This window comes from Berghia stephanieae, chromosome 1 (genome assembly GCF_034508935.2).
Source record: "Berghia stephanieae isolate SIO BIC M18660-M18661 chromosome 1, UCSD_Bste_1.3, whole genome shotgun sequence".
Lineage (NCBI taxonomy): Eukaryota > Metazoa > Mollusca > Gastropoda > Nudibranchia > Aeolidiidae > Berghia > Berghia stephanieae.
This window is the reverse complement of record NC_088360.1, coordinates 15,829,199-15,901,287: the sequence shown is the minus strand read 5'-3', so window position 1 is coordinate 15,901,287 and position 72,089 is coordinate 15,829,199. Positions and strand designations below refer to the sequence as shown.

At 34.4% G+C, this 72,089-nt stretch overlaps 3 protein-coding genes across 5 annotated transcripts in view; 2 read left to right on the top strand and 1 right to left on the bottom strand.

Annotated features, from left to right (window-relative positions):
* Nucleotides 1–13,223, top strand: part of LOC144969013 (transmembrane protein 87A-like) — a 38,594-nt gene extending 25,371 nt beyond the window's left edge. For both annotated transcript variants that reach the window (XM_078907966.1, XM_078907972.1), the window contains 13 exons: nt 467–581; nt 1,319–1,380; nt 1,808–1,928; nt 2,319–2,481; nt 4,127–4,220; nt 5,701–5,778; nt 6,742–6,850; nt 7,973–8,031; nt 8,505–8,608; nt 9,333–9,406; nt 9,841–9,914; nt 11,075–11,127; nt 12,423–13,223. In XM_078907966.1, coding sequence (XP_078764092.1) covers nt 467–581; nt 1,319–1,380; nt 1,808–1,928; nt 2,319–2,481; nt 4,127–4,220; nt 5,701–5,778; nt 6,742–6,850; nt 7,973–8,031; nt 8,505–8,608; nt 9,333–9,406; nt 9,841–9,914; nt 11,075–11,127; nt 12,423–12,492 — 1,176 coding nt within the window. In that variant the 3' untranslated portion in view covers nt 12,493–13,223. The remainder of the gene's footprint in view (nt 1–466; nt 582–1,318; nt 1,381–1,807; nt 1,929–2,318; nt 2,482–4,126; nt 4,221–5,700; nt 5,779–6,741; nt 6,851–7,972; nt 8,032–8,504; nt 8,609–9,332; nt 9,407–9,840; nt 9,915–11,074; nt 11,128–12,422) is intronic.
* Nucleotides 13,224–30,132: 16,909 nt separating this feature from the next.
* On the bottom strand, nt 30,133–37,523 carry LOC144969055 (tRNA (adenine(58)-N(1))-methyltransferase catalytic subunit TRMT61A-like). Its single transcript, XM_078908046.1, has 3 exons — nt 37,097–37,523; nt 31,850–32,116; nt 30,133–30,606 (listed from the first exon to the last, which is right to left on the bottom strand). The coding sequence occupies exons 1-3, from the start codon at nt 37,419–37,421 to the stop codon at nt 30,191–30,193; spliced, it is 1,008 nt and encodes a 335-aa protein (XP_078764172.1). The 5' UTR covers nt 37,422–37,523; the 3' UTR covers nt 30,133–30,190.
* Nucleotides 37,524–37,582: 59 nt separating this feature from the next.
* Nucleotides 37,583–58,061, top strand: LOC144969003 (transmembrane protein 62-like). Of its 2 annotated transcripts, none has more exons than XM_078907953.1 (15): nt 37,583–37,697; nt 39,277–39,481; nt 39,776–39,887; nt 41,977–42,114; nt 42,879–42,924; nt 44,736–44,895; nt 45,454–45,578; nt 46,249–46,371; nt 46,891–47,046; nt 47,483–47,642; nt 50,304–50,414; nt 51,674–51,767; nt 52,986–53,099; nt 54,484–54,602; nt 55,026–58,041. In XM_078907953.1, the coding sequence occupies exons 2-15, from the start codon at nt 39,302–39,304 to the stop codon at nt 55,317–55,319; spliced, it is 1,932 nt and encodes a 643-aa protein (XP_078764079.1). In that variant the 5' UTR covers nt 37,583–37,697; nt 39,277–39,301; the 3' UTR covers nt 55,320–58,041. The 2 variants fall into 2 exon arrangements, with proteins under 2 accessions (XP_078764079.1, XP_078764070.1); XM_078907944.1 differs by having other exon boundaries at nt 37,671–37,964; nt 55,026–58,061.
* Nucleotides 58,062–72,089: the final 14,028 nt, after the last annotated feature.

The window sequence follows — 72,089 nt, the reverse complement described above, 5'->3', positions numbered from 1 at the left end:
CAATTTTATAATGTACAATATGCCTCTTATCCTATAATTTAATTTTTTTTGAATTTCCGATTAAATGGTCAATAAATATAATACTTCATTGAGAGACAGAATTTCTTTCAAAATACAAATTGTACCATTATTGTTTAGTCGTAATTGCAGACCTTTTTTTTGTTGTTGTTTTTTCAATACTTTTTAACAATTATTATTATTATTATTATTATTATTATTATTATTATTATTATTATTATTATTATTATTATTATTATTATTATTATTATTATTATTATTATTATTATTATTATTATTATTATTATTATTATTTATTATTATTATTATTATTATTATTATTATTATTATTATTATTGTCTGTCATAAACAGTTATTTCTGGTTTCGTTTTAGTTGTGAACTATTCATACGTTTATTCGGACAAAACAAAGGTTTGAAAAAATCTTGTTTTTTATTTGTTTTGTGTAGATCGACCATCAGACCATGTTGAAGGTTTGGCAAGATGGTTACTATCTGTTTGTGCTGGACTTAAAGAACGCTGAGAAGCCTGATGGGAAATTACCTGCTGATTTGAAACTAGAGGGTAGGTGGTAGTCATCCTTCGAGGGCAGGGTTTTCAATGTGTTTTGAACCAACGTGTCAGAATTTAGATGTGTCTTAAATTTTTGCCTTTTTTTCTCCCTTCTCTTCAAACATGATGTATATTTAATTTTCTCATATTTCAAAAAGGTTAACATTTATCCAATTAAGCGTTAATTATGAAAAATTCAAAACTCATAATCAAAATTTTCAATGTATTTTCTCTTGTTTGTTTTTTCTTCTCAATTTGAAGAAAGGAAGTAGAAGTCCTTATAGTTTGATGCCTTTATAATTAAAGTTTTTCAGTCTATTTTCTCTGTTTGATTTTTTTTTCATTTTGAATTTTGAAGGAAAATGAAGTAAATTTTTTTATAGTTTGATTCCTCTTGAATACAGGAAGTTGACACTTGTCTTCTGAAATCAGAAATCTTCTGGGCTGAGGTCTATTATTGTCATTTGACATTAGTTTTTTCTCCTTCATAAAGATTTTATTTCAACAGAATTTGAGATGAAAATAAATAGGAGTATTTTGTTTGATGGGCCATTTATCTGTTTTCACATCAGGACGACTCCAAACCTGTTCGAAAGCATTTTAAAGTAATAATTCCTATCAAAGTCTGATTTCAGATATTTTATGCACATTGAATGAAAAATTTATGTTTGTTACTTGTGGCAGACTCAGTGTATTGACAAGTTTTTTTTTCTTACCCGACAGTGATTATTATTTAACTTATATTTCAGTGACTGTGAGGATGTTCAAGGGTGACAGCTACATTGCTGCCGTAGATTATCCTCTTCTGATTGTAAGTATGAATGACTCAAGTGACAGAGTTAGAGTTTACTTAAAAGTTTCTCCATTAATTATCGGAATCTAACTCCTGATCTAATTTTTGACTTTATATTTTTTATGGGCTTATTGCCCAAAGTTAACTTTGAACTGAATTGCAATGCGACATCATTGAAGATCGAGAAAATGGTTATGGTCATAATCAGATCTGTCAATGTTGTTGTTGTTGATGTTGATGATGATAATATTATTATTATTATTATTATTATTATTATTATTATTATTATTATTATTATTATTATTATTATTATTATTATTATTATTATTATTATTATTATTATTATTATATTATTAATTTTATTTGTTTATTAGCAGCCTGATTTTATATAAAGCTGTTGCCTCAATATGTATTAATATAAGTAATTTTTTCTCCTCATGTAAAGTTCTATGGTATGATGGGTCTAGTTTACATCTGCTTTGGTGTGTTCTGGCTCATTATGCTTGCCTGTTCTTGGAGGGACTTATTGCGAGTTCAGTTCTGGGTTGGAGGTGTCATTCTGCTCGGTAAGCAAACATCTCTCAAAGATGTTTCTTTCTGCCTTTCTTTCATATTGTTTTCTTTTTCTTCTCATCTTATTATCAAGTCAAGCAATTTTAGATATTGTCAATGACTGATTGGTGACAAAAATCACAAAGCTCTGGTCCTATCGTTGTGTCTTTGGGTAAGACATTTCATTACTTTACTTGTGTACAAATGAGTTGCCTGCTAATACAGTAGGTGTGACATACATTCACTTTTAGTTTTTTTATGGTCTGCTGGAGGAAGTTTTAAAGCATGATGAAGCGCATTGAGCATGGTGAAACTATTGTTTTTTTGTTGTCACAATTATATTTACATAAGGTTAAAATGTAAAATAAGATATATTTGATTGACCATTTCTTTGTTTTAAACAGGCATGTTGGAGAAAGCTGTATTTTTTGCCGAGTATGAAAGCATCAACAACACAGGTCAGTCTGTAAGAGGGGCCATCATCCTTGCTGAAATTGTCTCGTGCATCAAAAGGTCTCTGGCAAGAATGCTAGTTATCATTGTCAGTCTGGGATTTGGAATTGTCAAGTAAGTTTCAACAGTGGAGGTGCCCAGTTTAACCAATAAGTTTTCTGAAAATTGTTGAATGAGTTTTAGTCATGAGACATTTATTGATCATAAGCGTGAGATTTTACAGTCATAGACGGATATATCGACATAATTGGGACTGCAGTAAAATGTCAATGTAAGCTTCATGCCGATACATCAGTCCTTCCAAAAATGAAAGGGAAATAAATGGAAAAATGCAGATAATAGTAAGAGAAGTTAATCTGGATGATTTGTTGGCCCCCTCATCAATGATGGACTATGTCGGTCAAAGGCTTCTATTAGCCTGACTACATTATCTATGAAACATTTTTTAAATGCCAACAATAAATAAATATTTGAATTGAATTGAAAAAAATCGCTGTGGTTAATGCTAAATATCTTAAGGTTGCATTTTAAAGCAATATTGGGACTCTACCGTCTGACATTGGATCCAAAATTTCTCACCTCTAAGTTGTGCCCCTTCTAAACTAACAGCAAGCAAAAAAAGTTGATGACCTTGGCCCTTGACCGTTTCATCACTGTTTCTCAGATGTTCAGAAGCTTATTGAGTGCACTTGTTATTCACTACGTATTACGATGGTAATTGGACAGTTGGTCTTGAGAAAATAAGCCTCGTTAGGATGGTGGAATTCGAATACTCAAATAAAACGCATCTTATCGCAGTCTTCTCTACCAGTCACATTCACGACTTCTTACAGAGAAGTCAGCTCTAACATGGTGGTCGTCTAGTGGCTAGTGCAATAGGAACTGAAAATTCCTTTTAATGATCACCGTTTGCATTGCAATTCAGTACAAATTCATTTAAGTTAGTGAAATGACGGCAGAGTATATGTCCGTGGGAACCATCTTGAGAACGCACAAATGTAAGATCAGCAAATGGATTGAGGAGATTGTTTTAATAGGTTTTATTGTTTATTGGCTACTATAGATCAATTAACTGGAATTACAGGTGATTGGTTGGTAACTGAATCTAAGATTAAAATCGAATGCAAGATCTTCTATCAGTGTCAGTATCTCTTTAACAGGAAAGAATTAAAATAAGAGTGACATCCTCAAAGAGCAACAACAGCAACAGAACAAAGACAAACAAACAAACAAATGTTTTTTAGCTTGCACTATCAATAAATAATATTACACATAGATATCAATCATTAGTTGTGCATTATCTAACATAAATGTTTAAGTATTCGGTTCTGTCTAGCATAGGTTGGACTATGTTTATTAAGCTGAAAAACATTCATTTGTATGATTCAAATAAACTTTTTCAACTGGTCTGTACGAATACGCAATGCCATTTATGAAATAGCAATATATTTATAGGTCAGTTTGATTGTAAAGTGTCCCTCTTGTGGTGAGGCAGAGTTTCCGTAACAGTTGGCTCCTATGTTGAACACCCACCCATCACCGCAGAAGATTTTATTCTCTTTTGTCTTGTGGCATTTCTGCACTGACTTCATTTCTTGTTATTTTCAACATAAGTGCCTGCTCCTCTCACTTTTCTTTTCCCCCTTTGCTTTTATGACTGAAAAGTGTGGCAAAAACCATTACAATTAAAAACAAAAAACAAAAAATAAGCAAACTGACAAACAAGTTGTAACAATTTATTTTCATTTTTTTTTTTCAGACCCAGGCTTGGCCAGACTTTACATAAGGTTTTGGTTGTTGGATTCGTCTATTTTGTGCTGGCTACCATTGAAGGATGCATGAGAGCTTTATCGGTCAGTTCATACAGTTTGATTGTGCGGCTATGTGGTCTTGTGGTATGACACTCGCTTTCGGATCGGAAGGTCCTGGGTTCCGAGCCTCGCTCGGCGCATAGTTGAGTCCTTGGAAAAGGCTCTTTACTCACATTCTCTCACCGTACTCAAGTGTAAAATGAGTACCTAGTTGTTAACAGCGTTGTCTCTGTCCGAAAAAATTATAATATCGCCTTACAGGCGTCATGTCTCGTCCTAAATGTTAAATGTTGCTGTTGGCCAGGGACCCCTTGTAAAGCGCTTTGAGCATGTTTAGTGGATATTGCACTATATAAAAGCTCAATTTATTATTATTAATTTATTATTTACAGTTAATACAAAAGTTATTATAGCATCTACCATTAATGACCACATGATAATGTTTCCTTGACCATTGTAATTGCTGGATGCCGTCTCTCTATATCATTGGCCTGGTAACCCAAGCAAGGTGGTCTGGAATTCGTGCAATAGAATTCATTTCATGGGTGTTCATATAATTACCAATAACAGACCTGCTTACTATTACCAAAAATTCGTAGAATTACGACATTTTATCTCCAAATTAGAACTTCATGAACATTTCTAAGTCATTAAAACTTATTGAAAATGAAGGTTGATGCCAGACTACACAATTTTAACGACTTTGATGAGTAATTTAATCATTGTGGGGGTAAATTGTTGATTTTTAAAGTTAACTTATAGAGTCTACAATTTTTATCTCCTAAAAATTACCATTTTTTTTGATTGTCAAATAAGCAGGTCTGCAATAATTTTCTAGGCCAAGTATTTTTTCATTGGCATTTTGCAAATTTCATGATTTGTTTTTCTCCACTCTGGATTATATTCGTAAAATGTTATGGCATTTCAAAAATGACACACAGTTTTACTTGATTTCTAATAAATGAAACTTTGGTTCATTATGAACAATACTTGATGTGTAGTTAAAATACTGTTTCCATCATTTTCTGATTCAGTCATTGGGTTTGGATTGAATTAATCTATGCAAGTAACCATTCATTGGAAGAGTTAAATGAAAGATAAATTATAGCTGTAAGTTAGAAGTAATGCGTAAAATTGAATATAATGGCTTCAATAAAGAACAAAAAACTAAAACACAGAACATTTAGCTGTTAGTGAAGAACAAATGAAACTAGTTGTCGCAGCAGCATTAGGCCACTCATAGGACAATTGCAAAACTTTGGAAAGACGTTAACCCTAACATTTGGTTATTCTCCATCATGCAAGTCAATATTTGAGCGCTGGGGATGGATGGGGTATGATTTCTTCCGTCTCCATCTCTCTGTACCCTTGTCTTGAAATGGAACTAATTGGCTTTTCCAGTCCCCAAATGATCTGTGCTCCAAGGTATTTAACTCGACTTAAACCTATTGCTAGTGCTGTTAGAATCTTTCAACTGATTAAACCATTAAACCAATTTTAATTATTATTCTTCAATCTACAGTCCAGGTCTGACCAATCCAAAGACAACATGCTGGCTGCCGTCCCTTTGGCAGTGACAGATGCCATCATTTGCTGGTGGATATCCTTTAGATAAACATTGGCTGATGTACATGGCTTTCATCTCTAGCTTTCCATCAGTGTTTGCTCTATTCAGTACCTTTATGGATGCATATTCCAACTGTTTTAAAAATAAATATGTCTGTAGTCCTACTGTAATCATGTTCTTAATATTGATTAGGAAAACCCATTTATATATTTACCACAGCCATATAATATATATATATATATATATATATAATATATATATATAACATTATTATATATATATATATATATATATATATATATACAGTAAAATTACTTTAAATCGAAAGAAGCTAAACCGAAAAATACCTTAAACCGCAAAGAATTTAATAAATTGTACTACTATCTTCATAACCTTTGTACTAATTCTTACGATGAACCGAAATACTTCTAAGCAGGACTTTCTTTAAACCGAAACAACTTGAGAGCACCTTCCCTTTTACTCTCTCTATTTTTCTTTAAAAATTCGGGAAAGTGGCCACACGTGATTATGCCCGGCGATATTAAACAAAGAGCGTAAATATAAGATGAGGGTGATGGGTGGGGTGGGGGTGGGGGATAGGCAAACACTTCAATCACTGCACTTGGGCTTGGCCAACACCACAATCGCACAGACTGGAAAAGGAAGACAACAGGTGACTGGCAATTTTTTTAATGGTTACGAAGACGGCATTTATTCAGCAACTCCGTTTAAGGGAAAACCCATGATACAATTAAATGACCAAACTCCTTAAATAGTTACTACCCTTGAAAAACATCGCAAAACGGGAACTTGCTTTAAACCAAAACGTCTTTAAACCGAAATGGTTTAGAATGTCCCCAAAATTTCGGTTTAAAGTAATTCTACTGTATATATATATAAAAGTGAAAAGACAGTCCCATGTATTTTTACATCATTAGATCTTAAAATGCAGTTCTTGTTTTTCCTGAAATGTCTTTGTTCCTTAACTTTGACCACATTTTTTCCTCACTCCTCCAAACCACCCGTACTCTACGTCTAAGACGGAATGTGGTCAAGTTGTCCTTGTATCGCCATTTCACAAACACTCTCATTTTTGCTGTTATTGGTAAGTGTATAATTTTATGTATATTCTTATTTGTTATAGAGAATTTTTAAAATCCTAGCAATTCAGTATTTATATCTTATTCATCAATCGGAAAGATACGCATTAAAAGAATCATTTGATACTTATTTTGTTTGACAAGTCAACAATTGCCTCCTTTAACCAACTCCCCAAAATTTGGAGGTTCCTTTTTTTTTGGTTAAATTTTGCCCTGGACCCTTTTTCTTGGAATTAATTTTTTTTTTTTTTGGTATGGTAACAGGATAGTTATTGATATTTTTTTTTAATGTTTACAGTCAAGGGGTGGTCTACTCTAATCAGTTGACAATATATTTTCACAAAGAGAGTAGCAACAGTGATCATTTCAGGTTTTATTAAACGATTAGGTCTGTATTTATTACCAAATAATACTGGGAGAGACTATGGTGGGAAAGAAATAATCTTGTTGTTTCTCGATGCAACTGTAATAAAATCAGAGGCAAGCATGATTGATTATTGTATATTAGATAATAACAGTGACTTTATTCGAAGTGGAGGTCAAGGTGACATAATATGGCAGCTTTAAAAGTAAGTAAATCTTATTTTATGAATAAGATTGAGGAAAACTCGGATTCGATTTATATTTATCATTTTTGCTGCAGATTTTGAAGTTTTGACCAGTTCTTCCAATGAAATATTTCTTTTCCACCCTAAACCTCATGTGAAATAACTCAATCTTTACTGTTTCAAATAACTACAGAGTTCATATGCTGAGGTAACATTATATTGTCTTGCTGGAAGGGGTTCCCAGCCTCCCATATAGTGGGCAGGGGGGTACATACTGTGTCTTGTATCCCCTTATATCTGTTTTCAATCAAGGGACGCTACTTTTCCACTAATCTCATTCCCTATATGTTAGATTTATATTGTATGAATCAGATATTATATCGTATGTGTTAAGTTCTAGTTAAGGCCATGGGTTTGTCTTGGATTAGATATGAGGTACAATTCTTTTATCGTCTACTGCTGTTCCCCCCTTTTATTTAAGCCTGACCCCTAACTTTTTCCAGTGCTTTAATGGACCATATTTTTTGTAAATGCAGTTAAACCTTTCAAAATAAATACAAAACATTTTCTACCCCCCAGCCTCCATTGGATACATGATATGGTTTATGACTCAGCACAGATTCAAAGAATGTTTAACAGTGAGTTTACAACCAATCGAGATGGAAAACATATGGTTATGTTAATACTTTGTTTTGTTTATTATTTTAAAATAATAATTACGTTAATGCTTTGTTTTATTATTATTTAAAATGTTTAAATTAAAAAAAAAAAAAAAATTCTTTGTTTTAATCTAAATTTGATGCAAAAGTTCTTGCTCAAAGCTTTTAAAAGTAAAAATTAAAAAACAAGAATAATGAAGAAGTTGACTGTGCTTTAAGCTTCCCAATTTCATAGGCAAAGACAAATAATGTAGGTATATCAGGATTCCCCTCTATCGACAAAAGGGATCATTAATTCAACGACTTACTCAACATAATCATAACAACGGAGCTTTAATCCTGCTTCTTCATTGTTTGAAAATCATAAGGACTGGACTGTGTCATGTTGTGAATGTATGTCCCTTGTTATTTCATTGACCTATTGTTTATATGAATATATTTCATATCCACAGGATTGGAAAGAGCTGTGGGTAGACGAGGCATTCTGGCATCTTCTCTTCTCTGTCATTCTATTTATCATCATGATCTTGTGGAGGCCAACAGCCAACAACCAAAGGTAGGTGTCAAGATGATTTAGTTATCCCTGCAATTATGTTCTGGTTGCATTGTCAGAAAACTTAATTGTACGATGTATGTGATTGCCGATGTTACTCCAATGCAACTTTTACTTATAATTTGATTGTGCAATTACTTGTTTTAGGATTTTGATTTTGATTATGTTTTGAAAAGCACCAAGAAATCAAGAGCAGGGGATAGTCCAGTCTCTTAAAGTGTAAGAGGTTAAGGACTGAAACACCAACTTGATTTATGGCGTTTCTTCTCTGAAGAATCACTTCCCTAGAACTACCAGGGTTTTTTGAGAGTGAAATTAAAAAAAACAAAATAAAGAAAGAAGAACAAAACCCCGAAACCTGCTTAAACCCTAAATAAGGGTTACTAGAACTGTGCCTTACATTCCATTCACTCTGACCTGCCACTAATACAGTTTAATTGATATGATATGTAGGATTGGGGAAGGGGATTAATTTGCCTAGATTCAGATTTTTTTTTTTTTTTACAGCTTTGAATTTTATTTTAAAAGGAAAAATCAAAAGATATTGTTAGTTTAAACAGAAATTGATGAAAGGGGAGGAAGGCTTGCATTTTGAATCGATATATTTTTATTGTTTCATAAAATATTTACTTTTTGTTTGTTTGTTGTTGGTGTCAGGTCTGCTTGTACGTAATTCTATGTGATTTGACCTTGTTGTTCATTTCACTGATATTCTTTTTCCCACTAGATATGCCTTCTCCCCTTTGCTGGATGCAGCTGAAGATGACTTAGATGATGAACAAGTTCTGACGGAGGCCTATGGTAAGTGTCAGTGGAATCAAAGAGTGTCTAAAAGAGAAGAGAGAGAGAGAGAGAGAGAGAGAGAGAGAGAGAGAGAGAGAGAGAGAGAGAGAGAGAGAGAGAGAGAGGAGAGAGGGAGAGAGAGAGAGGGATGGGGGGGGGGGGGGGGGGAATCGATGGTTTTATCTATGGTCATGTTTTTTTAAGATTTAGGATGAAAGGTAGAAGGGAGTGTGGGAGGAAGAAAATTGTATAGTAACAAAATGCTAGATGGTAACTTTTTCTTAAAATCGAATGTGTGAATTTCAAATGTAAAGCATATTACAAATAACTAACCAAGATTTTTGGCCGCAATGTTTTGACATGTTACAATTTGTATTGACTTGATTTAATTTTAGTTATAAACAATTGAGTGATTTGCTGTGTTCAAATGAATTATTTTTCTGTCATTCCAGAGGGAATGAAGATGAGAACGACGAAATCACAACGTAATGGCTCACCCAAACTGTTGGAAAATGACAAGAAAATGGTAATGATTTCATTATTGGCCATCTACATCATTCATATTAATGTTCTTTCTCTTTAAAAATCATCATGGAGTTTGTTCTGTTTATATATTTTGTTTTCAAAATTGGAGACCTGTATCCTAACAGATCTTGCAACGTTTGCAAAAATTTAATTTATAGTCTTCAAAAATGTTATCAAAATTCCATCTTGACTATCCATTGAAATAAAACAAAGTTTTTGTAAGAAATGCGAGTCTATGAATTTCACAAACTTTATGACCTAATTACTATACATTATCAGTTTCACGAATCATCCTTGCTGATTTGTGGGAGTTTAATTTAAACTTGACTTGCCCACCTTAACCATGGCGTAGATGGCTCAGTGGTAAGATGTCTCATCATGTTAAAAGCTTTAAGTGATATTGTGTGGTCAGTAATCAGATGGATACTTTATATGAATTACATCATTCAACTCAAGTTTGAAACAGTACCTGGCTATAAGCATTGACTAGTATTATTATGAGGGTTTTTGCTTTGATAGGACACCTAACAAGCGATTTGTGCTGCATGAAATGCAAATTTGGTTCTGTTTGTTCTGCTTTTTTCAATAAATGGAATATTATAAAGCGCATGTAATATAGTAAATTTATATATGTTGTATATGAATATTTATTATTTATTGAAAGCTCCAAAATAGTTTTAATTCATCAATTCAATCTAGTTTCAAATATTTTAAGACCCACAAGGTTGCCAATTTTCCGTATATTTACATGTTATAAACCCTCAGTATATTTTCCAATCACCTGTTAAATATGGAAAAAAAGTAAGTATATAACGTTTTTCTACCGGAGTTCAGCGCTCAGAAAGAGGTCGTTCAATGTGTTTGCGTAAAAGTTAAGTAAATTTTTGCCTCTTGAATTGACATCTCGGAGTGGAATGGGCTGGATGAACTGGTCATCATGGCACCACACCTAAAGGATTTCAAGGCCCGACTGACATGGGCCCGTGCCCAATGAGGACGCCGCTGAAATACAACCAGACCATTGGTTTCTTCAGCGCCAACCATACAGATACAGAACCATACAGACAATTCTGGACTCAGTGATCAGTCACTTCCAAGTTTTCCTTTCCTGCTACTTATTGTTTCGAATAAATGCATTTTTTTTGTTCAACTAATTTTCAGGAGGATGACTTGAAATGGGTTGAGGAAAACATCCCGTCCTCTTTGGCCGACAAGTAAGTCTATTATCATTAACTTTTTAATGCCAGTTTTTGATTTCATTCTAATCTGACTCCTGAGACTGCTATACAGGGACAGTAAACTTTGAGAGTGGCAAAAAGGTTTTAATAGCATACAATATGTATCTAGATCAGGCCGTATCAATTAGGTGAACATCCTCTCACTAATAGGTTTATTTGTAATCTAAGGTGAACATTCTCTCCCTCATATGTTTATTTGTAATTTAAAGTGAACATCTTCTCCCTCATATGTTTATTTGTAATCTAATGTGAACATCCTCTTCCTCATATGTTTATTTGTAATTTAAAGTGAACATCTTCTCCCTCAGATGTTTATTTGTAATTTAAAGTGAACATCTTCTCCCTCATATGTTTATTTGTAATTTAAAGTGAACATCCTCTCCCTCATATGTTTATTTGTAATTTAAAGTGAATATCCTCTCCCTCATATGTTTATTTGTAATTTAAAGTGAACATCTTTTCCCTCATATGTTTATTTGTAATCTAACTTAAATTTGGCACGGGTTTTCACAGTTTCTATCTTCAGTTGAGTGATTACATCTCATTAATTCTCTCTAATAGACTATAAACTGAAGGTTATGCATACCATCAATACTAAAATGTTATGTTTACTGACTTGACATTTCATATACATTGAGCTCAAAGTTTATTATCTCGATAGTATCATTTTAGTCTTGACTGACATCATATCTTTTGCGCAGGATCAATGACTGAATGGATGACAATGATCACAAAACGATAGTCCTTAGGTTGTGTCCTAAAATAAAGTTTTTTTTCATACATCAGCCCACTCAACTGAGGTGTGAATTAGAATCTTATTTACTTACTTACTTACTATCCAGCATCGTCCTCAATGACGTTGGCTGCTTGCACTCTGTGATGACAAATGTCTGCCCATTCCTCACATCTGTTCACGGCATCATACAGCTCTCTGCCATTCATCCCTGTCCATTCCAGGATATTTTTTTACATAACTGGACATTGGTCTTCCTCTTCCTCGTCATACTAATGATTTTGAAGGTTATATTTTTGTTAAATTGGGGTATGAAATGTGGTGGTACTATTATTTTTTACAAGTATGGTTTGTCATTTATGATTTTTAGAGAAAATTTTGAAAGATGGGCATATGGTTTGTAACAGTGTAAGAAGGGTAAACAAATCGTGTCAGTTGACTTTGCTGTATGATTTCTGATGTCCTCATGAATTTCTTTAAAAAAGAAAATTTATATGGTTTGATTTTTATACCTCTAACTTCTATCATTTTTCTGCAGAGTTTTACCAGTCCTGGATTCGGATGAAGAGATTATGAATACAAGGTTTGAAGTGTCTAAGATGGAGTAAGTGCTTTCATGCCCCTGTCATCACACAGCCTGTACCGTACACATACACACACATACACACACACACACACACACACATACACATTAACATGATCAGATATACAGATGCACAATATTAGATTATGTTGCTTCATATATTACATGACTAAAGATCAACATTGACAGTGAAAATTATAGCTGACAACAAAAGTATACAGATGAGGTACATCCGGGCATGTGTGTTTGATGCATTGGGATAAAGAAATAAATTAAATCCAAATATTGGGAGTACTAGAATTTTGTGGATGATTGTTGGACATGTGTGTGTTTGTGTGTAATTATGGGCATGTCTGTGTCTCATCCCAATGGGAAGGAAATTTGTGTGTGTTTGTGTGTTTGTAAAAATTGTTCTGTAGAACAGTATTTCAATGTGTGATATTTCATGTTAATTTAAAGGAAGGAAGGAAATGGATGCTTGCTGATTATAAGAATTTCATGTTGGAATCATTATCATTTATTTCTACTTGTGTGTGTACGTTTGTGTATGTGTATGTGCGTGTGTGTGTGTGTTTGTTTGTATCTGAATAAATCATGTGAAGTCAGTTATTGTCTGGTGCGAATATTTATGAGTAATTTGTTTATCTTTAAATGTTGAAACTTTAAAATGATTGTTTATTTGATTTAAATTAATTTCTCTTTTTTGTTTCATATAATGCCCACAATTAAAAATAATATGTGTATTAAAAAAAAAAATGACAATAATATTCTGTTTCATTTCAAAATCTATGTAAATAGTGTCTTGTTTATTTCGTTTTAAAATATTTTCTTTATGCCCACAAAGCAACGTTCCGGGGTAACTGGCTCAGTTGCCCAAATTTCATAAGATCAGCAATAGGGTGTTCACATTGCATAGTGTTATTTTTCTATTTTCTCCCTTTCTGATTGATGCACCTTTTTCAATTGTATCAACTCAGTCATAGCTTTTGTATTTTTAGGCTATCATTTTTGTCTTTCTTTTTTTTTTTTTTTTTTTTTTTTTTTTTTTTTTTTTTGTATGTTTGCCAAGAATACGTCTGTAGCCTCTCATTTTAAGTAACATTCCTCTTTATTTTGTTTGCGTCTAACTCTTAACGGTGCAACTGCCAGATGCAATTTACATTCAGCACAAATATATGTGTGGCACAACATGTATGGTTCAAATTTAATGTTGATGACTGTTGGTATCAGACTCAATCATGGAAGAGCCATATCTGAAGTCTTTATTTTTGCGTAGACTTTATAAAAGATTAAAAATGTGGCTATTATTTGCATGGTTAGAGTCTAACACTGACAATTCTTATTGTTGTTTTATTTTTCAGTGACCAATAACTTGAGTTGGTTGGGTTGAAAATATTGATTGGTTTTCACTTAATATTTTAGTTTTAGTTTTTGTTTTTCTCTGTTAAATTTTCTTTTCTTATTCTTTTTTTTTTTTTTTGGGGGGGGGGGGGGGGGGGGGGCTCTAGAACCCATTGCACATTTGGAACATTGCAATTTCATATAAATTTAAAGATTCAGTTGATGATATAAAAAAAAAAGGTAAGCTAAAGAGTCGATTTAACCAGTGCATGGGATAGTATGTTATCGCAAGTGAAGGAAAGTCATATCCAATTTGCTGTCATCAGGAAAATTTAATTTAAAAAGTGCAATCTTAACTTTTATGTTTAAATTCCATTTTAGACAGTTCAATGAAGATGCAAGCAGAACAATTAATGATTAGATTTCTCACCTTATAGATGACAGTAAAAGTTAATTTTTAAAAACTTATGATTGAGGAAGTTAAAACCCTAGTGACAACGAGTGATTTGATCAACATTAAATCACATTATACACAAAATCACATTTCGCTCTGTATATTTTTATATACAATAAATTATGTTGCAGATTTTCATCGTGTATTTTGATTTAATACAAACTAAATACTATTAACTTCTCAGCATATTAATACCAATAAAATTTGCAGTGTTGGATTTTTTTTTTTTTGTTCTTTGGATACCAATAATAATTCTATTTAGTTATATTGAAAACCTGTGACTGATTTCGAGTATGATTATACATTTGCTTCTCAGTGAGACATTCAGTTTTATTATTATTATTATTATTATTATTATTATTATTATTATTATTATTATTATTATTATTATTATTATTATTATTATTATTATTATTATTATTGCAGAAATGTTATCATTGAGCATATTAAAAAAATAAATTATATGATTGATGATGGTATTATTATATTTAGGTCAAAATGGGAAATTAACTGTCTGAATTTGATTCATTATTCATTATTTTAAATTGTATTTTGAAGATTTTAAATGACTTCAATGAAATCTTGCTCCCCTCATTTGATTTTTTAGCATTATATTTTGTATCTCTGGGTGTACCAGGACCAGAGTATACCTATGTACAGTGGATCTTGTATTCGACATGCTCAGATCCAGTGTCAATTCTGATTCAATGTATAGCCAGTCCTTCAGATCCAGAAGGCTGGATGGGGTTCCTGACCTCCCATAGTGGGCAGGGAGGTACTTATCGTCGACTTACTATATCCCCTTATATCTGTTTTCCATCATGCTTTCTGTCTTTGTCTTGGAATGAGATTACTTGGTTTTGTCCTGGCCCTGGCCGGAGTCCTGGCTGGGAGGGAAACAGTCAAATGCATATTTATTGTTTTGGGAGATGATATTTTTTCCCCTTGTAAATCATCTCTCTGTTATGTATTATTATATTTGTTATTTTGAATGTATAATGTAGCATTTGAGTGTATTCCTCTTTGTTGGATTTTGTGCTTGTGTCCGGTTGAGACTTATAGGTGATCTCAAACTAAGTACATTGGTGGTATGCTCTTGGAATCTACATCTGATCCCTATTTGTTCCTGCGGGTGGTTGGATGGGAGCATCACCCTTGAATCATATACCTATGATGTTCGCATGGGTGTACGATCCGATAGTGATGTCGTTTCTTCTTCTCTTTACTAGCCTATCCTGCTTCTTTGGTTTGTGTTTCAGCGGTCTCTCATATAACCTCAATTGTGTTGGAAGAGACCTTAAGCAACAAACAAACAAAAAAAGTTCCCAGTTCCCCTTTGCCTTACTTTCTTTTGGGTGCTTTAATTGTAATTCTAGAACTTTTTACTATCCCATTTTCTTCCTTTTTACTGGCGTTGATATAACCTAAATGTGTTGCAAGCGCCGTAAAACCCTTAAAAAAACAAAAAAAAAACCAGATCCAGACGGCCAGTGGAGCCAGAGTTTTGCTGAAGTTTTATATAGACAGAGAAAAGATGCTACTCTGTACTCTCTAGCAGATCAAGCAACCATGTAATCCCTATCAAGCGATCAGTATCCTTAGAAAATTAAGTCAAAAGGGTGAACATATTTCTAACATTCACAATGAGGAGAATGTGGTCTATGAACTGAAACTAGTTTTATGATCTTGATCCTATCGGCGAGTTGGAATCAAAAGACAGGAAGTTAAAACATAAGGAATGGAACACTGTGCAGCTAGTTAGTATCTCTAGTATGCACCAGGTGGTACACACCTATTTTATTGACAGATCACACATGTGACACACTACTCTGAGTATTGACAAACAATATGTGGGTTTATTAGGGTTGGTGTGCTAAATAGGGATAATAGGTATAACTTACTACTGGAAGAACAACGGGTTCAACAACTCAGAATTAAACTTATCTAGTTAAAAAGTCTTTTTGGTATGTTGAGAGCTCTATCAATTGAGCTTTTCTGGATCCCAGATTCCACGAGGAAAGTAAAAATTCCAGTTTTTTTACCTCCTAACTAATTATTATTAGTAATTACAATTTACATTCAATAGGACTGCAGATATATGATCTACTGTCTCAAAGTGGGGCTATGTTAGAGTGATTTCGATGCTGAAATTGAAAACATAGCCAAAAATATTTGAATAGGCATACGTTTTTTTGGGGGGTCCCGCTAGCTCAGTTGGTAGAACACTCGCTTGACACTCAAAGGAACCGAGATTAATCCTGGGTGAAGTCGAGATTTTTTTTCCCCGACCACCCTGTCCACCCAGCAGTGATTACATAGCTGGTGGAAAGTATTTTGCAATAGACTAGTGTCTTATCCAAAGGGTAGCAGGCAATTGCTATTGTCTGTTGCACGCTATAAAAACTGGTTAAAACTCTGTTTCCATGGGTCTAATCATTCTAAGGGACCACCATTTTAAGTTCATTAAATTTTTTTCTGAGAAGAGTAAAAGTGAAAAACTAGAATTTCATATTCCTGTTTACAGTGGAATCTGCATAAATCAACACTCCTAAAGTTGACTTCTGCTTAAAGTCAACACTACTTGGGTTTATCAGGATACCACTGTATTTGATTCCTCAATTCCATCTTCCTTTGATAAAGCGCAGCAGAGCACGATTAACGTGGATGTTTAGGCGCTATATAAATTCATTATTTACTATTACTATTTACTATATCATATTGAGGTAATGGGGCCCATATGACAATTTATTACTTTCAACTTATAAGGTGCTTTTTTCCATTCACACTGACCCAACTGGGTGGGGATCCTGACCTCCCATAGTGGGCAGGGTGGTACATACTGTGTCTTCTATCCAACATGCTTTCTGTCTTTGTCTTGGAATGAGATTACTTGGCCCTGTTCGGAGTCCTGGCTGGGAGGGAAACAGTCAAATGCATAGTTATTGTTTTGGGAGATGATATTTTTTTCCTTGTAAATCATCTCTCTGTTATATATCATTATATTTATTTTTAATGTATAATGTAAGCATTTGAGTGTTTTCCTCTTTGTTGGATTTTGTGCTTGTGTCCGGATGAGAATTATAGGTAATCTCAAACTAAGTACATTGGTGGTATGCTCTTGGATTCTACATCTGATCCCTATTTGTTCCTAGTTCCCCTTTTATCTTACTTTTTCTTGGGTGCTTTAATTGTAATTCCAGAACTTTTTACTATCCCATTTTCTTCCTTTTTACTGGCGCTGATATAATCTAAATGTGTTGCAAGCGCCGTAAAACCCTTAAAAACAAAAAAAAACCAAAAACACTGACCCAAGAAAATTTATTAGTTGATCTTTTCATCCATGTTGTACAGCATCGGTCTTTCTACAGTTGTGGAGATGTGATTAGGCATTAAGTGTGTCCATCGCCTCTGTATTATTTGTTAATTGGGTAAATATGCTGTCAGTCATTTTTGTACACACATTGTCCAGATCAGCTGTTGATGGCCAATTTTATATTTATGACCTGACTTAGAAGAAAATTGCTTAAAATAATTATTTATAAAAAATGTAATTCACTGATGAATTAATTAAAAAATCGCACACTTAAGGTAAATGTCTATTTTAATAAAATCTGATTTCTTTTCCAAATAAAATACAGTTCTCATGTTTGTTGTCTGTGTCAGGTCTACGTTGTTTGATTTCCATTACAATCGTACACTGACAATGACAAAACACATTTTTCTAATTTTGGCCGGAAAACAATTGCCTCATATGTTGTGTCACTGCATGACATAATCAGTCGGAAGGTGAACATTTGGATTTGCATTTTTTTTTTTTTTGCTTTTTCTGAAAGAATATGCTCACCAAAACATTTTAATCTTTATTTGAAGTGAATCGGGTGATTTTTCGTGAAGTTATGGTCAGATGTATGGGAAAGGTATCCAGCAACTTTTCTCAAATTTCATACTTTTTCAACTTGACTAGCTGTAAGAAATATTAAGATGTGAAATTAAACTTTGGTATTTCCCGAAGATGTACAACAAGGGTTGGTTTAATCATTTATGACAAGAACTCTTTATTGATAAAAATTGACCTTCTAACTAAACTTGACAATATCTCAGTTCAAACCTTTTCACCATCCGACTGATTATGTCATTCACAGTAATATATAGAAGATTAAGATGACTCCCCAACTTATCAAAGTTTCAAAGAATGAGGTTTAAGACTTTATAACAAACTAGGTAGGGGTAATCTTAATCTATCGATAGATGAAGTAAATATTCTGTTGCCAATAAGGAAAAAGGTGTTTTGTTTTTGTACACCAAAATGTTGGTTATTGTTAAAATTATTGAGAATTTGGTGCCTCAAAATAGTGAAAGAATCGTCTGTTGCTTCTAAAAATAAAAGCTTTACAAATGGATGTGTTATAACTGCATTATAAGTGACAAACAGCTCTTATATAACTCTATTGATTGGATTGTACAGAAAGTATGTATCTGTTGTTTTATCAGTGTTTCTTGCTATCACAACAGCATTTAATTCTGTTAAAAGGCCTAATTTGCTCAGCTTTTTGGAGTCAATACAAAATATAAAATCTCATATTTATAAATATCATGACATGACCTATGTTCATGTTATTACCACATACCGATTTCTTTGCTTGTTTTTTCCATCTGAAAATATTGAATACACAACAGCTTCAACTGGATAAAAAGAATTATTGTATTTGACTATCAAGGATAATTTTGGGCTCAAAACTCTTCTCCAGCCACCAACAAAAACAATAAAATCATAATATGATTGGGGGAGGTGGGGGGTGGAGCTCCTTTTACGTCTTGTCAGAATAAAGATAAATGGGGCTTTATGATTAGTGGTAGGACGCTTGCCTTTGGAGCCTGTAAGTCACTGGTTCAAATCCTGCTGTGGCTATGACACAAAGTTTAGTCCTTGGAAAAGGCACTCTACTCACATTCTCTCAAAATTAAATTGTAATAACGCAACGCTTTACAGGCAATCACGTCTTACCATTCATGTCGTGTTACTTGTTGGCTTGAGACCTCAAAGGGATTTCATGTCGTGTTACTTGTTGGCTTGAGACTTCAAAGGGACTTCATGTCGTGTTACTTGTTGGCTTGAGACCTCTTGGGACCTCATGGATTTGAGCAAGCACATTTAGTGGATATTGGCCTGCATAAAAGTTCACATTTACCAATGGGATTTGGGTAAGATATAAGGGCACTGCCTTGCAGCATTTTTCTAGATACAATGTTGGCTAAATAGGGATAGTGCAGTATATCTAAGGATAACAAAGTCCTTTGAATTTCTGAATAAACTGTACAGCCTATGATTTATTTATTTTCTTTTTTTTCCTGACTTACTGTTACTCAAAGATTGGGAAACAACCAGATAATTTAAGCAGTCCATTTGGCGAATCATTCACAGCTCAATGTTTGATTGGTCCTAACTCATTAGTTTAAGTTTCAGTGGTTTTTGAATGCTTTATCACTGTATTTGTACGCCTGCATGTGGTAGCCTTTACTAAAATTTTAAAAATTAAAATTAAAATTGAGCTTTTATATAGCGCAATATCCACTAAATGTGCTCAAAGCGCTTTACAAGGGGTTCCTGGGAGGACGGGACATAACACCTGTTAGGCGATATTACAATTTTTCGGACAAAGGCAACGCTGTTAACGGCCAGGTACTCATTTTACACCTGAGTACGGTGAGAATGTGAATAAAAAGCCTTTTCCAAGGACTCAACTATGCGCCGAGCGCGAGGCTCAAACCCAGGACCTTCCTATCCGAAAGCGAGTGTCATACCACTAGACCACAAAGCCATGAAAAGGCTGTTGACTGATGTGTCTTACTGTTTTATTACTTGATGTGGGTTCTGTTCTAATCAGATTTTGATATTATTATTATTGCACTGTGAAAATTAAACAATCTGGTTTGATTGCAATAATGCAATAAGCACTTGATGAGTCAAGATTTTTTTAATGCTTTAAATATTGCCTTATTCTTGTTATACACAGTTCTATATATACAGTGAAACCTCATTATACCACAGCGTTTAAACCTTGATGCAATTGTCGATATAACAGAAAGGCCTAGTTATAATTATAGTTTTATAATTAATTTGAAAAACTGCCACATACTGACAAAATTCTTCATTTTATTTTGGCTAGAAAAGTTTTGCTAAATATTGTGATGATTTAAAGTGACCATCAAGGTGTCAGAAAGTCTTAATCCGAAACTTGTAAGTTGTAAGTAAGATGTATGTAAGTTGATAGTCATTTTGATTTATGGAACGATGTTGACGTTATCTGACTGTAATGAACAATGTTGTTTTATTTGTGTAGTTCAAGTGTGGTCCTCACTTGCCATCAATTGGTGAAAACAAGATTGGTGATATTGTAGGGATGGGATGGTGAGGTGTTTGGTGATATTGTGGGGATGGGATGGTGAGGTGTTTGGTGATATTGTGGGGATGGGATGGTGAGATGTTTGGTGATATTGTGGGGACGGGATGGTGAGGTGTTTGGTGATATTGTGGGGACAGGTTGGTGGGGTGGTATGGTGAGGTTTTATGTAATTATAATGTAAACTTAATTTTATGAAATTCACATTTTAATTTTATCCACTTAAAACATCTTATTTGAAATCCAATGCAACTAGATCTATCACCAGATTTACAAATAATGCTTTTTGAAGCTAAGGAAAGTAAAGAATGATTTTGAAATTGATTGATCTCAGATTTATAGAATGAATAAGCTACTCCCAGATTGAAGCTCATATTTAACTAATCTTGGGCTCAAAATAATAATAATAATTAATAATAATAATAATAATAATAATAATAATAATAATAATAATAATAATAATAATAATAATAATAATAATAATAATACAATGCAACCTCTAACTCAGTCAGGACCAGAAAAAAGTCTTATAGAGAGTTGTCGTTAGAGCGGAACAAACAAAAACAGTGGGGAGGGCGGGGGTGTCTTCTTCCAGCCACTTACATCAGCTGAAAAAGGATACCTTGAAATAACAGACCCATCAATTGTTTGGTTGAAAACTTACATGCCTACCTTGTCAACAAATATGATAGGCCATGATGTCGGTGTGCTGATCACTCAACTCTGCTTGAATTATGTCAGCAGAGCTACAATACATCAATATCTGCTTTTGTCGGCAGTTGCTTCTTTTTTTTCTCTATGGTGAGACTAGTGATTGAATGCTTTTCAATGCAAATGGCCAAGTAAGCTATGTTTTCGTCTGGCTTTACCTCACCTGTGGAAGATGCCTTTGTCAACTGGCCCTGAAGGACCTGTTCTCTTTTACAACAATCTTTATACCAACAGTCCCTCAATAGCGACATGGCGGCCAGGTCTCGATTTTCTTTCGATAAATTGTTAGTAATAAGAAAAAACTCTCTATTGCGACATTCATTTGAGAAAAAACCTTGAAAGCGACATTGAAATTCCTGGTGAAATGAAACTGCACTGCTAGCTGTTCTACCAATGAACGTTGTCCTCATTGTAAATGAAAAAGCTTAATTTTCGGCCAATGGTATCCCATACTTGTATGACACGTAGCCAATGAAAATGCTTACTCTTTGACCAAGGATAGTCTATACTCACATACATTAGCCAATGAGAATGTTTGCTTTTCAACCAATGAATGCTCTTGATGGGCCATTCAATGGACTGATGGTGTGTGAGCTCGTCTCTTCCAGACTCCATACTGAGACAGACTGTGATCAATTATTTTTTCACAAAACATTGACATAAAAATCACCATTGTGTGTAAAATATAAACGAACGAAAAAAAAAAAAAATGCCGAATGAAAAATGAACAATCAAAACAATAACAAAAATTATGTGGCAGTGTAATCAATTGCATACACGCCAGTCCCAAATCTGGATATACAACAGAGGGAAAGTGGAATTTCAAGCCATACTCTTCCCCCCCCCCCCCCCACCCCACCTTTTTTTTTGGCAACTCCTCTGTAACATTTTTTTTTCCGGTCCCGACGATGTCGTTATAGAGATTACACTATATTATTTACAGCTTTGGAATTTCATTTATCAGAATGCTAATGTTTTCATTGGATCAGAAATTCTCCCTTAACTGTCGATTTGAAAAGTTGTTGACTACTGCCATACCTATCAATGTTGCTTTAAAGTGTAGGGTTTTTAATAAAATTTAAAATGTACAGTGCAACCTCTGGATAATGACAACCACTGGTCCCGACTTTTTGATATATATGTTATTAGTAATAAAATCCCCAAAATAAAGACATACACTTTAGTAAAACCCCTGTTTAGAGACACGGTATCCCAATAATGGGCCGTTGATTGAGCTTTATATGGCGCAATATCCACTAAATGTGATCAAAGCGCTTTACAAGGGGTCCCTGGTCAACAGCAACATTTAACATGTAGGACGGGACATGAAGCCTGTTAGGCGATATTACAATTTTTCGGACAAAGACTCAACTATGCGCCGAGTGTGAGGCTCGAACCTATGACCTTCCGATCCGAAAGCGAGTGTCATACCAGTAGACCACATAGCCGCCGATGCTTGATACTTGGCCATTGTCATCTCATACTCTTTACCAATTGAAAAAGATTTTCACCTCCCAATGAGATCGCTCTGTTTCCGACCAGTCAGAACACATGTTTACTACATCGCGCAGAATCAAAGCTAGTTCATATGGAACCACAGCAAAAAAAGTTTATCAGTGGATGGACTCTGAAGGATCCATCAACCTTCCCTGCTACTTTTAGCTACCTGTCAGAGGTCAGTGGAGATTAGCTGATATCAGGCAATGCCGTGTCCAATATGTATATTTATGGTCTTATAATATGTTGGAATATTGAGGAAAATAATAATAGCCTCTATCACTTTATTATTTTCCTTTGAAAAATCAGTTGTTTTCCTAAACATCAATCCAAATTTGATATCATTGTAGTTAATACTTAGTAAAAGGCTTTTTAAAATTATTTTTTTTGTTTTTAATATCTCAAGATGTAGATCTACTAATTTTAAGTGCTTGTAAAATTTTGGTGCACTTAAATTTAAATAAAAATTTGATTTTCAAAACTCGCCAGCAGTATCGCATGAATTTTAACTAAAACTAAAATCAAAACTAGATGTGTGCAATTGTGTTCTTGGTATTATCATATATCATATAGGTGCTTTATTTTCTTGATTTATTCTTAGTTTTGTTAAATGGCACTCGAGCACTGTTTATGATCGAAACAATGACAATACACATTGGAGAGTGAAAGCTAGTATACCTTTTGTAAACAGCAGATATACACATTCTAATGTTATCTCTCAGGCTCTGGTCCACGCATTGCACTGTAATATGTATATATAAGTTGTGCGGCTATGTGGTCTAGTGGTATGTCACTCGCTTTTGGATCAGAAGGTTGTGGGTTTGAGCCTTGCTCGGTGCATAGTTGATTTCCTTGGAAAAGCTCTTTACTCACATTCTCTCACCAAACTCAGGTTAAAATGAGTACCTGGCCGTTAACAGCGTTGTCTCTGTAAGAAAAAATTGCAATATCGCCTAACAGGTGTCATGTCTCGTTCTACACGTCATGTGTTAAATGGTCAAGGACCCCTTGTAAAGTGGTTTGAGAATGTTTAGTGGATATTTAGGTATATAAAAAGTTCAAGTTTTATTCACTGGTCTCACCACGCCCCCTTTTTTCACCATTTTGAAAACCCCGAAATAACGACACCCCTGGATAACAACATAATTTTCCAGTCCTGAGAGATTTCGTTATCCAAGAGTTTCATTGTATTCCATTATGTTGCGTTTTTAGATACTAAAGATATATAGGGAAAAAATTGGATCTTGGACTCCATGTTTCTTAAAGAGTAAGAGAGGGTGTTGCTTTCAACTGTCACATATGTTGTTATAAGTAGGCTACGTTGTAATAATAATAATAATAATAATAATAATATAATAATAATAATAGTCAATATATAATAATAATAATAATAATAATAATAATAATAATAATAATAATAATATAATAATAATAATAATAATAATAATAATAATAATAATAATAATGAGGATGATGAAGATACAGTCCATTTCTTCTAAGGCTCCTAAAGCCTGAAGTATCAGCTGAACACACTTACATTCGAGTAAATACAGTAGAACACACCTCTTCGTCTACACTGACAAAAGGGTACCTAAAACCACATTATTAGTCTTTGTTGATTAAATTTAAGCTTTAAAAGACTAGTGTAAGATGGTGGAAATGATTTTCATTAAACTCAATTGTATATATTCAACCTCATTGTTTTTTACCTTTCTAGCTTCAAGCAGCAACATTTGTATTTTGAATTTCATTTCCCAATTGATTTGATTGAATTCACACAAGGGAAATATCCATAGATTTAAATGGCGGGATTATTATTTTAGTCAATGCTCCCCTTATCTTTATGTTTCTTTTTATAACGTCTATTTTTCATATTGATTGTATGGATGTATAATCATAATTTATCAAAAAGACCATAAAATTCCAGACAGGCATTGTGATGTGAATGGAATGTAGTACGGTTCTACATCTGTACATGAGGGAATTATTTTTGTATTTGTTCATATCATGTATTGCTGTGGTAATTATTATTACTTTGTTATTGTGTATAGAGTAAAACATGAAAATATATACTTTTAGAATTATTGATTTTCTGTGTTCGTATCAAATATTTCTAAACCCTATATTATATTTGACTAAAGTATTGCTTTATTCTGTTCTTCCAGTGTCGCGCTATGTCAAAGTGAAATAAATCCATGAAGTAGTGCTTGTGTCTTGCTCTTGAAAATTCGTGATGAATATCCTTTTTATCTATGTGTACAGTTCACTAATGCATGCTATCTACCTATGGTTCTGTTTAGTAGCTTGCATACCTCTATATTAGTCTACATTTGGGTGCACAAGCAACTGACAGATGACCACAAAGTTAAGCAAAACAGAAACATGTCTTGACTCGTCTGACTTGTAAGGATGTCAGTAATGACCACATTGACCTTGTGAAGACAATAGTGGAGGTACTGGTGATGAACTCAGATCGGTAGGCTTTTTTGGGTAGTCTGATAACAGTTAATAACAGGAGGTTATTTTACCAATTAACTCACTGCCAGAAAACTAGTCTAATTCTGTCTCCTTTATTTCACAAGTGCTAATACTAATAGTAATAGCAGTATTTATCCTAATCATGGGTTGAAATTTGTCGCTGGCTAAAATGTCAAGACCTTGAAGTCCATCGGAATTTATGATTTTCTTGGTTTATTTTATGTCTGATCTTATCACATTTGAGACTCTCTTTAAAAAGCTCATCTGTGATAAAAATAGAATGGGATGCAAAAGAGCTCTTGAGGTCATATCCTGTCTGGCAGTTTGAAGCTACGACCTTTTGTTAATGTAAGAGACACTTACATCTCTAAACTAAAATATTTCATACAATCCAAAATTAACTTTAGAAATGTCTTTGAATATGAAATAAAATTTACTAAGAATGCAGTGAAATTGGACTTTGTTCACAGTCCTCACAGTTACAAGTTACAGTGATTCTTAAGCATAAATTTGCTTCATGATAATTGATTATGCTGATTGTGTTTACTATATCATTATACATTCTATTGACTTGTGAAACTCATTTTTGGTTATATTATATATTTATATTGTGACTAGTGGGTTCCTTATTTTTGCATTGACGACCCTGTCTATAATCTCATTAAATCATGGCGATTTACATACATATTGGAATTGAATAAAGTTGTCTGTTGCAAAATGAATAGATTGGCATTGGTTTGTGATTTGTTAGATCAAAGTATATTAAAGTTAGAGCTAAAAACTGTGGGAACAGGCACAGATGTAAATCTGTCTTGGAGTTATGAGTTATCCAACTACAGTACTCAAGGGATTTTAGCACACCGAATTCCAACACGCTCTGTAATACGACACGCTGGAGCTGGGTGACTGAATGTATTGGTTACATCCCATGAGCTTCAAATTTTTTTTTTTTGTTTTTTTTTTTTTTGTTTGTTTGTTGCTTTAGGTCTCTTCCAACACAATTGAGGTTATATGAGAGACCGCTGAAACAAAAAAACAAGCAATCTAACAAAAATAGTACAAATGGAAATAAAAATCATAACCTAAAGATATCATAAGCTAAATTATAAATAACCAAGGACAAACAGGCAGAAGATTTACAGAAAAAAATATCCCCTGTCAAAAATACAATCACAAACCAAAGAAGCAGGATAGGCTAGTAAAGAGAAGAAGAAACGACATCACTATCGGATCGTACACCCATGCGAACATCATAGGTATATGATTCAAGGGTGATGCTCCCATCCAACCACCCGCCTTGCTTCAAATTTTGACCGCTCGGATTCCAGCATGTTTTTTGGCATAGGAAGACTTCCGTGATTGGATTGCACATAATATAAATCTAAAGGTGAATTTGTGTGTGTTTGTTCGACTTTTTAGTGATGTAATTTGTGTTAGATCATACTCTATTGGCATGTTCTTTCGAACAAATGGTGTTTGAATGAATAGAATATAGACAGTATTCCTGTAGAGATGTGCCAACGCTGGTGAGTGACCAATTACCGATAAATCCTTTTCACCAGTGTTTACATTAAAACCGGAACTGAACACACAATTATATTTTGCTGTATGGAAAAACTCAAATCATCGCAAATAAATATTACATCATTCAATGTGCGTGGATTATCTTCTAATATTAAGACTACCAATCTCATCATGGATTTAAAGAAATACAATCTTAATATCGTATGTCTTCAAGAAACGAAACAGACCAAATCATTGAAGGGAATCAACTAATAACTTTTCCACACGAAAACAGATAGTTTGTTTTTGTTTTCAAGGGTTTTTTGGCGCTTGCAACACATTCAGGTTATATCAGCGCCAGTAAAAAGGAATAAAATGGGATAGTAAAAAGTTCTAGAATTACAATTAAAGTACCCAAGAGAAAGTAAGACAAAGGGGAGCTGGGAACAAATAGTGATCAGATGTAGATTCCAATAGCACACCACCAATGTACTTAGTTTGAGATACCTATAAGTCTCATCCAGACACAAGCAGAGCTGCCAACCCCATCTGATGAAAATGTGTATAATGGGACCTCAAAATGGGGAAGATTTCATAAAAATGGGTACAATCCTGAAATCGACGGAAACTAACCATTGTGAAAGTAAGAGGAAGGTACACTTACATAAAGTCACACCACACAAGCTCAATTGCAGCAAACAATGATGTTCCCAAGACTATAATCCAATCCTTTCAGAATTCTACCTCCCAGCATGAAGATCATAATTGGTCAAAAAATATATGAATATCCACTTGGTCACCAAGGTTTCTCAATAGGCTAGTAACAATATGAATAATAATAATAATAAAGAAAACTGAAGTGACTCCGTACACTGAAAATAGGTACAATCTTGGGGAAATGTGTACAAGCTTACAATCACAGAAAATGCGTACAATTCCGCATTTTTTGCGGTAGGTTGGCAGCTCTGCACAAGCATACAATCCAACAAAGAGGAATACACTCAAATGCTTACATTATACCTTCAAAATAACAATTACGATAATACATAACAGAGAGATAATTTACAAGGAAAAAAAAATATATCATCTCCCAAAACAATAACTATGCATTCGACTGTTTCCCTCCCAGCCAGGACAAAACCAAGTAATCTCATTCCAAGGCAAAGACAGAAAGCATGTTGGAAAACAGATATAAGGGGATAGATAACACAGTATGTACCCCCCCTGCCCACTATGGGAGGTCAGGAACCCCACCCAAGAAAACAGATAGGAGGGGGAGGGGGGTCTTGGGGTTTATTCTAGACATGGCTACCACATCTGGAAACATAAGGGATCATTCAGTATAGGCTAGCTGTATTAAAAATTAAGAACTCTGCAAATAACAACAGATCTACAATCATAATCAACACTCATATGCCCACCGCAGTATCAACAGTAATCGACGCTGAGGAGAGAGAAAAAATTTATGATGAAAAAGAAAACTTCATAAACAAACATAGGAAAGAAGATGTCATACTGGTGGGGGATTTTAACTCAAAAATAGCCTATAGCCTAGAAATCAGAAGGTGAATGTTGTTTAGGCAACTATTCCAAAGGCAAAAGAAATGATAATGGTCAACCTCTTATTGATTTTTGCACAAAAAAACAAATGTTTATTGCCAATTCGGCATTCAAGCATCCAGCTAGATATAACCACATGGGAAGGATTAATGAAAGTGGATGACAATATCGTAAGGATTTATAACCAAATTGCCTTTGTTATTGTCCCAGAACGTTACAAAAAACACCTGAACAATGCAAGGACATATTCTGGAACAAACGTAAACACTGACCAAAGACTGTTAGTAATTACTGTCAAGCAGTCAGTAAAATAAGATTTTTTACACGAAGACCAAACCAGCAACAGGTTTTACTAGCCTAAAAGATGAAAATATACGTAATGCATTCAAGAACAAACTGACAAACAAACTTGAGCAAGAACAAACTGACAAACAAACTTGAGCTTATACGTATCAATGCGGAAGCAAACCCTACCTCACAACACCAGAAATTGATTGACACTATCATTTCAGTCAGAGACGAAACTTCCAAAGACAAAAAATTTCAAAAGGAGCAAGTACTGTACCTGTAAAGTGCCTATTATAAACGTATTATAATGCTGATCTATCGAAAAGTAATCTCTGCTAAATACAATAGAGATCTAGATATTCAAATTAAAACACAACTGGATTGGCAACTAATCAGGGTCAAATAATCGCAGTTTGCGAGATATTCTGCGAGATATTCAAGACACACAGTCACAGCTAGGATATCCAGACTGGAGAGCAACATATTCACTTGACCTCTCATACCCCCCACCCCAGGCCTATAAGACAAGTGACTCAAACAAGTTGGGACCAGACTTATTTGTTCAGGATTTCCGTGTTTTCCATGTTGAGAATTTTACAAAGAATATGAAGAAAAATGTGAGGTAGGTAAACACGAGTGGTTTTGGTAAGGTCTCATTAATTATAATGAGGTGTAGTTTATAATGCGCTGTGTCTCATTCAGAAGTGGAATATGGTTCCAATTTGGTGGCATAGTAAGACAAAGCCAGCATATCACTATCACATTGTTGATAACACATTCAGAATGTGAAGTCTTTACCTATGAATCCGCTACCATCACTCCTCTCATTCATCTCCAACACACCTCTTCTCTTACCCCATCCCCAATTACTTGTTTGAGTTTGATATTACAGTTACAGCCTCATGCCAGCACTGCCTTGCTAGTCTCCCACTAGTACTGGGACATTAATAGAATAACATGGAGTAACGCATCATGTGCGAAAGACACTGGTCTCACATGCTTTGCTCCCCCTACCTTCCCCACGCATACACACACACACACATACACTCCAAACATACACACGTTTGTTACACCTAACGCCCTACTGAGACCGTTCAAAACAAACATACAGTAAGGCAAAAGAATTTTATGAACGAACACAAAAGTGAATGTTTAGTTTGTTCAAGATTTCCGTGTTGGCCTTCGAAAGTGTTGGAGATTTTCATGTTGCCAATACTATAAACATATAGGGATTAAAAAGGGAAATTGAGATGTGTTTGAGATTTCCGTGATTTAAAGATTTGCGTGTTGAGATTTCTGTTCTGCACTGTATATTCCTATCAAGAGAATTATTAGATTTTTGAAGTCTTTCTAATATAATTTCACTAAAAAAAAAATAATGAAACAAGAACAAAACAAATTTAAAAAAATAAAGTTCACAAAGCATGTAAAATATGATTTCAAATGTATTTGTTGAACCCAAATTAAAAAAAAACAAAAAACAAAACCCATTAATGGACTGAGAGAGTGGCAAATGTGAGAAATCCTGTGTGTCCTTGCATGTTCATAATTGGAACGGCAGCAGCAAAACATTTACAATTGGAGTCAGACTTTGACTTGTCTTCTTTATTCCCAACTCCATCACCTGATGACTTTCGTTTAGGAATAATTCTAAACTCCCCTTTGGCCGGCAAGACATTCTCCTGTGGCGATGGTTGCTCAATGGAATCATTTAACAAAGTAACATTGGATGGTTGTTCTACAAATTCGCCATCAAAACTGACATTTTGCATCTTCGCATATTGAATGTTAAAGTTTCTGTTGAGGCATTCTATTGTGGAAATATCCTCAAATCCTTCTTTGACTAGGGCTTCGTGTGTACACTGGACTTGCTCAATACATGGTGAAAAGGTACAGATCCTTCCTCCTGTACAGGAAAAAAAGTAATAAAAGAAAATATGTGTATTAAAAAAATCATTTAATTAAAGTGACCATTACATTGCAGAAATCATCAGGTGAATTGGACATAACATTTGGGGACTGTATTCTTTGACAGATGACCAATTTTGAGGGTGGAAAGCAATGTACGGGATTCACAACCTTAAATATTATTTAAAAAACTGTCAACATGGATTTTGCAATGTTGCACATTTTGCATCTAAAAATAGCAAATTTTGCAAAAATTTGTATTCCATTATAATTATACATGGAAAATGCAAATTTTACTCTGAAAAGTTTTTCCAATCTTTTTTCCTACCTTCACAATCCAGAATAGTGCACTTTTAAAAATAAATAATATGTCAATCAATAAATAAATACATAGAAATAAATATAGAAATAAAAGAATGAATAAAAATAAATAAATAAAATAAAATTAATTCACTGCTACAAAAACCTTTAGTTGTGTACAAAACAAGTTATAATTAACGTCAAATATATTACAGTCCACTCCGGATAATCGCAACATCTTAGGATCAGCTAAAATGTTGTAATTTACCGAAGTTGTGATTAACTAAAGTTGAGTTTTCTGTCCATATAGTGCAACATTTTCTCTCTGAGTTTACATGGGTTTTGAATCGTCCATGCCCCTCTTTAAAATTTTTTGTTCTTTTTTCTTTTCTTTTCTATCTTTTAGCCTTTATTGTTGTCAATTCTATTGTTTTACTTTGCATTTGACATCACTCATTTCCCTAGAAGGCATCAAGGGAAGTCTGTTTTCTTGCTGAGGCCAGATGTTTATAAACATTTTGCTCAGTAGCTTCCAACGATAGAAGCAAATCTGTTAAAAAGTCTTCTTAAATGAGCCGATGGAGATTTTTCACAAGGTCTAGGTTTTCTTTATTTGGCAAAGGTTAACTTTCATCATCATCGGCATCCTCTCCAAGCCGCTGATGTTTTTTTTTGCTGCACAACTCCTAAGAGATCTTCATTTAATAGCTCTCCTGTCGTCTTCAAATTGTTGTTCCCCCCCCCCCCCCCCCCCCCCCCCCCCCCCAAATGACCACATAACTCAAAACCAGCTTCGTCAACGACTTTTCAAAGTTAAACATAGCGCACTATTGGTGAATGCAGAAGAAAAATGGCTTTCGAAATCCAGTCAAAGTTATTTAGATACAAGCTGTGATCAGGAGAGTATCATGTGACATGAAAAGTACAAATAAACATAGTACCTTCTTTTTTTATGGCATTTTTAGCACTTGCTATGCATTCCCATGGCTTGGGAAGGTCCAAAAAAACTGCATCTGCTATGTGATTACACTTGAACCCTTCCCCACAAACATCTCGATGGGTTACTGTTACAAATTGTCCAAGCCCATGCTGGGTAAATTCATCCTGGGCCTTTATACTCCGTTCTTCATGGAACTCAAAAGTGTGCAAATGTCCCTTTGGTTGAATAGTTCGAAGGATTGCATGTGACAGAGATCCACTACCTGTTCCTACAATAACAAAGAAGAAAGAAAATCTTTAAAAGATAAACACAGCACAAAGCCCAATATATGAGAATCCTACCAGTTTTTTCCCCCACAGAATTCAATGGTTTGCAGACATTTCTCACAATAAAGGCTTCCCTTATCAATTTTCTGACTTCTTTAATGCTATAAACAATCTGAAGCATGTCATATTCTAAAGCACGAAAAAATACTCATCATTTGTTACGGTCAACTTATTTGATGATTTAACATTACAAATAACAAAAGTTACAAATACAAAAAAAAAAAACAAAACAAAAAAAAACAAAAAACAAAAAACAAACAAAAAATAACAAACCAAAAAATCCACCACAATACCAAAATATTTTGCATGTGTAACCAACTCACTGGTGTGTAGTATACAAATATTGAAATTTTACACTCAAATGCACCATTATCTTGATCAAGACAACACGGTTCAGAACTTTAACTAAACAAGAATCAGTAAGTTCGCCACATAAACCTACTAAATATTACACTTTCTATATATATTGAAACAGCTTTCTTTATTTTAATACACCAACTGCTTACCATGAGTATCTATTTACTACAGAAGAGGATATCACTGTCAATCTTGTTAGACAATGACCTTCATTATACAGTCCAGTCCAGATAATTCGAAATCTGATTAACCAAATTTCTTTTAAATCGAAGAAAATACGATGTAATGAATTATTTTCTTCTTTTTCTACATAAAATATTCATGGTTAATTCGAATTCGAACAGTCGTTATTCTCTTTATTCGAAGTGCAAGTGCTTGCCCATCATTAAAAAAACAACTCTGGAAGGTCATAATGAACTGCCTGTTCTCCGTATCCACCCTCCCACGCGTTTTAATGACTGAGCTGACTAATAATAATAATAACTAGACCCCTGAGGCATGTAATGGCGTGTTGTTCCCTCTCCGTCCCACCCGCCCTCTCTCTTCTTTCTCCAAATTGACCAGCTGTCTCGCGTCATCCCTCTCTCCTTCTCGCGTTCTCATCACTAAGACTAACTTGTGGTCTGCTGGCCGCTGGCTAACAAAGGGGGTTGGTTATAAATAGATCTAACACACAGTGATAACCACAAGCTGACCAATACACGGCACGAACAATCATAGGCCACACCCCACTCCACACGTTTCTCTTTCTCTTCTTTGCTGTCCTTCTTTATTGATCGATGGATCTAGATCTAGAAGTAGAGGGCCTACACAGCATGCAGTGTTAACTACTACTCTGTGCTATTGTGTAGCTTGTAAGTGGAAGGGCCAGGGCACGGCTTGGTCAGGGCCAAAGCATAAGGGTACAACAATGTGTAGTCTTTCTTTCTTTGTTGTACAACTTGGCTTTCTACTCAAGCAGTCTAGGCCTACAGTTGACTGAACGTGAACGCCACGCTAAACCCCACGCATTCTCATTCTGCGTAGAGTTGGGATAACCCTGATACCTGGAGTCAGGTTTAGTTATTTCCCTTGTTTGGAGACAAATCGAATTCTGATAAATAGAAGTCATTTGCTTTTCCCACCCAATTCGAATTATCAGGACTGCACTGTAATTATATGGATAAAAGGCCCCTGGTTGGGAATGTGGTGGGAGTGGGGGTGTATTATTGCACATGTGTGAAATGCATGAACCTTGGTAAGTGGATCATCTATCATGATGCGGTATACAGGACAAAAAGTGGACTCGAGTCTGATAAGTCTCCCATGGCTATTTGGATGCAAGCTCCAACACATGCGTGGCAATCACCATGCATACCAGATGTAAGGTGGACAGGCAGTTCGACCTTGGCTTTCTTTGGTTTCTAGAGCCAAAACTTTTGACACAAACTAAGAAAAGTATTGGTGACTACAAAAGTGACCAAGCTGCAAAATTTGAAATACTACACCAAAAAAAAATAAAATAAAAAAAATGGGAAACAGCAGTCTGAGCTCATAGCTGTACAGCTTGTTTTTTAAATTTTAAGATATTTTTATCATTAATTGATACAAATGAAAAAAAAATGAGTATTAACTAAATAGGGACTAACAACAGGTAGTCTAAACCCACTTTATTAGACGAGAGAGACAAAATGATTGATCAATTGTAAGTCTAGTTAGAAATTAAAAAGAAAAAAAGTTGAAACCCTTCAAAGGGAACAAAAATCAGTCAAATTAACAGTGGTCTAAAGCAGAAGCTTTTCTAACAGTATGTAACTTGATGTCCAAATAAAATCAGGACAAAATATTACAATATTCTGATAGTCTTGGACAAAAACAATCCCACAGTCCGAAGTATGGGTATCAGTCAGCTGAGTCTGTCTGATATCAGCAAAACAGAATTTCTTCTGAACTCTTCTTCTATCAGTATCAGTTCCATCCTTTGCCCACTGTGTCTCCCTTACAGCCTCCTGTGATTGTGCATGCATTTTGGAGTTCAAATAGCCACGGGAGACTATTCAGACTTGAGTCCGAAGTGCAGAGAACAATCTGACCCTCCAAAAAAATATGGACAATGCTGCTCCATATTTCACTTCCATCGCACATTTTGCATTTTAAAAGTTTCTTTGCATATTTGGATGTATTGGCATAAAAATAAAAACCAAGTAAACACACACACACACACACACATCCATACATAAACACACAATATACATCCCTGATCATCTATTACCTATAAATGTTAATGTATACACCCCATGCTGATTGAGATTGTCACCCCCCCCCCCCTATACATTATTACATGACACTGACCTTGCCCCACCCCTAACACATGGTAGTATGAGGCCTGAGGTAATCTCCATTCTATTGTTCTCCGTGTCTTGTCAGCTATTGCTGACAGCAGACCTTTGGTTTTATGAAAAGTTCAACCGAATGTTTCAGTAGCCTTGTGCAGCTATGTGGTCTAGTGGTATGACACTCGCTTTTGGATCGGAAGGTCCTGGGCTCGAGCCTCACGCTCGGCGCATAGTTGAGTCCTTGGAAAAGGCTCTTTACTCACATTCTCTCACCGTACTCAGGTGTAAAATGAGTACCTGGCCGTTAATAGCATTGACTTTGTCCAAAACATTGTAATATCGCCAAACATGTGTCATGTCCCGTCCTACATGTTAAATGTTGCTGTTGACCAGGGACCCCTTGTTAAAGCGCTTTGAGCACAATTAGTGGATATTGCGCTTTATAAAGCTCAATTTTAAAAAAAAGAAAAAAGAAAATAGGACAATTAAAAAAAAAAGTGAGTTTGCTTATATTACTGGTTCATTGGATATGAGGTTGAGATAAGTTCGATCAATAAGAATTATTTCACTAAATTCAACAACAACAAAAAAAAAAGGGCAGGGGGTGTGTATGTGTGATTTTTCTCTGTTCACAGAATGCGAGGTGCTAGTTGAGTCAGAGTTCATTGAATCTGAGTTGTACTGTAAATTATTGAAGCTTGCTGATTTTTATCACTACTAGTAGGTGTTCAAAGCCAATCGAATCCCCATTATTTGAAGTACAACAAATTCTAAATATATACCAAAATTCACAGTAGTTTTTTATGATCTGTGCAATGAAATATATTTTAATTCTGTTGTCAAATTATGACTATCCATAACAAAATGAATAAATTTAGTGTTTTTAGGTGCAAATAGAGATCCCACATTTTCTTGACTATTTGAAGTACAGTCGTAAAATAACATATTATTTATCACAATTCACATCTTTCCATGATATCTGTGATAAAATGCATAGATCTATAATTCTTGATGAAGCAATATTTAATTCAGTCATACTCATACCAACATTAAAAAAAAAGCAAATATTACTTCAGGTGTCTCTTTTTATGGCATGATAATAATACCCCTCCCTTTTATAACTCGAATCAAAGGGATTATTTCATTTCTAGTTGCAGTGTTATAACACAATTGTGTTTATTTGTTCCAAAGTCAGTTGTTAAATATTCAATATATTTTAGAAATCATTAACATGCGCTTTGCAACATTTGATTTATCCTAGTCTCAGGCAATATAAAAATATAATATACAATATTCATAATGCTAAAATTGATAGATGTTTTAGGAATGGGCATATGTATCGCTTAAGAGTTATTTGAAACCAACCAACGAGTAAATATTTGCAGGTCTGATAACCAAAATGATTATGGGCTCATAGTTGTAATGAAAATACTCTCAAACCAATGCTAAATATTGTCCATTACAACAATGTTAAAAGTCAATAATTGCGCCTGGTTATCAGAACTGTAAATATGTGCATGTTGATTCGCTGCCTGGGAGTCTTTATTTTATTCTTACATTGCTCATGTGCAGTCAACTTAGTCAACTGAAGATCTGCAAAGGCAATGACATTTTTATTGTTCTTCGTTTGGCAAATTGCTAAACAGCACAATAGAAACTAAGCAACACTTTATGAATATGAAGTAGAAATAAACCAAAGCATATTTCTAATTAGCAAGTTGCTAGCCCTAGCCCTAGCAGAATGCTAAGATAATAAAACTCAGTGAATTCAAGCCATTTTAAAATTCTTATTTAAAGTTCTGACTTTACAAGTGTCCTGAATTATAATGTAATAAAATATGTATGCATCTTGCGTGATGCATTTTTTACTTTTAATAGCACGAGTTGAACTTTAACTTTATCTGTCAATTTTAGATTGTACATGCTTGCAATTTTTAGGACCAGTAATTTGCATATTTTTGGGCATATTTTACTCTTTTTTTCATGCATTTTCACCTAATAATACTGAAATTGCAATGGTCTCAATGATAATGAAATTATACTCTGACAATACAAATACAAAATATTATCCACTTGCAACAATACTTAAAAAAAAGCCCATGGTTGCTCCCGCAATCAGACCTGCAAATATGTGCACGCAGGGAGAGACCCTACTCAACCTTCGAACCTCTCACACACTTTCTCTTGGTCTAAGTCTCTGCTACTAACTTAACTAGATAGATACACTCTCATAATCTATCTTTAGCTAACCTGCTTCCACTACAACTGATCCTGGTTTTAAATCCAGCTGGAAAATAATCATGCTGATATCTGTCGAATACAAAATTTGCGTTCTGTGGGGTAAACTTAATGTCCATAACTCTGGAGTAGGATGTATGACATAAATCCAGCCATAGGGGCATTGTAATCTGCTCCCATAATTCTGGCCAACCAGTTCGTCATGTTTCAAGGTACCAAATTTAGTCTGGTGAATTTTGCCTTCGGTCACCACAATTGGGAGCATATTGTCATATCCCACATATAATAAAGCAGTATCTCCATATTCGACAACATCTTTGATTCGATCGAAACTCATCGTGAATATCAATATTTTTTTAAGATCACGAATTAGATACTTTAGGACCAATATTTTGGCATGGATCTAATGAACAACTACTTTCGTTTTCATAACTTGCATCATGCGTTATTTCCCTTGATATTAGCAGACGACGTAGGTCAACAGTTTATTTCAATCTCATTACTCATGGGTTTTTAATGGAACCTGCCTCAGATAGGCTATTTCATCAGATTTTATTACACGCATAAGGCAGATTATGATTTTGACATAGGCTTCATTGGAAAATTTACTGAGGTATAGATTTATGTTATTCTTGTTTTTTTTTATTATACAGGTCCAGTTAGTTGTCTTTAGTCAAAAATTAAATTTAACGAAGGAAAAATAACATAATATAAAGATTTTAATGATCGTGTTTATAGATAATTTATCCTCCTTAGCTCGAAAATATGAAATGAATGAAGTCACAGGCAATGAAACAAACCCTACCTATTCGTTTCGTTATTTTTCGAACCTCTCATTAAATACCCGGAGACGAAATATAGAGCAAGAATAATGATAAATGTAAGTAGTTTATCGTTTGTAATTTGAGAGGTGTGACAACTTTTCTTTCGAAGATATCTTTCTCTTCTGTACGAACTGACAACTAGAATATTACCGGATGAATTGATGGATGAGATGTGATGGTTGTCATTGATCTTCTATTCTAGAGTTCTAGGACCAGGGCTAGAGTGATAAGAAACAATTGATTGGATCTCCAGCGACGTGCACTTATACTTATATGCAGGTCTGATTACTCGATTCCTTATGGGATAACAATGCAATGTTAAACTGGGTTCAGACCTGCATAATACACGTCGATGGCGAGGGTTTTATAAACAAACAAACAAAACAAAACAAATCCCAAAACATAGATAGCCTTTGCCAATATGAAACAATAAAATCATACAATCGTTTTACATTGTGTACCTAATAAACATTTAGACACTCTCAGTATCAGCAATGACAATCAAGTCTCAAAATATCAAATCTCTTCTGTAGCCGATTTGGTTTACATTACTTTTACCTCCAATCCACGAACATGACTGCCAAACCGAAATGGAAAAGTTCAAACTAATCATATAAATATAAAGGCATTGTCATTGTGCTTTACAATTTATCACAGCTGGTACATTTTGGAAATAGGTTGGTTAATAAAGCTTGGGTTTAGTAAGCTTCTCCGCTACTTATCATTGTCAGCTGGTAAAGTATTTCACAGGTGGATAGTAGTCAACGATAATACCAACAATTGACTATTGACCAGTGATGTCAAGTATTGACCAATGATGTCAACTGTTGACCAATGATGTCAACTGTTGACCAATGATGTTAACTATTGATCATGATTATGTCAGTGTCAGTCATAGTCATTGTCATGGAGGGAAGGAAAAATGTACCAGGACTTCTTACCGAATGATATGGGGGCAGATTATGGCTCAGTATCACAATAAATATGTCCTGTGACAAATGTTTTCGAATTGACAATCAAATTTTTATAACTGTCAGAATTTCCCAGGTTGTTGGAAGAGGGGGGGGGGGGGGGGGATTCGCCTAGTCGTCAAATACAAAAATTGTACTGTGGTCAATGATCAGGTTTATGTAGAAAGTAAATTTAGGCTTATTATTTAAATAGTGTATGGTCTGTCATCAGGCAATTTGATGGGTATTGTTGCTTTTAAAAAAATACATATATTGTTTTATAGTTTTAATGGGTAGTGTTGAAATAAAACACATGGCTGGCGTATCTTATACCACCATATTTTAATCTCATTGTCATGTAAGTTAGATCATTTAAATAATTTCAACGATATGATGATAATGGGCAATATATTTTCAGGTGCTGTAAGAACAAAGTGGTGACAATGAAATTCCTTGCTTGGCTATTCCTTATCGGCTTGGTTGTTGCCTTCATTGGGTCATCGTTCAGGACTGCCCTTAATCCAGAATCTGATGGCGATTTTGAGATGACTAAATTATTACGATCTCCACCACAGTGGCCAGAGATGGGTTCCGGTTTTGAAAACATATTTTGGATTGTGCAGGTACAATTAAGATAAAATAATAGAATACTCAATTGTATTTTTTGTTCTAATTTGTGTGTGTGTGTATGGGGGGGGGGGGGGTCTTTTATTTTGAAGCACATTTTTCATTTTCATTTTCAAGTCATTTTAAAACAAACTTTCTGAGTCTATCATGACTCTCTCTCTCTCTCTCTCTCTCTCTCTCTCTCTCTCTCTCTCTCTCTCTCTCTCTCTCTCTCTCTCTTTCTCTCTATCTCTCTATCTCTCAAACTCTCTCACTCTTTTCCTCTCCTCTTTTAAAATTCGATATTGTAGATTTCAGACATCCACATCAGCGCACACAGGGATTTGGCCAGAGGTCCAGACCTGTACAGATTATGCCAAGAATACATCAGCTTGATTGACCCAAAACTTGTTATCATTACTGGTAAGTGGAATTGAAGTAAGTGGGCGATAAGAATTTTTATATGTATCAGTTTTTATTTGCGGGACTCAACATGGAATGTTGGAAAGTAATTTTAATGAAACTCTCCTGATTGTTAGCTGAAAGTATGTCTTTGACGAGGAAGTGTAGTGAAAAGCTGATGATATCATTATGGATATAAAATAATGGAATCAGGTTTTCATTTCATGTTAGACATACTTTTAAAAAAAGAATTAGCAGTCTTACAGCACATATACATCATTGCCAATAGCCAGGTAGTCATGCAAAACAGAGTCGTTTCATAATCTCTCCAAATTTTCTGGCTGCAGGTATGTCAGAAGCCATAAACAATCCATTTTTTCGTTCTTCACTCATATTACTATTATAAATAGTTAAAGTTAATGGTGATGAGTAAACAATACATAATGTCAAGTGCTTTCATATTGTATTGTAAGACATATATTCAAGATTATTTTGTACGGAATAATTGTAGAAAAAAACAAAACAAAACAAAACACACACATTTAGAGAATGTTGCGGCTATGTGGTCTAGTGGTATGACACTCGCTTTCGGATCGGAAAGTCCTGGGTTCGAGCCTCGTGCTCGGCGCATAGTTGAGTCCTTGGAAAAGGCTCTTTACTCACATTCTCTCACCGTACTCAGGTGTAAAATGAGTACCTGGTCGTTAACAGCGTTGTCTTTGTCCGAAATATTGTAATATCGCCTAACAGGCGTCATGTCCCGTCCTTCATGTTAAATGTTGCTGTTGGCCAGGGACCCCTTGTAAAGCACTTTGAGCACATTTAGTGGATATTGCGCAATATAAAGCTCAATTTTAAATTTTTTTTGAAAATGCGAGGACTTGAAGGTGAACTCGTGGTGCATCCTATACTGTCTGATGGAGAAAAGAGAACAAAAAGTAGAGATATGTAATTTTATCATCCCTGATAGCCATCTTGGCTTTCTCTATTTACTATTTGGCAGCTACAGAATGGTTTTTTTTTGTTGTATTTCCCTTATTGTGGAGACCCTTTTTCTTTTTTTAAAATAATTATACAGTCCATTGTAATGTACTACGATGGGAATACGACCAGGTTTTCTGTTATTGGAGGAGGGGGGGGGGTGCTGTAAAATTCAGACTTTTTGATCTTTTGCTTATTAGAGCACTGAATTTAGTCCATTATTCATTTGATAGATTTAGATATGTTAATCCCATCAAGATTTATTGCCTTTAACTCATTGCACCGGGAGTAACATTTCTCCCTTTTTAAAAAACTGTACCCAATGGATGGTGAGGGGTGAAGGAGGAACAACTCAGTTGTCTGTGAGTTTTTTTTACGTTTCAGAGTAATCTGCAAATTATCTTTTATTGAAGGGATGTTTCATTTGGATTAAAAGATATCTGTAAAGTGGCTTAAATCACTTTGATTATTGCTTTTTTTCTGCTTTCCCATAAAAATTTTATATAAGTGATTTTTTTGTGTGTTTATACCCAATCATGATTTGTGGAAACCAATATTGTAAGTGCAACTGAATCCGTGATATAGATACAGTGGGAAAAGAGTTAGGAATAAAGATATTTATCATCAACCAATTTTTTTGTGTGTTTATACCCAATCATGATTTGTGGAAACCAATATTGTAAGTGCAACTGAATCCGTGATATAGATACAGTGGGAAAAGAGTTAGGAATAAAGATATTTATCATCAACCAATTTTTTTGTGTGTTTATACCCAATCAATGATTTGGTAGGAAACCACATATTGTAAGTGCAACTGAATCCGTGATATAGATACAGTGGGAAAAGAGTTAGGAATAAAGATATTTATCATCAACCAATTTTTTTTGTGTGTTTATACCCAATCATGATTTGTGGAAACCAATATTGTAAGTGCAACTGAATCCGTGATATAGATACAGTGGGAAAAGAGTTAGGAATAAAGATATTTATCATCAACCAATTTTTTTGTGTGTTTATACCCAATCATGATTTGTGGAAACCAATATTGTAAGTGCAACTGAATCCGTGATATAGATACAGTGGGAAAAGAGTTAGGAATAAAGATATTTATCATCAACCAATTTTTCAGGTGACCTTACAGATGCTAAAGATGAAACAAATATTCGCTCCATTCAAAATTTGAAGGAATGGAAGAGTTACCATAGTGTGGTCAGCAGGTGTCAGAAGCTGACCAAGGCCAAGTGGTTGGATATTCGAGGAAACCATGGTAAGATATTGACACCCTGTCTCAATCTGGTATTTTATCTTGCTGAAACAGTTGCTCAACGTTAAATTAAATTATGAAGATTTAGAAATATTGATAAGCTGTTATCATGTTATTGAGAGAATAAATATAGCTTCTCATTCTTAAGAAAGACGTAAACTCCTACTATACATAATTTTATTGTTTGACCCATTAGAATGCTAATCATCTACTTCAGTGCATCTCTCTCTGATGAAGATCCATTAGTAGTCAGTGGGGGACTTTTAGAGGGTTTTAGATGAGCTACAAAGATATATTAGATCTAACTCTGATCTTTTTTTTGACATGTTCCTTTTGTCTTGCTTTTTTCTCTCAGGTGATTCTTAGATTATCTAAATGTTGCTTAGTTAAACTAAAATTGCTGGAAGTGTTGTAAAACCCTAAAAAACACACAGAAAGATTCAATTTTATTATCTTACAATTTTAAACCGAATTTCAGCACCGGCACTGACAAATCTCAATTTAAGATTAAAAAAATGAAAATTCCATTTGAGTTTTTTTGTAAAGATGTAAGAGCTTCATTGATTCTCCGAAATAAAATCATATCAATATCAGTAAATTTTCATATTTAGACTTTCTAAATTTTAATGTTTAATGTCAGTAGATGACCTTATGAAATTATATGACATTATACTGATTTAAAGGGCAAACGGTAGAGGGATGGATAATAGAAACAAACTTCTCAATGTCAATAGAACTAATTATGGTTTTAACTTTTTTCTCCACAGATGCTTTTGATGTCCTCAACTATGAGAGTGAAAACAACCACTATAAGTAAGAATCTGTCTGGTCTGCTAGTTGCTGATAACACAATTAAAAAGGATTCAAAATTATTTTATTTCAAATAAGGGAAGAAATAAGTAGGTTTCATAAAGGATTGTTCTGTTTTATGCCCGTAACCTCGGCATTTATTTTGATTGTAATCTGTCTATGGAAAAACACGTATCCTATCTTTGTAAAACTCTTTATCTTGAATTATGAAAAATTGCCCAATTGTCAAATATTTTAATTCAAAAGTCCATTCAAAGACCAGTCTCTTCTTTATTTTTCTAGACTTGATTATTGTAATTCATTACTTTTTAATCTGCCTGATAATCTTTTAAAGAAACTACATCTTTTACAAAACCAAGCTGGACAAATTGTTTTAAAGAAGAGATAAAGAGAACGCATAGCCACAATGTTTTATTGGTTGCCTGTTACAGCTACAATTGATTATAAAATTGCAATGCTATGTTATAACTCTAAAAACGATCCTCACCTTTTTATCTGAAGGATTGTATTATTGATTATATCCCATATTGTAATTTAAGATCATGTGATCAGCATATTTTGCGCACCACAAAAAGGGGGAACACAAAATTAAAAGACTGAACCTTATATTGCCCAGCTCCAACAGTGTGGAATTCTCTGCCATTCAATCTGCATTCTAGCTTTACTGATTCTGAAGCCGTTTTTAAAAGAAAATTAAAAAGTCACCTCTTTCATCTCTTTTCTGTTATATTTAGATGTATGTAGAAAGAACCAATTGAGCATTTATTTATTTATTTTTTTGTGGTATTTTTATACCACATGTTTAAATATAATATTTTTGTAGTGTCTCCTCATAGAACATATTTACCCTAATTTACAATTTAAAAAAAAATTCTGTATTCTCATCTTTTAAATCCTGTTGATAATATATAGTAATTTTTTAATTTAAAAAAAAAAGAGATATATATTGCATGCCATGTATATTGTGCGCCTAGAGCTGTATTGTATGGGACAGGTGCTATATAAATAAATTATATTATTATTATTATTATTATTATTATTATTATTATTATTATTATTATTATTATTATTATTATTATTATTACTTATTGTTTGAATGATTAAACAAAAAGGGTTTGACGTCCCAAGGTGATTATGTGAGGAAGTATATACGTGCGTTTTCAAAGTGAGAAGAAAATGTCTGTCTATACATTGGAACAACACAATGAGGAAACCTGATGAAATTAATTAATATATACTTCATCATCATCATCATCATCATCATCACTGCCACCGCTAATACAACCATCATATCATCATCACTACCACTACATCTTCGCCACTACCACTATTACTGCAACCATTACCACATCATCATAACCACCACTACTACAATCACCACCATCATATCATCATCATCGCAACCATCACTACTACAATCACAACCACATAATTGTTACAACCACCCTCTACTACAACCTTTACCACCACACAGTCATCATCACCACCACCACTACTACAACCGTAACATGTCATCATTACCACAAATACTACTATTCATTTAATTATGACATATTTTATATTTTATATGACTTTGCTTGGTTTTGGAGTTTTTGTGGATTAAAAAAAAATAATAAACGAGATTTGGAATGGTACAGTCCTTCATAGATAGCATTTTGTATGTGGAAATTCCTGTTTTGGTCTTGAAATTCCTCTGAGTGGTGTCTGAAATTTATGTGATTCGAAGTTTAAGTTTGTATCCCTGTTTATGATAGCTATTTTGGCAAGTCTAAATTGTGTCCATGCTGGTGATAGGGATGTGCTATTTGTTCCAGGCGCCATTCAGTATTTGGGAAAGAGGTGAGCGAGACACGCCAAGAGTCATACCACTACAAACTCCGTCTTCCTTTTGGCAATTATTCCTTCATTGGATTTGATGCTTCCAGTGTACCAGGATCTAATCGACCTTTCAACTTTTTTGGATATTTAAATGATGTGAGTACTCCTAACAAAATTATTAATACTTTTGATAATCTCTGTTAAAAAATTAATAACTATTTAGGGATAACATGCATTTTTCATTTTGGTCAAAAAAATTCTATATCATGATGTATCAAATATTAATTTATCAGTATATGAAACATTTGCTGGCTTTCAGTAGAGCCCTTGTAGATGATTTGAAATAATGATTGTCATATTTGTTTTAAAAATCTCTGTCTTTGATAGTTCTCAATTTAATATTTTTTCTAATATTTTTATTTTAATTTTAAGAAAGAGCAGAACTTGAAAGAAAAAGTTAATTTAAGGTTTTAGTGACATTTTTCATGTCTGAAAAGTATATAGGTTGAGATTAAAGAACAATGAAGGTGCGAGATAAAAGTTTAGAAAGTATTGTAGGCTGTAAAAAATTCAAGAAAATAAATTATTCCCACAAAATGGAATCTCATTAACACAGTGTGATCATAACAAGGTATTATATCGAATTTGTTGATTTGTTCATTTTTACCATGTAATACGTATAATAATCTCATATTTATCTATTCCTGCAATTAGAAACAAATACGTCGTATCAAAACTCTGTCTGAAGAGAGTCGGTCCAGCAATCAGACAGTCTGGTTTAGCCATTTCCCATCATCCCTCATTGTACACGACCCACCCGTATTGAGGAATGTCATGAGGTAAAAGTGACACTTGTAACCTTTGCCCCCTCACCCAACCCCCCTCCACCTCAATATTGTATGAAGCTTGGATGAGCATTGAAAACTGAAGTTTAAGTAAATTTAATCGAATCCTAAAAAGTGAATTTTTCTCATTGCGAGAAAAACAAAATTTACTGACATCCAACTCTATGCATACCAGCACCAGCTACAACTACAATTTCATCTAATTTTTAGTTGTAACTATGATCAGCCTCAAATGTGGTGCTCCCATAATTTGAATTGGTGGATGATAATTAGAGATCAATTTTAATGCCATGTTGCGCTTGTGTTTGTATTCATATTACCAAGGATAAAAATGCATCTGGTGCTTGGAACTATTAACGTCAGATGGCAATGATTTACTCTCATCAATAAATTTATGTTTATTGTTTAGATTTTGAATTTAATCTGGTTGAATATAAATTTAGAAAAGTGACTTGGGCAGGGTTTTTTCATCTACTTTCTGAATTTATACTCAAGGATTCTTTAATGTTCATTTTACACTTTTGAAAGAAAATAAAACCCAACAAAACATGCGTCAGTTTGAACTCACCTCATCATCATAAAATCATCATCATCACCATCATTGTAATTTGCAACATTATCACCTTTATCATCATCATATTCATCGCCTTTAATGTCTTTTCAGAGAGGGTTTAGCCTACCTGTGTGGCCACCTTCACACCCTTGCCAACCAAGTGGGCAGATTGTACGCACGTCAGAAGACAGGACAGCTTGAACTAGAACTTGGAGACTGGAAGGACAATCGAATGTAAGTGATGGAACAGTCTATAATATAAACACAGTTGAATGGATTGAATAAAATAGATGCTGTCATAAACCCACACACCTCAGTTTTACAGTAGTTTTGTTTGGAATGCAATATTTTCTAAGATTAAGGAATTACCCAGCAACATAGTGCTGCAGCAGTAGGGTTTTAGCAAGGTAACCAAAAGTCAAAAGGTACCAATTCAAGTCCGAACGCAGCACTATGTGGCCAAAGAGCTAGTCAACTGATTCTTACTAATTTGGGTGCTTTTCTTACTGCAATTTAAAGTGGTTCTTGTCCCTTAAAGATAATTTCCTTCATAGTGATTATTATAGTTCACCCTCAAAAATTATGTAATAAATAAGGTCCAAATGTAGACCAAATACATTTCACTCAATTAACGTTACTACAAAATATTGCTCACCCACAAAGACCTGCTGAAAAAAAGGGCAATTAAAAAATTTCAAAGCTCACTGAGCATGTGAATGATCATCATTATTTATGTAAATTTATATTTATCAGATTCCGCGTGATTGCCTTTGATCATGACCTGTTGTCATTAACCGATAGTAAACTGGGAGACTGGCCTTTGGTTATCATTACAAACCCCAAAGCCAGCCAGCTGTTCTCCGTTAACAAAGAGCCAGTTGAAATGATCCAACATTCAACCCACATCAGGTAGGCCGAACCTTTCATCACAGCACAGCCATTTTGAAATATAGGCATGTAACTTGAATTGTTGAATTAAAGCCATTGAGAGAGAGAGAGAGAGAGAGAGAGAGAGAGAGAGAGAGAGAGAGAGAGAGAGAGAGAGAGAGAGAGAGAGAGAGAGAGAGAGAGAGAGAGAGAGAGAGAGGAGAGAAGAGAGAGGAGAGAGAGAGAGAGGAGAGAGAGAGAGAGAGAGAGAGAGAGAGAGAGAGAGAGAGAGAGAGAGAGAGAGAGAGAGAGAGAGAGAGTGTGTGTGTGTGTGTGTGTGTGTGTTTGTGGGTATGCGTGTGAATTTTCTAACATTTCAAAAATATTGTTTCATATATACAGTTTTAAAAAGAAATACATACAGCTGGGTTGTTACGAAGAAGCTTTTAAACTTTATCTTGCTTCTTCCCTCAATCAGGATTCTGGTCTTCAACCCAGATCCCATTCAGTTTGTCCATGTGAAGATAAACGATGGAGACCTTGGGCTGATGGATCATGTCCAAGGACCCCTGTATGTATTGGAATGGGACCCCATGGAATATAGACAAGGGTTGCATGAAATAAAGATCACTGTAAAGGTAAGAAGTTTTTAACTTATAAGAGAGCATTGTCCTTGTAATGGTGAGGAGCTGTTAATTTTCAAGAGAACACTGTCACTGTAAAGGTAATGAGCTATAACTTTCAAGAGAGCATTGTCGCTGTAAAGATGAGGAGCTTTTAACTTTCAAGAGATCTTTGTCACTGTAAAAGTAATGAGCTTTTAACTTTCAAGAGAGCATTGTCACTCTAAAGGTAATGAGCTTTTAACTTTCAAGAGATCTTTGTCACTGTAAAAGTGATGAGCTATTAACTTTCGAGAGAGCATTGTCACTCTAAAGGTAATGAGCCTTTCACTGTCAAGAGAACATTCCCACTTTAAAGATAAGGAGATTTTAACTGCAACATGTAATTTTCCTGCCTTGGTATTGTCAGAAAATAGATTCTGATTCCAGTAATTAATATTATGTTTCATTCGCAATGATATAACTCGTGTAAAAACTGGTTAAACTGAAACTCCAGGAACTCTGAGGATCTATTTGGCTTTATAGATTTTCTCATTTAGATATGGTCTGGTAACTATAACCGAAAAGAAAATCAGACATTGCTTTTGCACGAGTTCTATAGTTGTCTATCATTAAAGAAAATGCAAAGCATTGTAAACTTCCAGGAATAATTAAAAATTTGAAAATAATTTTATCTGATGCAAATAGCATTCTAAGTGTTGAAAAAATTTCTAGTGCCAAAAAGGAGATGTGGTTTTAGATCATTTCATTTTCACTTTTCCTCTTTATTTTTCTTAATCCTTTACAAAATGTCCTAACGTTTTTGAGATTGTTTCTTTTGCCTATCATAATGCCTTCAGTTTTTGACTCATTAAGTTGCAATTTGTTCTGTGTCATCCAGTCTTTTATATCTAAAATACAGCGTTCAATGTCAGAGACAATATTTAGTATATTTTGATTTAAAACAGACTTGTAAATTTGTGAGTCGTCAGCTTAAAAATGATAGCCAAAATTATGATCTTTTATGATAGAGGTGCCATGTAAAGACTAAATAAAATGGGATCTAAGACAGAGCCTTGGGGAACTCCAAATTGAAGAGTGATACTTTCTGATTTAAAATTCTGAATTTTTACACATTGGCGTCTGTCTTCCAGGGAAGATTTGAACCAATTCAGTGCACAGCTGGAAATCCAGAAGTATTTTTTAAACAGTCTAAAAGAACAATATGGTCAATCGTATCAAAGGCCGCACTGAGATCTAACAGGCTCAAAATACAGATTTTTCCATTATCAATGCTTGAAACAATGTCATTAAAAACTCTCAGAGCAGGTTCAGTTGAGTGATCTGATCTACAAGCTGATTGAAAATCTTCCAATTTAATATGAACAAGGAGCTGTTTCAGAACCACTTTATCAAGTACCTTTAACAAAAGGGAAGATTAGACACAGGGCAGTAGTTTTTAAGATCGTTTTGACAAAGGTCATGCTTCTTTATGAGGGTTTTTATTATTGCTGTTTTATTACAGTCTCAGACTTTTTCTGAAGACAAAGAGTTATTGATAATTTCTATAATTTTTGGTACGAGTTCGTTACGGCGTGCCTTTGTGATATGTGTTGGGAGAATGTCAAGTTCACAACTCTTATTTGGGGATTCAGATATAATTTTCCGGATGTCGCTTTGCGATACTTCATTAAATTGCTTTAAACATTTAGTTTGATTTTTTAAATGGCAATTGATGTTTGTTGGTTTAGTCAAGTCGCATTCATCGAGCTTATGTCTAATATCCTTCAAATTTTTGTCAAATAAAGAAAGAAACATGCTGGGTAACTGCTCGGTTTCAACATTAACCAGGATTAAATTTTTCTCATGATTCTTACTTATCAGCATGTCGGTGGCCTGAAACAGATCTCTGCAGGATTTTACATTATTATTATTATTATTATTATTATTATTATTATTATTATTATTATTATTATTATTATTATTATTATTATTATTATTATTATTATTATTATTATTTTTTATTTATTTATTTATATTAAAAAAAATATATTTCTTTTTTTTTACTTTGGCTTTAACTACAAATCCAAATTAGCCCTTTTCATTCAATATTGTAATCTGCAAAAGAGTAATCTTAAAGAGATTTTCTCAATCATACATGTTCTATTGAAATTACCAACGTTTATGATCTCTGTTTAGAATTTCAGGCGTGAGGCTGTTCCATTACCTAATGATCTTGGGGAAGACATGTTTTTATATTAGTTTGCTTTCTATATTGAAATGGAGCATTTGCCTTGGTGATAATTTCTGGCGTATTTACATTGTTGTTTTAGAAATTTTGATTCATCTGTCCTCTTGAAATAGCAACAGGTTTGATAAATGAACTACGTATTCACCCTCTGTACTTGCCTGAACAGACTTGTCAAATACTTACTAGACTGTATAAACATTTTATTTTCTATTTTGAAGCTGATTTGCACTTGAATATGATTTGTTTAAAAAATGTGACAAATTGAAATAATGAATGTGTCCTCACCAATATATTATATCTCTCAATACCACAATTAGGTTTTGCTTTATATTATATTCTTCTTTTGTCTACACTATTGAATAAAAAAGGAGTATACAAAATCCACACCATTTGCCTCTTGCCTTTGTTTTACTACACAGTAATATATCTCAACCATTCCCTTTCAGGACCAGGCAAAAAGGCAGAAAACTTTCAAACAACATTTTTCTCTCAACGAAACACTGCCAAAATTTGACTTTTGGCCTCGATTCATCCTCATGTTAAACATATTTTCTTTGGTAAGTAAAGGGAAAAATATTTCAACTTTGACTATAAATTGTTTTTTTTTCTTTTGTTTTCCCCATTTAATCTTTCAAATCGTTTATTTGTTATGAATTTAGCAATAAAGAAAGTTAAAATGCTATCAATAATGTAATTTATGTTGTTTTATTAAAAATTAAATTCTCAAAGTAGTTTTAAAATGTTAATTTAAACCTAGTCTTTCTTGTTTTATTCTCTAGATTTTCTTGCCTTTTCTTCTTAAAAAATCTAAAAAGTGAAATAAAATGTAAAAATTATAATTCAATATCCTTTCATTTAAAAACAGATAAGATTGTAAAAAAATTTGATTGGAAATTCTGGCTGTGATTTTATACGTACTTGAAACGCCAACTTAGGTGCATACAAACTCAAAAACTTCTTGCTCCCTTTTTGTTCTTATTCATTTCCCCTCCCCCCCCTCTCTCTCTCTCTCTCTCTCTCTCTCTCTCTCTCTCTTTCTATATCTCTCTCTCCCACCTTCCCACTCTTTCTCTCCCTCTCTTCCTCTCTCTTTCTCACTACAATGCATGGCCAGATCTCTCTCTCTCTCTCTCTCTCTCTCTCTCTCTCTCTCTCTCTCTCTCTCTCTCTCTCTCATATATATATGCATATCCAGATACTGCTGTCATTGTGTTAGTAAATATTGGCGGTCGTGTATAAGGGTTAAAATAAATATTCTAAAAATAAATCATTTTTAGAATTACAACCCCCCTCCCCCCCCCCCCCCCCCCCCCCCAAGAAAAATGAAGAAAAGAAAAGAAAACCAAAATGAAAAGAACAAAACAAAAGTACTTTGAAAATTAGGTGAGGCATGAACCAATCACAATAATATTTATTTAAACAGGTGGTATTGATTAATAAACAAATGAAGGCTCAGCATTTCCCTTTATTATGTTATTTATGCAAATTCACGAGTATTTCAATTATTTCATAAATATATCCTATCCAGAATGCATCAAATTTTTAAAGGCTGTATAACTTTATATCATTTGTAATTCAGATATTCCCACCAACTAACCTGAAACTTTAAAAAAATAATTCGTATTAAGTTAAAAATTTTTAATTTTTTTTTGAACTGTCTGTTGGCTCCTGATAAAGATGTAGTTCAAATCATCTTTTGTCTTGTTTTGTTTATATTTATATTTATATGAACCTCAATACACAAGTTACCGTTTTCATCTTTATTTTGAGCACTTTGATATTTTTTTTGTGTATCTAAAGCATAATTTTGTTGCAGGGTAAAATTGTCTTTGGTATTTTGGTGTTTTCCTACACATTGATACTGACATCATTACGGCAATGCTCCAACATCCGACGTTTCTTTGTCCATGGTGAGAATTCAAAACTATTTATCTTACTCTATAGCCATGTTTCTCTTTCATCTTGAATTTTGTAATTTGGAAACCTCTGTAATCTTGATTGATGTAACTTATTTTGTCACATTTACATGCTATTTTCTGAGGAAATTGAAAATTGTTTCTGAATTTGTACATACAAAATATAAGTTTGTATTTCTTATCATTTTAACTTTAATTCACTTTGTGGAATCTGCTCTAGCCCAACATAATACCGGATTTCGGCACTAGTTTATATAAATCTACAGTGTAATCCCCCCCCCCCCCCAAAAAACAAAAAAAACAAAACAAAAAAACAACAAAAAAACCCCAAAAAATAACAAACAAACAGAAGAGTAATCACTTTTTGAGCATATATTGAACACATAAATAAGCTCACTTATGTAAAAACTAATTTGATATACAATAAAAGTATACAATAAATATTATGTTTTAAAACTTTTATTCCAGTCTGATCAAGGGGGTAAAAAGTTATATTAATGATGTCAAACGGCCCTTGTTATTTTTGGGTTTTTAAATTTTATTTATAAATATTTTATTTTGTATTTTAAAATAATATTTAGGTCAATGTGATGTGATTGCTTTCCTTATTTCTTCCAAGGCGATTTAGTTTCACTAATCTTTTATTTTGAATTTAAGCTCCTTTTTCGTGAATAGAATTGTAGTTAAAATAGATTTCCTCATTTAGCAAACCACACATAGAACTGAGAACAGTCGTTAATTTGCTTGGGTGGGATGTAGCCTTATCCTGCAATCTTAGTTTGGGTATGGTTTGTAAGCTGGGTAGATCTTCAACGGAACATTACAAACATAACTGAAAATGATGCAAACTCATTGGTCCCCTATATTGATAAAAAATGGATATGGCTATAACTTTTACTCCTTAGATCAGAATCAGACTGAATCTAAATTTTTTAAACATAATAATTTTTATTTTATATCAATTAGGTTAGATTTTACGCTCAAATAGTGGTGTGTTTAAAAAAAAATACTCCATAGAGTTTTTGCTTCTTTATTCATAATTCTCAATCTTGATCAAATATCTTCCCATGGCAATGAACTTTAAGATTTATCAACAAAAATGTGCCTTTTCATATACATGCTTTTCTTTTTTTGTTGTAATTTTTCAAAGTTTTTCCATTTTATTTGTTGTACAAAGACTTATGTGACAAACTATTTGTATTATTTGTTAAGGTTTTCCTGTGTTTGGATCCATGTTCAACTCTTTGCTGATGAAAGTATGGCTGGTTTCACAGTATACCTCCCTTTACTCTATCGTCATTGGCTGTGTCATCTACCTCACCTTTGGTATGTATGCCATTTTTCACCAGTCATAGCAGAAAAAGATAGAACGTGGTGACATTAGCCAACAAGAGAATTGATCAGTTCTTATTAAACGATAATGGATATAACATCTTGAAAAAGAACAAAGTATAAAACATGAATTATTTCAGGTTCAAATCCTCCCTTAGACAACAACAAAATAGAAATTCTGAAAAAATTCTAAAATTGAGAGTAAATGTCTAGTTGTGCCTATGAGAGTTAGCAGTATAGAATCATGAAACAATGATATTTAGTTTTGTGACCAAGGAAGCTCAGCTAAAAATGTTTCTTTACTTGATCAGTTCTCACCACATATTCTCTAGCATCCAATAAATGAGGAAGAAGGTAACAACAATTTGATGTTTTACCTACAAGAACTAATGAGCATTTGACTGAATCGCATACTTTCAAATAGAATCAGTCAAATATGGAGGGCTTTCTAGAGACACCCAAAAATAAAAATCTGGAAATCTCTCTAACCGCATATATAGATTTGCTAGGATGAAACTGTAATAAATTGTACCATAATCTTTCATTATTTAAAGAGGCAGCATATCCTGCCATTGTATGCTTATTAAAAGCCTGCCAAAAATATCCCTTTTAATGCCACAAGGCCCATGAAGGCAGAGTTTATCTCAGTTCTAGTTGCTTTAAACAGGCACCAGCAAGTGCTTGCTACCCTTTGAATAAGAGACTAGTTTAATGCAGAGTACTTTCCACGAGATCAAACAGATCTACCTGGGTGGGGTTCCTGACCTCCCATAGTTGGCAGGGAGGTACATACTGTCTTCTATCCCCCTATGTCTGTTTTCCTTGTAAATCATCTCTTTCATGCACTTTATTTTGTTTTGTTTATGTATTTTATAGTTTGTAAACATTTGAGTGTATTCCTCTTAGTGGGGACCTGTGCTTGTGTCTGGATGAGACTTTTGGGTGATCTCAAACTAATTACACTGATAGTGTGCTCTTGGAATCTACATCTGTTCCCTATATGAACCAATTCCCCTTTGTCTGCCTTATTCGTGGATGCTTTAATTGTAATTCTAGAACTTTTTACTTTCCCATTTTCTTCCTTTTTACTGGCGCTGATATGACCTTAATGTGTTGCAAGCGCCGTAAAATCCTTAAAAACAAAACAAACAAACAGATCTACCCCAATCACTGTCGGAAGGACAATGGTTGCATCTATCAGGGTATTCAAAATGATCAGTATTTTTCAGCGTGGTTCATTTGATCTAGTAAACTTTAAGGGGATAGAAATCAAGAAAGTTTAATGAGCTAACACAGATACTGGTATACCATTGTTACTTGACTCTTTTTCTTCTGTATACCCCACATCAAAACTTTGAATGGTAAAACTTGTTTCCAGGTCCTTGGTTCTATGGAGAGCTAGTGAGAGGTCACGGAAGTGTTGTTTTTGTCTGGGGTATCGTCTTCCAACACGCCTTTATACCCAGTGGGATCACCTACTTCTACGGCATCTTTCAGGTATATTAATGTACACTGGCCAAGGAAACTTTAACTTTATAGGTCGATAGGATAGCTTAAAATGACTCACAATCTCTCCAAAATGCTTAAACTTGAAACCCCTTTGGGATGGTATTATAGATTTTTAAAAAAGTCTAGCTTAATGTTCTCAAAGGGTTTTACAAGAGGTTCTAAGTCAATAAATATGTAAGACAAAACATGACCTCTGTAAGGGGTGATTACAATTTTTCAGACAGATAGTGCTTTTACCAGCCAGGCTCTCATTTTACTTTTGAGTGTGGTGAGAGAATGGAAGTAAATAGCCTTTTCCAAGGACTCATCTTTGCGCCACTCACAGGAATATTTGAACTTGGGACCTGTATACACAAGTATCATCATTAAACCATGCAAATGACCTTTTTTTAAAAAAATATCTGTTCTCAGGTTTTATTCTTCAACCTGCCCCTGCTGTTACTTTTAGGACATATATTGGACCAGAAACGGCGACTTGGGTACACCTTCCGTTTCATGCAAGTCTCTTTCACGTACGCATTCTCAGTTCTCCTGGTCATATTCTGGATTTACGTGACTGTACAAGAGTTCCCCACAGCATACGGACACAAAGCGTTGTATTTTGGACCACTACGAGCGAGCTGTGTCCTGATAATACCCATAAGTATACGTCTTGCTGTCAAACAGGATGTCAAAACACCAATTAACATGAATGGAGTCCATTGACCATTGTCGATATTTATTTATATATACAGTTGTAAATTATTTATTTATTAACTTTTTGTATGGAGAGAATGTGTTTGATTTTTGGTCCAGTCCTGTATCTTTGGTGTCACACAAAGTCACTAGGATTAGGACTACAAGAAATGAAGTGAGTAGAATAGTGCCAGATGACAATAGAGAATAACAATTTCGCAGCGATGGGGGTTTGAACCCATGACTGTTATGACAACTCTGCCTGGCCGTGAGAGGGTAGCTCTACAGTCGATGCCATCCACCTCACCAAAAAAAGTGGTATCAAGCGTAGTGTCTATCATGAGGTTCAACACACAGTTTGTAAGCTAGCTTAATAGCCATATTCTCAACACAAACATGTAACCAGGGTCCCCACCAAGTCAGGAATGCTTGAAAAGTTTGGAACAAGTCGGGAATTTTAATTTGGAGAAAAATGCGGGAAAATGCGGTCGCTAGAAAAAAAAATTGTTCATAAATTTTGAAATCAGGTCGGGAAAAAGTGTGACAAATGCTTGATTTTTGCAATCAAACTGTTTCAACAGTTCATGAGTCTTTTTTTTTCTTTCTTTTTTTCTTTTCTTTCCACTAATGCTTCTACATGTCGCTAGGTGAAGGGGGCTTGTTGGAAGTAAAGGTGTCTCGCATTATTTTTTCTTGTCCACTAGGTGGCGTGATTCAATGGGAGACTACTACAAGAAATCATTTTGTTGGAATGTTTTTATTTTCACTTTTGCTTTTCCAAAACTCAAATTTCGATTGCTGCCAGTGTTTACTATTAAAGAAGTGGATGTGTTTGAAATTGTTGACAAGGCTTGTTATTGTCAAAAGTTCATGAATTCAGATTGACATGGACTAATTTGCAGGTCTGCTGACCGAAATTGTTATGGCCTTTCCTCTTATTATAAAAATAAAGACTAAACCATTGAAAAATATTGTCAATTACAACATATTTAAATCAAGCCCACAATCGATTTAGGTTATCAGACCTACCAATATGTGCACATAGATTCAGATCCTTCGGACTTTTAAATTTTCTGTGTGAATTTTATGATCTATGCTAAGAGTGTTATGACATTTTGTGTTTCTAACTTCGTGTGCTCCATTGTGGTAGAGATACAGATTGCAGACTAGTATCAGAATTAGATTTGCTACTTATTTTAAGAAGATGCCAAGCTCAGACTTAAGTGTTACTCTTCAAGAATCTTGGCTCACAGAATCTTGTTTTTCAAATTGGCTGCAGTGCAATGGCAGTACAAAGTAAAGGAGGTTTCTTATTCTTCAGTGTATGTAAAAAGAAAAATTGTAATTAAAATCAATTGATAGATCGTCAATGTGAAGGCTAAAAACATTTCTTGCTACATGAGGCCAAAAACAAGAATGACAAGAATACCATGTTGAATTTCATAAGACCCAGTGTCATTAAAAGTACATTGAATATTAATGATAATGGTGATGCTGCTTGTAGTTTATCTAAGTATTCTAAGAGAGAGTTAATTGTCAAATTCAAGTCTTTACTATGAAAGAAATATTAATGGAGAATTACTCATTTAAGTTTAACAAATTGTTTGTTAAATTCAGCTCTTTATGGGTCAATATTTGAAACACCGCGAATTCATTTTCCCCCTCACTGAAGAAAGTCCTGAAAAAATTTTTAAGGTCTTGAAAAAAATTTCAAGGATTTGGTGGGGACCCCGTATAACATATTGACGATTGAGATATTGAGTAAGCTCCAAAATTGGGGGTGAATATGATGAGGGCTCTGATCTAAAAGATTTGTGAGTGGAGTAAACAAAGTCCCGTGTTTTTTCCTCACTCTTTGAATCAATAGACCTGGGAGCTGTAACTTGAAGCTGATTAGAATTGATAGGTGTGATATTTATTTACTTATTTGAAAATTAGGGAACAGTCACATTGGGTCATTGTGCTGAATTTGCTAATTTTTATGAAATTTATTGACACGTTCAATAGCCTTTGCAATTCAGGGTTTGCTTTAAAACACTTAAATTTCTTAGATTCAGTTAAAATCTAAATTAAATTTACTTGGCCAAAGACATATGAAAACTTGTTGAGTTAGCAGTAAATTTTAGTCCAACGTGGATCCTAATATACGGAATATGTAAAAGCTCTCAAAATTATAAATTGAAAAATGAAAACAAAACAAAATATAAAATTAAAAAAACAAGCTAAAAAACAGTCTGGGTGGGGTTCCCTACCTCCACAGTGGGCAGGGAGGTACTTACCATGTCTTCTATCCCCTTATATCTGTTTTCCAACTTGCTTTCTGTCTTTGTCTTGGTGTGAGATTGCTCGGTTTTGTCCCGACCCTGGCCGGAGTCCTTGACTGGGAGGGAAACAGTCAAATGCATAGTTTTTGTTTTGGGAGATGATATTTTTTTCCTTGTAAATCATCTCTCTGTTATGTGTTGTTATATTTGTTATTTTTAATGTATAATGCAAGCATTTGAGTGTATTCCTCTTTGTTGGATTTTGTGCTTGTGTCTGGATGAGACTTGTAGGTGATCTCAAACTAAGTGCATTGGTGGTATGCTCTTGGAATCTACATCTGATCCCTATTTGTTCCCAGCTCCCCTATGTCTTACTTTTTCTTGGGTGCTTTAATTGTAATTCTAGAACTTTTTACTATCCCATTTTTTTCCTTTTTACTGGCGCTGATATGACCTTAATGTGTTGCAAGCGCCGTAAAACCCTTAAAAACAAAAACAAACTAAAAAACAGTGCCAGTTAATTGGCATATCACACTCTCTTCCTTTTTGAAGATCATGAGATCTTTGTGACAGCGAAAAGCTGTGAGATTTTGGAAAGAGTATAAACAAAACGTGACCCACTCTTTCATACTCGTATAAAGTATGTCTTAATGAACTAGTTGATAAGAGTTCAAACTATAATCTAAAAGTATGTAACATTAATAAAATCTACATCTAATTTGTTTAGAAGAATGAATGTTGTTTCATAATCTGCCTCAGACAGTTATAATACCGGGCTGAAGTAGTGTTAAAATGAGTACAAATATGATGTTTTAATTTTGTGCAGTTTAAAATGATAAAATAAAATTGAGCTTTTTATATAGCACAATATCCACTAAACGTGCTCAAAACGCTTTGCAAAGGGTTCCTGGCCCACTGCAACACGTAACATATAGAACAAGACTGTTAGGCGAAATTACAATTTTTTTGACAGACAACACTGTTAATGACCAGGTACCCATTTTACACCTGAGTACTGTGAGAGAATGTAAGTACAGTCTTTTCCAAGGACTCAACTATGCACTGAGCGAGGCTCGAACCCAGGACCTTCCGATCCGAAAGCGAAAGTCTTACCACAAGACCACATAGCCGTACTAAACAATAAGAAACAATAATTATTCATCTCAATTTCAAAAATGCACATGAAATCTCTCAAATTTGATATTATTGACCATAGATCCAATTGCAACAATACCAATTTCCCATTTTGTATTTCTGATCATTTTATATTTTAATATCTGCATCATTTTGACATGACAACACTATTGAGTTGGTGGGTCACAAATCATTTTACAGGAATTCCCAATCTTTTATATTGTCAGTTATGTGTATATGTGAATGTATTATAAATATTGTAATTTATTAATGACTGACAAAATCAGACTGCTGTCAAATACCAAAAACAACGAACTTAAATTTCCTGTATTTGTAATGAGTTTCATCTCTGTTACAAATGTCAGGTAAATTGAGAGTGAAGAATTGGCATTTACTTCATTATAATGATTTATTCTAAGTCATTCCATTTCGAAAATTGTATTGCTGTTTTCTTTTTCTTTACTCTTGGTGTCCGATGTCCTATGCTGGGTCTTGTTGTTTCCTTTGCTTTGAGGAGCTGTTCCCTTATGTTGCATAGTTTTCTGTGAAGAAATATTTCTTTGACCATTACGCTCTTCCTTTGGACTTCAAGCAGTGTGCGTGACTAGTGGTTAATTGTCTGTGGGTTTTTTTACTAGCAACCAGATGACTGTGCCAACTTCATTCATTTCATGTGGTAATTGTGGTAATTGAAGTGTTTTAATAATGATATTATGCTTTTGGTTGTCACTGAGAATGGTTTTAGCTTTTGAAATAGACATAAAGTATCATCACTAATTCCATTAAAGTTAAGAATGCAGAAAAGATTAATCCTTGGCAGAATAGTGTTGATTTTTAACAATTCTCTTCTAACATCATTTCTTACTGTTTTAACCAAGGGTACAATAACAGTGATGCGAATCTGGAATGGTGTTTGTATTACATTGCTGTCATTGCTCTCCTACTAAATACAGTCAGGTTTGTCGTTATAGACAGATAAATATTGAATAAGGTTATGGTTTGAAAAAAGATATACAGTCTCACCATTAAAAGGTTATGATGGTGTGTAAGTTATTTGGCCATAATATAAAAAAACAAACAGAAAACTTGAGCTTTTATAGAGTTGAACACCCTCTTAACGCTCTTAGAGCACCACAGGGAGTTCCCAAGCCAACAGCAACACTGAACATATTGGACACAATATACAATCTGTAAGGCAATGTTATAATTCCTTTTCCTCTTCTCATTCTGCCTCTCCCGTCTTATTTTCCTCATTATTCCTTTTCATAAGACAAAAACACAAACACAAATTTACAAACTCAAACATCTTAAAATATTCATTTAGAAGAAGTAAGTGGAGCAGGCACTTATGTTGGTAAATATATTTATCAAAGATTGGAACGCTCTTCTCGAATCATGTGTAAACACAAGAGATTTAGAAACCTTCAAGCAAAGATTATCAAAACTCTTCAGCCTAAACACCAACAATGGCTGTCACATTCAACAACTCTATACCCTCGAATACAAATACAGTAGAACATGAAAGTAACGTACTCGGAAATAGCGAGAACTCGGAAATAGCGAGTAAAATCTAAATCCCCGTTTTTTTCTCTTATTTGAGTCAATAAAATTAGCATGCAAGTAGCGAGTATGAAAAAGAGGTCAACTCGGAAATAACGAGCATTTCCTGCCCCAGCCTAGGACTTGGAACGAAGTAAAGCAAAACACCATACAAGGGCGATTTAAATAATTTTAGCCTAGCTTCTTTTCTTTTCTTATTTTTCGTTACGAGTAATATTACATAGTAGCCTAGTCTAGAGTACATAATAGGCGAAACAAATTTGGGTGGGGGTTGGGTGTGTGTGTTTGTGTGCGTGTGGGGGTCAATTATTCACCCAATGTGGTGCCGCGCGAGGTAAGCACTGGCAGCCACCATGCCAACATGCCTCACTTCGCATCATCGGTCAGCGAGTCGCATTCGTTAACGAACGACACGATCAGCGAGAGAGGGGAGCGTGGAACCATCATTTCAGTGGGTCAGTGATTGAGTGATGCGCTTGCTTACCTCATCAAACATGCCTAGTGCTTACAAACACTCACACACACACATACATGAAATCTTGATGGAAATGGAAGGGGTGGATCAACTTCAACCTGTGGCCATCATTACGTAGTTAACAAAGGCCGTGTTCAACCCCGCCCTCACCCCACTTTATCCACACACAGTCATTTGCACGCACGCACGGCACACACGCACAAACACACCCCACACACACACACACATTGTCTTTCCATATTTTTGTACGGCCGAGTGACCTTTCCTGGCAACTCGGGAATAGCGAGAACTCGGAAATAGCGAGTAATCAGGAGTGGACCCGTCGAACTCGCTATTTCCGAGTTCTACTGTACTCAGAATTGAGTCGACCTCGAGTAACATTCATATTCAGATAAGACTTTTACAGCCCAGTTACTCATTTTACAAGTGAGTATAGTGAGTATGATAAGAACATTGGAGTAAAGAGCCATTTATAAGGATTCAACTTCTTACTATCCTCATGGGAACTTAAAGCTTGGACCACTGAATGGTCGCATGCTGAGCGTCATGCCTCTGGACCACAAAACTGCATTGTCTCTTAAGAGGTTTTTAAAGATAGCCAAATTCCCAAAGATATACTAAATTGTGAGTTTAATTGGAAATCAGTTATCAATATATCACATTGTTTTTCTTTGTAAGATCAGATCGATCTCTAAATTTTGGCAATACTTTACGTTTGCCAAAAGACACGGTAAGAAATAGGATGGGATATACATCTCATTTGCTTTTAATTTTTATCCTCCTGTTTATTAAAATTGTTTATATATATATATATATATATATATATATATATATATATATATATAATGTATACCTCGTGATGTTGCAATATTCATCAAAAACCACAATTTGACTTTTTTTTTTTTTTTTTGAGATTTGTTTGAAATATATAATATGTTCTTTGTTTCTTCCCCTAAAAGTTATTCTGTATTACTCCCATACATCGTCACATATGTATGTAGAACTGTATTTGATATAGTACCTACAACATTGATGTCCTCTTGGATTTTGAACAAAGTCTCATTTTTGCACTGAATTTGATTCATACTAGATCACTCTTTGGCCTCACCCTCACATCTAATGGCAATGAAGAAAACAACTGGAGCTAAGCTTTATTTTCTGAAATGTTCTAAGGGAGACAAGTCAACAGTTTAATACATCGTTTGCAGGGTCAAAATCCAACTAGAAATCCTGTAATTATTTTTACAAAGACTGAGAATCTGTAAAGCTCTTCACGATATAAAAAAAATTTAATTGATAAACTTAAATTTTTTAATGTAGTTCACTTAAATGGGATATGGTACAGATTTATTAAATTTCTATTCATGCTGAATTCGAGAAAGTAAAATCTTGAGTTGCTACATTTAAAAAATGGGGGAGACTTTCAAAGGATGGAATTCAAACATTTCCTCATTTATATGTTGTTGTGGGAAGAATAGTTTCATTTGGTCCTCGATTTTTATTCTATTATGGTTGTCCTTCCCTTTTTAATGGTTTGTCATGGGTGTTATGCCGTGTGTTTGAATGATCTATAAGTTTTTCAATTTATCTCACATTCTCTTTTTAATTTAAACATTATGCATGTTTTTAATTAATTTGAAAAATAAACCCATGCCCTTTAATGTCTCTTTGATTATAAATTTTGTACGTTATAATGATATTTTGTAGCGTGAATTTCTGGATGGGGCTCCTTACCTCCCATAGTGGGCAGGGAGGCACTTACTGAGTCTTCTATCCCCCTATATCTGTTTTCCAACCTGCTTTCTGTCTTTGTCTTGGAATAAGATTACTTGGTTTTGTCCAGGCCCTGACCGGATACCCTAGCTGGGGGGGAAACAGTCAAATGTATAGAGTTTTGGGAGATGATTTTTTTTGTCTTGTAAATAATCTCTCTGATATGCACTTTATTGTTTTGTTTACATATTATAAATATATGATTTGTAAACATTTGAGTGCATCCCTCTTAGTTGGGACTTGTGCTTGTGTCTCTTGGGTGCCAGTTTTCCGATTCATGCCGGAATTCCGGTTTCGCAATATCTCGAAGTCAATTACCTCCGGTTTCAGTGTTTCGAGTAAAATAACTTAATAGCATAGAGAGAGTCAACTGCACTGTGAGTATTTCACTATGTATTATAAGTTGGTTTTAAAATCAAATTAATTTCCTCATTTTGTCGATATGTTTGCTGTGTAGTCTTATAATAATGGTATAAAAACGGTGATGAAATAAGAGTAAAGTTTAGGCCGCATTTTCAGTAGGAACATTTTCAGGTTTGGCAAAGTGTCGAGATTCTAGTTTCAGGTTTCAGCACTTCTTCCTGCTGGCACCCATGTTGTGTCTGGATGAGGCTTTTAGGTGATCTCAAACTAAGTATTGAGAGTGTGCTCTTGGAATCTATATCTGTTTCCTATTTGAACAAATTCCCTTTTGTCCTACCTTTTCTTGGGTGCTTTAATTGTAATTCTAGAACTTTAGATGAGCCCAGTTTGTCAAAAAGTCTTAAAATCTGAGTTCTGGAACGATATGTTAAGTTTAAGATTTTTTGACAAGTTTGGAGGTCATCTTACTCTTTAGATTTTGGAAGTGAAAGTCTTTGACCAAAAATTGATAAAAATACACCTTGTCATTGTATGATAGTAATGTCTGATGCCATATAAGACAATATGTTTTTTTAAGATTTATTTATTTGCAGTTATGATGCTATTTGTTTGTAAATCTACTGAGTTTTTTTTTAAAATCCAATTTAAATACATTTATAAACCAACCAGCCCTTTCCTTCCAAACCAGGGGTCTCTGTTAAGCGCCACTCATTTTTATAAAAGTGATCAGAAAAGACATATTTACATTTTCAATGAACATTTCTTTCAAAATGGGATTTTTCTCTGTCAAAGCTGCCAATGTCTTGATAGTAGCAACCTTTTGCTAGCACATCTTAGTAGTAATCTACAAATCATTTATCACCGATGCAAACTGATGGGTCGGATTTTAAAGATGGAGCTGCCTCATTTCTCATAAAATGATGAATGAGAGCTCTTTTTAGAATCTTTTGCATTAAATGTGTTTGAGCAACGTGCTCATTTATGCAGGTCTAATAACCGGATGTAATGATTGGCTTGATTTAACATTGTTGTCATGGATATTTTGCTTTGGTTCGAGACAATTTCCATTACAATGAGCCCATAACTATTTGGGTTAATGGACCTGCAAAAGGGATTATTGTATTTATGGATTACTCATTCGATTTCTTCTCTAAAACAGTCCAATTGCTTGAGAATTTAAAGGATGATTTATATATCTGGGTGGGTTCCCTACCTCCCATAGTCTGGGTGGGGTTCCTGACCTCCCATAGTGGGCAGGGAGGTACTTGCTGTGTCTTCTATACCCCTATACCTGCTTTCCAATTGCTTTCTGTCTTTGTCTTGGAATGAGATTACTTAATTTTGTCATGACTCTGACTTGAGACCTTGGCTGGGAGAAAAAGTCGAATGTTTAATTATAGTTTTGGGAGATGATATTTTTTTCCTTGTCACTTATCTCTCTGTTATTTTCTATTTTTAACATTTTATTTGTAAACATTTTAGTGTGTTCCCCTTAGTGGGTTCCTGTGCTGGTGTCTGGACGAGACTTTTAGGTAATCTCAAACTAAGTACACTGATAGTGTGCTCTTGGAATCTACATTTGTTCCCTATTTGAACCATTCCCCCTTGTCTAACTTTTTCCTCAAGTCCTTTTAATTGTACATCTAGAATGTTTTGACTATCCAATTTTCTTCCTTTTTAATGGCGCTGATATGACCTTAATGTGTTGCAAGCGCCATAAAACCCTTAAAAACGAAAAACAACAAAGCTCATTTATATCAGGCTCAAAATAATAGTTAATTTTTATAATAAATGATATTTGAAGACATTCAACTCGTAATGCACTGTATATCCTGCATCACACTAAAAATTTTACAATAACATGTGTGATGAAATTGCATTCACTATTTATTTAACACAGTATTTTATTTTTATTATTTTGTTATTTACCGCTAGTCCCATTCCAATCCCTTTTGTATTTATTTGTTGATTTTTAATATAAAGTAATCATTGTTTTTATCCCTGTGCAAGACATTTTAACTTGCATGGAAAAAAATTGATATTATATATGCTTTAATTTGTTATTTTATGTAGAGCAGGGTATCCTCTGTGAGACAGAGAAAGGATAGATACCCTTCTCTTCCCTGGTAGACGATCACAATGTGTGTCTTCTCTCCATCTATAACGGGATTTCTCTTTTGCATTGCTTCCTGATTTTATACTGAAATGAAACTACTTTGTTTTCCTCTGGCTCTGTTGAGCATTTTTAGTGCGAGGAAAACAGTCAGATATATAAACTTTATTGGGAGATAGTTTGACTCTCATTATCTGTCTTTTTTACTAGTGCTGAAAGGATTTTATGGTCTGACAAATGCCATTGTATGTCCAAAAAAAAAAAGAGAGAGAGAGAGAGAGAGGGGGAGAGAGAGAGAGAGAGAGAGGGAGAGAGAGAGAGGGAGAGAGAGAGAGAGAGAGAGAGAGAGAGAGAGAGAGAGAGAGAGAGAGTGAACATACAAAACGGAGACACACACACATACACACAGAGGGGGGGGGGGGGGGGGGGGGGGAGAGGAGGATGAGGGCGGGGTTTGTTTGTGTATCTTCTCTGAATAAATGTGTGTGTGAGCTTGTTAGGGGGAAAGGGTGGGGGGGGGGGGGGGGGGGGGGGGATCCATGCCTGATTGTTATATTCATTAAAGCCATATCAAAATGCAATGTTTTTTAACCCCTTGAATTTAGCTTGAATTTAATTTTTCTTTGACTTTGAGAACGCCTCTTTTTTGACATAATATTTTGGATCAACATTTTATTTTGCCTTGTTGAACGTAATGTTTATTCTTTTCTTTTATTTTCACAGCTTTGTTTTGAAAATGTTTTATTCTTTCTAAAGCTTTTTTATTGCCTTGATAATAGCAGATATGGGGCCACTGGCAGGGTCTCTTTCAACGTCTCAGTATCGTCTTTTTCATAATAACTGTCTTTACTTGTCCTGGAGTGAGACAACTTTTTTCACCCTAGGCCCTGGCTGGGATCTTGTGCAGTGAGTGAGGTTGTCAGATATGAATATTTGTCTATTTCTTTGAGAAATATATCGTTTTTTAGCTGTAAAACTACTATTAAAAATATAATTAAATGTCTGTATGTTCATTGTTGCTATTTTCAAAATTTGTTTTTCACAATTTGACATGCATCTCAAAATTATTATTATTATATGTCCGATATCCCACCTTGGTTGGATGGGAGCATCACCCTTGAATCATATACCTATGATGTTTGCATGGGTGTACGATCCGATAGTGATGTCGTTTTCTTCTCTCTTATTAGCCTATCCTGCTTCTTTGGTTTGTGATTGTATTTTTGACAGGGGATATTTTTTTGCTGTAAATCTTCTGCCTGTTTGTTCTTGGTTATTTATAATTTAGCTTATGATATCTTTAGGTTATGATTTTGATTTACATTTGTACTATTTTTGTTAGATTGCTTGTTTTTTTTTTGTTTCAGCGGTCTCTCATATAACCTCAATTGTGTTGGAAGAGACCTAAAGCAACAAACAAACAAACAAACAAAAAAAAATTTTAAGGGCATTTGTATTATGATTTATTAAATAGGTTTTGATTTAAGTCATTTCTTTACCATTGCACTTTTTAAACAATATTTTTGTTTTATCAGGTATATTGTGTAATGATACGCCTGTAACCGTATGCACACTTTTGTTTGATAAAACCCAGTTATTAAAATTAATATATCAGAGCGAGTTTTAATAATGTTTTTTTTTTTTTTTTTAATCTCAAATGTTTTCATCTGCACTTTAAAATCTTAATGTGGTATGTATTTTTTATTTTTCAAAGAGATCACAATTAAAGTAAAATGCCCAGATGTCAGAGTTTTAATTTTAAAGAGAACAAGATATTTCTTGTCTATTATTATTATTTGTCAAGAAGAAGAAAAAAATTCTCTTTATTCATCCTGTAGGGGAAATTTGTCTTTAGGATCTATTCCAAGGAAAAACTGGAATAACCCAGGCTACAGCCTCAGTGCAGCATCGCAAATTGAGCTAGGGCGAGGTGACTTGCTCAAGGTTACACAGTGCAGCGGCGGGTGATCGAACTTGGTACCTTTCGGTTACGAAGCAAAGACCGACCGTACCGCTGAACCACGCTGCCCCTCAAGTAGTTTGAAATACAATGTTAAAGTGGATAACAGGTCACTCCTGTCACTAATTCAGTTTTAGTCAGTATATGACATAACAAGTCTGATAGTGATAGCTCTACTACTTTGATCTCCCTGGGTGGGGATCCTGACCTCCCATAGCGGGCAGGGTGGTACACACTGTGTCTTCTATCCCCTTAAATCTGTTTTCCAACATGCTTTCTGTCTTTTGTCTTGGAATGAGATTACTTGTTTTTTTCCTGGCCCTCGCCGGAGTCCTAGCTGGGAGGGAAACAGTCAAATGCATAATTATTGTTTTGGGAGATGATATTTTTTTCCTTGTAAATCATCTCCCTGTTATGCACTGTATTGTTTTGTTTACATATTATATAAGATTTTTAAACATTTGAGTGTATCCCTCTTTGTTGGGACCTGGGCTTGTGTGTGGATGAGACTTTTAGGTGATCTCAAACTAAGTGCTTTGATAGTGTGCTCTTGGAATCTACATCTGTTTCATATTTGAACAAATTCCCCTTTGTCTTAACTTCTCTTGGGTGCTTTAATTGTAATTCTAGAACTATCCCATTTTCTTTCTTTTTACTGGCGCTGATATGACCTTAATGTGTTGCAAGCGCCGTAAAACTCTTAAAAACAAAACAAAACATCAGTATAGAATAACAAGTCTGATAGCTCTACTACTTTGATCTCATCGCTGTAATGGAAAAACTGTCAAACCAACACAAATATATACTCCATTACAAAAATATTGAAACAAGCCAAAAGTCGCGTTCAGTCATCAGATCTGCAAATATGTGCACGTAGTTATAATATATAGAATTTTGAGTCCAAATAGCACGCGTGAAAGAAAGAGAGGAAGAGAGAGAGAGAGAGAGAGAGAGAGAGAGAGAGGAGAGAGAGAGAGAGAGAGAGAGAGAGAGAGAGAGTAAGTAGGAGTGAAATATCTGTTCAATGTTATAGTTATCATATAACGTTATAACAAGTGTAACTAAATGACAATTTGCCATATTTATGGACAATAATGATCTATTATTATTATTATTATTATTATTATTATTATTATTATTATTATTATTATTATTATTATTATTATTATTATTATTATTATTATTATTATTATTATTATTAAATTTGGTTATTTTTTTCAAATTCAAGTTATGAAACCATGAGTTGTGGAAGCAAGAAGCAAGCTGTATTTAGCGTTGTTTTTATTCTATAAGTAACTAGTCATATAAATAATGGTTGACACACACGCATGCAGTATGGCATTGCCTACAAAGTAACGAGTTCGATCAACCCCATTGTTGTGTGGTCCTTGATCAAACCTCGCCCGCCTGTAGCTCCTAGTCATAGTGCGGCCTGCACTGCAGCTAATGCCTAGGTTTTATTTTATTCTATTCTACCCTTAGGATAGACCCTACGAAAAATTTCCCCTTGGGTCTGAAAAAAAGGAAATAAAAAACCAACCAAAAAAGCAACACACATTATATATCACATTACAGTTTAGTTTGATTCAGATTTTGTTATAAATATTAGATTATGTTTATGGGAGAAAAAGAAAATACTTGTTTTTGAACTTAAAAAAAAAAACTTTTTTATGCCTGTGCAAGGTTCTGCAACGATTTTGACATTATTTTTTAAACCTCATAAACAGGGTTGATAAACTAGTACTAGTTCGTTTCGTTGATTTGCCTTAAATACAGATATTAATTACACCGCCTTGCAAGTGAGCTTCCGGGGGTTTAATTTGTGTTTCTGTACCTTACATTATCTTTCCTTTTCTCAATTGGTGATACTTATTGTGATCTTACTAAGCTGGCGGTGGAAATCCTGAACTCCCACAACGCAGTGTATGAATGGATACTTATACTGTGTCTTCTTATCTCCTATATATCTGTTTTGCCCAACAGTGCGTTCTCTGATCTTGGAATTGAGGTATAATTGGTTTTGAGTCATGGCACCTGGTTGGAGAGTCCAGGCTGGGAGGGAAAAGAGTGAGCAAAGATGATGAGTATTGTTTTGGGAGATGATATTTTATTTCCTGTTATGTTATTATTATATTTGTTATTAGAAGTGTAATAAATGTAAGCATTTGAGTGTATTCCTCTTTGTTGGATTTTGTGCTTGTGTCCGGATAGACTTTATTGGTGGTCTCAATATAGTACTATTGATAGTGTTGTCTTGAATCTAAATTGATCTATTTTTCATTCCTCTATTTTATTTTCATTAGGTGCTTTTTAATTGTAATTCTAGAACATTTTGATAGAGCCACTTTATTCTCCTTTTTATTCTAGGCGCGATATAACATAATGGTTGAAAGCGCCGTAAAACCTAAAGTAAACAAACAAAAATCAAAACATCATGTGCGGCCCTGCACTGCAGCGAATGCCTAGGTTATTTATATTCTATTCTACCCTTAGGATAGACCCTACGAAAAATTTCCCTTGGGTCTGAAAAAAAAAGGAAATAAAAAGCAACAACCAAAAAAGCAACACACAATTATATATCACATTACAGTTTAGTTTGATTCAGATTTTGTTATAAAATTTAGATTATGTTTATGGGAGAAAAAGAAAATACTTGTTTTGAACTTAAAAAAAAACTTTTTTTATGCCTGTGGCAGAGGTCTGCAACGATTTTGACATTATTTTTTAAACCTCAATAAACAGGGTTGAATAAACTAGTACTAGTTTCGTTTCGTTGATTTGCACTTAAATACAAGATATTAATTACCGACCGCCTTGCAAGTGAGCTTGGGCCGGGGAGGTTTATTTTCGTGTCTTCTGTCCCTTAATATATCTTTTCCTTTTCCTCAATTGTGATACTTTGTGTGATCTTACTTAGGCTGGCTGGGTGGGGATCCTGACCTCCCACAGCGGGCAGGGAGGTACATACTGTGTCTTCTATCTCCTTATATCTGTTTTCCAACATGCTTTCTGTCTTGGAATGAGGTTACTTGGTTTTGTCTTGGCCCTGGTTGGAGTCCTGGCTGGGAGGGAAACAGTCAAATGCATAGTTATTGTTTTGGGAGATGATATTTTTTTCCTCTGTTATGTATTATTATATTTGTTATTTTGAATTTATAATGTAAGCATTTGAGTGTATTCCTCTTTGTTGGATTTTGTGCTTGTGTCCGGATGAGACTTATTGGTGGTCTCAAACTAAGTACTTTGATAGTGTGCTCTTGGAATCTAAATCTGATCCCTATTTGTTCCCAGTTCCCCTATGTCTTACTTTCTCTTAGGTGCTTTTTAATTGTAATTCTAGAACTTTTTACTATCCCACTTTCTTCCTTTTTACTGGCGCTGATATAACATAAATGTGTTGCAAGCGCCGTAAAACCCTTAAAAACAAACAAAAACAAACAAGTGCGGCCCTGCACTGCAGCGAATGCCTAGGTTATTTATATTCTATTCTACCCTTAGGATAGACCCTACGAAAAATTTCCCCTTGGGTCTGAAAAAAAAAAGGAAATAAAAAGCAACAACCAAAAAAGCAACACACAATTATATATCACATTACAGTTTAGTTTGATTCAGATTTTGTTATAAAATTTAGATTATGTTTATGGGAGAAAAAGAAAATACTTGTTTTGAACTTAAAAAAAAACTTTTTTTATCTCTGTGGCAGAGGTCTGCAACGATTTTGACATTATTTTTTAAACCTCAATAAACAGGGTTGATATAACTAGTACTAGTTTCGTTTCGTTGATTTGCACTTAAATACAAGATATTAATTACCGACCGCCTTGCAAGTGAGCTTGGGCCGGGGAGGTTTATTTCGTGTCTTCTGTCCTTAATATATCTTTTCCTTTTCCTCAATTGTGATACTTTGTGTGATCTTACTTAGGCTGGCTGGGTGGGGATCCTGACCTCCCACAGCGGGCAGGGAGGTACATACTGTGTCTTCTATCTCCTTATATCTGTTTTCCAACATGCTTTCTGTCTTGGAATGAGGTTACTTGGTTTTGTCTTGGCCTGGTTGGAGTCCTGGCTGGGAGGGAAACAGTCAAATGCATAGTTATTGTTTTGGGAGATGATATTTTTTTCCTCTGTTATGTATTATTATATTTGTTATTTTGAATTTATAATGTAAGCATTTGAGTGTATTCCTCTTTGTTGGATTTTGTGCTTGTGTCCGGATGAGACTTATTGGTGGTCTCAAACTAAGTACTTTGATAGTGTGCTCTTGGAATCTAAATCTGATCCCTATTTGTTCCCAGTTCCCCTATGTCTTACTTTCTCTTAGGTGCTTTTTAATTGTAATTCTAGAACTTTTTACTATCCCACTTTCTTCCTTTTTACTGGCGCTGATATAACATAAATGTGTTGCAAGCGCCGTAAAACCCTTAAAAACAAACAAAAACAAACAAGTGCGGCCCTGCACTGCAGCGAATGCCTAGGTTATTTATATATTCTATTCTACCCTTAGGATAGACCCTACGAAAAATTTCCCCTTGGGTCTGAAAAAAAAAAAGGAAAATAAAAAGCAACAACCAAAAAAGCAAACACAAATTATATATCACATTACAGTTTAGTTTGATTCAGATTTTGTTATAAAATTTAGATTATGTTTATGGGAGAAAAAGAAAATACTTGTTTTGAACTTAAAAAAAAACTTTTTTTTATCTCTGTGGCAGAGGTCTGCAACGATTTTGACATTATTTTTTAAACCTCAATAAACAGGGTTGAATAAACTAGTACTAGTTTCGTTTCGTTGATTTGCACTTAAATACAAGATATTAATTACCGACCGCCTTGCAAGTGAGCTTGGGCCGGGGAGGTTTATTTTCGTGTCTTCTGTCCCTTAATATATCTTTTCCTTTTCCTCAATTGTGATACTTTGTGTGATCTTACTTAGGCTGGCTGGGTGGGGATCCTGACCTCCCACAGCGGGCAGGGAGGTACATACTGTGTCTTCTATCTCCTTATATCTGTTTTCCAACATGCTTTCTGTCTTGGAATGAGGTTACTTGGTTTTGTCTTGGCCCTGGTTGGAGTCCTGGCTGGGAGGGAAACAGTCAAATGCATAGTTATTGTTTTGGGAGATGATATTTTTTTCCTCTGTTATGTATTATTATATTTG

What these genes read in the sequence shown, in the direction of transcription:
- LOC144969055 (XM_078908046.1), bottom strand. Translation starts at nt 37,421, where the DNA reads ATGAGTTTCGATCGAATCAAAGATGTTGTCGAATATGGAGATACTGCT. An exon ending in ATCAGTTGTAGTGGAAGCAG is followed by an intron (nt 32,117 to 37,096) that starts GTTAGCTAAAGA and finishes TTGTTATTGTAG; the next exon opens with GAACAGGTAGTGGATCTCTG. An exon ending in AAATGCCATAAAAAAAGAAG is followed by an intron (nt 30,607 to 31,849) that starts GTACTATGTTTA and finishes TTTCCTGTACAG; the next exon opens with GAGGAAGGATCTGTACCTTT.
- LOC144969003 (XM_078907944.1), top strand. An exon ending in GTATTGAGGAATGTCATGAG is followed by an intron (nt 45,579 to 46,248) that starts GTAAAAGTGACA and finishes ATGTCTTTTCAG; the next exon opens with AGAGGGTTTAGCCTACCTGT. An exon ending in CAACATTCAACCCACATCAG is followed by an intron (nt 47,047 to 47,482) that starts GTAGGCCGAACC and finishes TCCCTCAATCAG; the next exon opens with GATTCTGGTCTTCAACCCAG.